At 39.0% G+C, this 59,346-nt stretch overlaps 6 protein-coding genes across 6 annotated transcripts; 2 read left to right on the plus strand and 4 right to left on the minus strand.

Moving 5' to 3' along the window:
- Positions 1 to 12,181: 12,181 nt before the first annotated feature.
- Positions 12,182 to 14,021, minus strand: LOC121750392 (cytochrome P450 71A1-like). The gene is made up of 2 exons (XM_042144920.1): positions 13,077 to 14,021; positions 12,182 to 12,907 (listed from the first exon to the last, which is right to left on the minus strand). The coding sequence occupies exons 1-2, from the start codon at positions 13,938 to 13,940 to the stop codon at positions 12,302 to 12,304; spliced, it is 1,470 nt and encodes a 489-aa protein (XP_042000854.1). The 5' UTR covers positions 13,941 to 14,021; the 3' UTR covers positions 12,182 to 12,301.
- Positions 14,022 to 16,035: 2,014 nt separating this feature from the next.
- LOC121752633 (putative late blight resistance protein homolog R1B-16) lies at positions 16,036 to 17,898 on the minus strand. The gene has a single exon (XM_042147751.1). The coding sequence runs from the start codon at positions 17,896 to 17,898 to the stop codon at positions 16,036 to 16,038; it is 1,863 nt and encodes a 620-aa protein (XP_042003685.1).
- A 13,255-nt stretch (positions 17,899 to 31,153) lies between these two features.
- On the minus strand, positions 31,154 to 33,196 carry LOC121752634 (probable E3 ubiquitin-protein ligase ARI2). The gene is made up of 6 exons (XM_042147752.1): positions 33,062 to 33,196; positions 32,398 to 32,430; positions 31,951 to 32,230; positions 31,555 to 31,661; positions 31,260 to 31,430; positions 31,154 to 31,165 (listed from the first exon to the last, which is right to left on the minus strand). Exons 1-6 carry the CDS (start codon positions 33,188 to 33,190, stop codon positions 31,154 to 31,156), a joined length of 732 nt encoding a protein of 243 aa, XP_042003686.1. The 5' UTR covers positions 33,191 to 33,196.
- Positions 33,197 to 36,051: 2,855 nt separating this feature from the next.
- On the plus strand, positions 36,052 to 36,603 carry LOC121752635 (zinc finger MYM-type protein 1-like). Its single transcript, XM_042147753.1, has one exon. The coding sequence runs from the start codon at positions 36,052 to 36,054 to the stop codon at positions 36,601 to 36,603; it is 552 nt and encodes a 183-aa protein (XP_042003687.1).
- Positions 36,604 to 37,238: 635 nt separating this feature from the next.
- On the plus strand, positions 37,239 to 37,763 carry LOC121752636. Its single transcript, XM_042147754.1, has one exon. It carries the CDS (start codon positions 37,239 to 37,241, stop codon positions 37,761 to 37,763), a length of 525 nt encoding a protein of 174 aa, XP_042003688.1.
- A 7,452-nt stretch (positions 37,764 to 45,215) lies between these two features.
- Positions 45,216 to 47,773, minus strand: LOC121750219 (EEF1A lysine methyltransferase 4). The gene is made up of 7 exons (XM_042144713.1): positions 47,608 to 47,773; positions 47,415 to 47,511; positions 47,115 to 47,253; positions 46,373 to 46,455; positions 45,893 to 46,027; positions 45,697 to 45,801; positions 45,216 to 45,583 (listed from the first exon to the last, which is right to left on the minus strand). The coding sequence occupies exons 1-7, from the start codon at positions 47,679 to 47,681 to the stop codon at positions 45,461 to 45,463; spliced, it is 756 nt and encodes a 251-aa protein (XP_042000647.1). The 5' UTR covers positions 47,682 to 47,773; the 3' UTR covers positions 45,216 to 45,460.
- Positions 47,774 to 59,346: the final 11,573 nt, after the last annotated feature.

A 59,346-nucleotide genomic window follows, 5' to 3' on the forward strand; every position in this document is an offset into this window, starting at 1 on the left:
TTTATGATGCCCTTTTGGTGAACTGGCATACCTATATGTAATTTTTCTTTTCTTACTTGACATTTCATTAAATGAATTTGAATCTGTGTTACTTGAGCAACTATGGTAGTGGAGCTTGGAGAAATCTTCACAAAAAGTAGCCTTGCAGTATTAAGGTACATTATCTTTTGAATATCTTGCCTGTGGCTATGGATTGATTGGGAAATTTAACTACATGACTTTTTTTCCCTTTCTAGCGACTCTTATGCGACCCAGATATTTGGTTCATTATGCAACATACATGCTGTACAACATCATTGCTCTGGGAGGATAATCCTTGCATCAAATTTTGATCATCAGAAACTCAAAATGGGTGTATATCTTTTGAATTGAATTAGAGTCCCAATTTCTGCCTGAGATATCTTTGTAAATTTTCAGACTGATTTACTGAGATCTTGATTCGTAAGATTATCTGTTTACTGTTTTACCATCTCTAGAAGACAGCATGTATGAATTGAAGCTGCTGAAAACTAAGGTGACCGTTAAAATGAATCCCACACATATCTGAGTTGGAGGTGAAAGTCTGAAACTAATTTGACCATGAAATTAGATGAGCTATGACTAGTAAGAAATTACGATTCCCGTTTCTGCTTAGAAACAAAGGCTAAATTTAGTAAAACAAGATACATGATTCATGCATTGCCCTAAACGGCTAAACCATCAAGTATTATGGACAAGAACTGTAAAGAAGTAGAGACAAATCTGATAGGTTTATATTACTGATGTATAGTACTGGAAAATACCACTTAGAATTTCACAAGCTATAGATGCAGAAGATAGAGATCTTATTTATGTAAAATCCTAGTATAACACGATATCATCAAACACAAATATCTGTAAGCCTGTCATGACACTGAGTCAACTCAACTTTAGTCTTTAATTTGAAGGTGTCCCATTTGCAAAGTGCAAACCCCTTGTGCTTCTTCTTGATGAATCCATCTGCCTCCACATCGATCGACTTCTCCTCCGCACCATGCTTACCCGCCTCAGCCACCTGCACATCTTTTTCAGCAAAGTGAACTTTTTTCTCAGGACTCTGTTGGTTCTTCTGGTGATATTTGTTTTTGTCTTTGTTTGTAGGCTTGTTGTTGAGAACCTCGTGCACGTTGGGGAAATTGGGACAGTCCCCAATCATGCTCGGCATCCGTTGGAGATATTCATCCATGGAGTAGCTGCTGCTGTGGTAGTCATAGCTCCTGTGCATGATTTTGGCCTAATTTTGCAGCCTCACTTTCGTCAGAAATAGTATGCGGTATAAGTACTTATATTGCAAAAGATGTTCCTCTTTTTCCCTTTGGATGTGAATGAATCTGATGCTTTTCTTTAGTTCGTTGCCATATGTTTTCCTTGTGTTATTGTATTTTGGAATAATATGTCTAGGAGTAGTGGGAGATGATGCAAGGTAAAGTTGCGACTCTGCACGATTGCTGTCCGTTAAAACCAATATAAGTGTTTTGTTTGGGGTTATAAATGTGGCTTAAATGGTCCAAAATTATCAAAGAAGTCCATTACAGCATAACTGTAATACTAAAACAAGAAAACAAACACAAAATTTTAGGCAATATAACACGAGAAAATCGGAGTTATAAGGTATTTTACGTTTAAAATAACGTAAATGTACCCATTTTATTATCTCTTCCATATATGGGAAAAACGCCACCCACATTGGCGTGTTTTTAAATAAAAACGCCACCCGGATTGGCGTGTTTTTAAGTGAAAATGCCACCCGTACTGGCGTTTTACAATTTTGAACCGTATGTCGTCGTATTTTATGGAAATACAGGTAAGTTAAAAACGCCGACGTGGTTGGCCTGTTACATAAAAAAACGTCGATTGGGTTGGCTTGTTACGTTAAAAACGCCACAGCTATCTGCGTGTTTTATGCCTAAAAACGCCACACATGTAGGCGTGTTTATACCCAAAGACGCCTATGGAGTTGGCGTCTCAACCATAAACACGCCTACCTCGCCAGCGTGTTTGGCTGGAACCAGTTATCAGTCGAAACTCTCCCATAAGCGCGAACCCTAATCACTTTCCCTCACCGGTGGTGGATTTGAGCGTGGAGATTTCGATTTTGGCTCATTCTTCCAAACATTAGTCTTCCTATTCGGTTAGTATGTTTAATTTTTAACTCATTCTTCCAAACATTAGTCTACCAATATTTGATGGATTGTTATGCTAGTATATATTGTACTGTAATTTATATAATTATTTGATGGATTGTTATGATAGTATATATTGTAGTATAACTTTTTACCAATATTTGATAAATTGTTATGATAGTATATATTGACGTGTACTTAATCGAAATATTTTGACCAATTTTTGGCTCACTCTACATAATGATGAATGTGAAAATAAAACATATTTATTTGTGTTTTACATTATTGCAGATAGTATGACGTGGTGTGTCAATTTATATTGGGGTGGAAAGATAATTCCTGGACCAATTATTTCATATGATCCTCCTTTTGCAAAAGGATTCATTATGTTGGATGAAAGTATTTCCTACGATAAGCTTGTGGAAACAATTTGTGAAAGAATGATGATAAGCATATTTGAAAACAAAGTTCAAATAGTATGGAGACGTAATATATTCTATGGATCTTCAGTCACGTTTATGGGTATGCTACTAGAAGAAGTATGCATGCCACTAATGTTTAGTGAGAGTATGGCTACAGGAGGTCAAATTGAATTATATGTTGAGTATTCGGCAATTACTTAACAAAATAGTCATCATCTCATAAGTTATGATGTTGGTACGTCTACGAGAGGCCAAGAACCATGTTTCGCTGCAACACAAGATTTTGATGTTGGTACGTCTACGAGAGGCCAAGAACCATGTTTCGCTGCAACACAATATTTTGATTTTGGAGGCGTGCATCTAGGGGACAATGACAATTGTGATGTGGTTGAGGACATAATAGGTCCTGATAAAGCCGACTTTCTTGATCCACACTTACCTTATGATTCTGAAGATGTCGACCCGGATAGTACAGACTCAGATGGTGATCCGTCGGATGATGAACAATTTGTTGCTTCAAGACCATCCATTCCAGTTGGAGAAACAGCAGCTGAAGAAACAGTGGTTGGAGAAACAACAGTTCGAGGAAGAGCAGTACGAGGAAGAGTAGTTCCACAGTTCTCACAGCCTGGTATGAACTATTTTCGCACCTTACCAGGTCCATATGATAGTTTTGATCCAAAAAACTTTGAGTCTGCTGATCCCAATGTGCATTATTGGAGTGAAAAAGATCTGAGCAATGTCGGTTTGCATACTAAATTTAGAACGAAGTTGGAATTGAAGTCAGCTGTGACTTTTTGACATTTGGAAAAAATCCGACAATATACAGTTGCTGAAAGTAAAGGAAAGAGATGGCATGCAGTTTGTAAGTGGCCACAAGGAAATCCGAAGGATACCTCATTACCGAAATGTTTGTGGGAGTGCCGAGCAACATTGAGAAAGCATGATGAACACTGGCAAATTAGAGTGTTTAGCACTGCTCATACTTGCATGGGGGATCGTAATTATAATGGGCACGCTAATCTTTCGCCGGGTATGATAGCGTTGAGTGTTCGACATCAGATAGAAAATGATCCTTGCTACAAGGTAAAAGCAATTGTGGCGGATATTGAAAATAGATTTCATGTGAAAGTTAGTTACAAGAAAGCATGGTATGCTCGGAGGACAGCTATTGAGCTTGTGTATGGTTCGTGGGAGTGGAATTTCAAAGTTTTACCAGCTTATTTGAATGAGTTGCAAAGACAAAATCCTGGCACAATTGTCGAATGGTTGCATGATGACAGATTAAGCAACGGTATGAAAAAGGTTTTCAAGTACAAATTTTGGGCTTTTGGTCCAGTTGTGGAGGCTTTTCAACTATGCAAACCAGTTTTAACGGTTGATGGAACTCATCTACGTGGACGATGTCGAGGTAAAATTCTTATTGCCGTTGGATTTGATGCTAATAAGAAATGTTTGCCTATTGCATATGCCATTGTTGATGAGGAAACCATAGAAAGTTGGAATTGGTTTATGGAAATGTGCTGCAGAATCACAAAGGTATCATGGTCAAAAAACTTGTTTGGAAAATGGGTATTGCTACTGTTGGGATTTACGCACACAAGGCTTTCACACACTCAAGAAGATCACACACACACTCACTGTTGTATGAGATCACACACTGCAGAAACACACACACTCACACTTTGAGTATTGAAGATGATAATCTTGGAGAGAAACTGGAAAACTCTTTATTGATTAAACTACTCTAACTACATACACGGTTATGAGCTATTTAAAGCTCTACAAACAAGTAGCAACTGCTACTAACTAACTACAACAAGGATCAAGAAAACAAGAAGAATAACCGCTACACCTCGGCTAACTAACTGTTTCTTCCTTCTCGGCTCAGACCGAACTGGTTGCTTCTTCCTTCTCGGCTCAATACCGTACTCCCTTCTCGGCTTAAGACCGAACTCTCTTCTCGGCTCATTCCAGCTCAAAGCCGAGCTTCCTTACCGAGCTTCCTTACCGAGCTCCCTTCTAGCCGAGCTTACCGAACTCCTTTCTAGCCGAGCTTACCGAACTCCTTTCTAGCCGAGCTTACCGAACTCCTGCCTTCTTCTTCCAACTGAAATGAGCACTCCATTATTACAATTCTCCACCTCAGGGCTCATCTCAGTTCTTGCACAAACATTGATCAACTTCTTGCAATGATCAAACTTGTCTCTACCTAGAGACTTTGTTAGCATGTCAGCCGGATTGTGCAAGGTGTTAATCTTAATCACCTTCACTCTCCCCTTTTCGATCTCATCTCGAATAAAATGCAACTTTATGTCTATGTGCTTGCTCCTTTCATGAAAACCCGGATGTTTAGCCAAGCACATAGCTGAGCTGCTGTCACAATGAATCACCATTGTCTTTTGGTCAAAACCAAAGTCAGAAATCACTCCCTGAATCCAAAAGCTCTCCTGTACAGCTGCAGTGAGAGCTATATACTCTGATTCTGTTGTTGAGAGAGCAACAACACTTTGCAACCCTGATTTCCAGCTGATTACAGTTCCAAACATGGTAAAAAGATAACCTGTTTGGGACTTTCTGTTGTCCAGGTTTGCAGCATAGTCTGCATCACAATAGCCCTGCACAACCTCCTCAGATTCACCTTCCCAGCCATTGAAGACAATCCCCCAGTCCTTAGTTGACTTCATGTACCTCAATATCCACTTAAGAGCATTCCAATGCTCCTTCCCCGGGTCTGCCATGTATCTGCTAGTCACTGAGATAGCATGAGCAAGATCTGGTCTTGTACAAATCATAGTATACATAACACTTCCAACCACACTAGCATAAGGGATAGCCTCCATCTCATCAGCCTCTTGCTTAGTTTTAGGGGCCTGCTCCTTTGAAAGCTTAAAACTCTGGGACAGAGGAGTTGATGCAGCTTTTGCATTTTCCATTTTGAATCTCTGCAAAACTTTCTCAATATAGTCAGTTTGCAGCATCCACAGCTTCTTGCAGCCTCTATCTCTCTGAATATGTATGCCTAGGATCTTCCTTGACTCTCCTAGATCCTTCATTTCAAAGCTTGACTTCAGATCTTGTTTAACTTTCTGAATTTCTGTCATAGAAGGCCCTGCAAGTAGCATATCATCCACATAGAGTAATAGGTAGGCAATGCGAGTCTTGCCTGCCTTCTTGATGTAAATGCAATCATCATATTCTGACTTGGAGAAGCCAATCTTCTTCATCTGTGCATCAAACTTCTTATTCCACTGTCTAGGACTTTGCTTAAGTCCATAAAGACTTTTCTGTAACAGGCACACCTTGCCTTCTTCTCCAATCTTCACATAGCCCTCTGGCTGTTCCATGAAGATAGTTTCCTCTAGATCTCCATTTAGGAATGCTGTCTTCACATCAAGCTGTTGTAGCTCCCAGTCAAGCTGATTCACCACAGCCAATAGGATCCTAATTGAAGTGTGCTTCACAACAGGTGCAAACACTTCATTGAAATCGATTCCCTCCTGCTGTGTAAAGCCTCTAGCCACCAGCCTTGCCTTGAACCTGACTCTATCCTTATCAGTGGTCTCAATCTTTCTTTTAAACAACCACTTACAGCTTACCAGCCTCCTTTCCTTACCATCTGTACTCAGCTTGGATTTGTCCACCAAAATCCATGTTTTGTTCTTGAGTAAAGACTCTATTTCCTCATTCATGGCTTCAATCCATCTTTCTCTATCTTTACTCTGCATAGCTTCTTTATATGTGAGTGGATCTGCGCCATCAATACTTTCAGCTGCACACAGAGCATAATACACAACATCAGAGAACTTTGTTGGTGGCCTTGTTTCTCTTCTAACTCTGTCCCTTGCAAGCTGATAGTCTCTGATAGAGTCTGATATAGACTCACCAGCCTGGTTGCCCTGAGTTGGAGCCTCTTCTTTATCTGAATCAGACTCACTCCCTGAGTCAATAACTCCACCTGCTCCTAGGCCAACCCCCACAGGCTCCACCTTGAAGAAATCACCCTCATCTTCACTGGAGTCCAGCTTATCTTTCAGGTATGGCATCTGATCCTCCAAGAACACCATATCCCTACTCACCAAGACCTTCTGCTTACCGGGCTCAATACACCAGAGCCTATACCCCTTAACACCCCTCTGATACCCCAACATAATACATTTCAGAGCCCTAGCTTCAAGCTTGCTTTGCCTAGCATGAGCATAGGCCACACACCCAAACACCTTGTACTTTGAGTAGTCACTATGAGCTCCATACCACATGTAATCAGGAGTTTCAGATTTCAGGGCAGTAGATGGGCATTTATTGATGAGATAGGCTGCTGTATACACAGCCTCACCCCAGAACCTGCTGCTCAAACCAGAACCAAGAAGTAGGCACCTCACCCTCTCTAGGATTGTCCTATTCATCCTCTCCACAACACCATTTTGCTGAGGATTACTAGGAACAGTCCTATGCCTCTTCATACCCTTCTCTTTACAAAACAGATCAAACTCCGCAGACAAGAACTCTAGGTCATTGTCTGTTCTTAAGCATTTAACACTTCTACCCTTCTCTAGCTCAACCTCCTTACACCATATCTTGAACTTTGTGAGTGTTTCAGATTTTTCTTTAAGAATATATACCCACAACTTCCTTGTATAGTCATCAATGATAGCTAGATAATACTTTCCTCCACCAATTGAACACACCGGTGAAGGCCCCCAAAGATCACTATGTATGTAGTCTAAAGGGGCTGTAGAAGAGTGAATACCTGTAGGATAGGGTGCCTTCTTAGCCTTTCCAAGTATACACTGCTCACATGGGTTCATCTTGTTGAAATCTCCAGAGATCAGACCCTTCTTGATGAGTTCTTTCAAGCTTCCTTCAGCTGGGTGGCCCAATCTCTTGTGCCATAGCATTATGGAATCATCTGACACTGCATTGCTTTCTCCATCAACAGCCTTAGCCTTCAGATAATAGAGAATATGCTCTCTGTCAGCCTCCATCATCACTGCATCTCCAGATTTAACAAACAATTTTCCTTGACTCATCAATATGGTGAACCCTCTCTGCTCCAGCATTCCCAATGAGATGAGATTCCTCTTCACTTCTGGAATATATCTCACCCCAGTTAGGATCTTTATAGAGCCATCTTGTAGGCTTAGCTTTACCTTCCCTATTCCTCTGATCTGACAAATATGATTGTTTCCAAGAACAACCGTACCCGATGCTTCTTGAAGATCATGAAACCAGCTTCTATTGGGGCACATATGGAAGCTGCACCCCGAGTCCATTATCCACCTGTGACTGACCCCACTGTCACTAATATTCATAAGTTGAGCCGGGGGATCAGCACTCTCCACACAATCAGATTGGTTGTGTCCGTCAGAGGCCATCTTTCTCTTCCATGCATGACAATCTTTCTTCAAATGTCCAGGTTTCTTGCACCAATAGCAAGCTCTGGTTTCCTTCTGAGCATCAGAACTTGAGGGTTTAGGGCCCTCAAACTTCTTCTTGAAGTTCTGCTTCTTGAACTTCTTCACATTCAAGGCCTCTGCAGCTTGAACATTGGAGCTTGCAGAGCCTCTGTTGGCTGTCTTCTGGAGTTCTTTGGCCATCAAGGCTGAATAGACTTCTGCATAGGTGATAGGTTTATCTCTTCCATAGATAATGGCATCACTTAACTGGTCATACGAGCTAGGCAAGGCATTCAATGTGAGAATGGCCTTATCCTCATCTGAAATCTTGACATCAACAGATCCCAGGTCATCAATGATCTTGTTGAACTCCTCTAGCTGCTCAATGATGGACCTATCTCCAGAAAAACTATAGGCATACAGCCTCTTCTTGAGATACAGCCGGTTAGCCAAGGATTTGGCCAAGTAAACTTCATCTAACTTGTCCAAGATCTCCACCGCAGTCTTGGCTTCTTGAACTTCCCTCAAGACCTTATCTCCAAGGCACAGAATCACTGCAGAATGTGCCTTGAGCTGCATCTCCTCCATCTTTGCCTGAGCTTTATCATCAAGCACTGGAGCCTTTCCTTTCTCCTCTGGTTTTGCAAGAACTGCGGCCAAGCCTTGTTGAATCAAAACCGCCTTCATCTTCATCTTCCACAGGCTATAATCATTCTTGCCTGTGAACTTTTCTGCATCAAGCCTTGCTGCCATCTCTGAAACCGTTTGATCCTCTGCAAATCAGCTTCAATATCCCTTTCCCACAGACGGCGCCACTTGTTGGGATTTACGCACACAAGGCTTTCACACACTCAAGAAGATCACACACACACTCACTGTTGTATGAGATCACACACTGCAGAAACACACACACTCACACTTTGAGTATTGAAGATGATAATCTTGGAGAGAAACTGGAAAACTCTTTATTGATTAAACTACTCTAACTACATACACGGTTATGAGCTATTTAAAGCTCTACAAACAAGTAGCAACTGCTACTAACTAACTACAACAAGGATCAAGAAAACAAGAAGAATAACCGCTACACCTCGGCTAACTAACTGCTTCTTCCTTCTCGGCTCAGACCGAACTGGTTGCTTCTTCCTTCTCGGCTCAATACCGTACTCCCTTCTCGGCTTAAGACCGAACTCTCTTCTCGGCTCATTCCAGCTCAAAGCCGAGCTTCCTTACCGAGCTTCCTTACCGAGCTCCCTTCTAGCCGAGCTTACCGAACTCCTTTCTAGCCGAGCTTACCGAACTCCTGCCTTCTTCTTCCAACTGAAATGAGCACTCCATTATTACAGCTACAAAAAAGCGCAAGTTTAAGAATAGACGCCGTTTACTTCGAGACGTCAACAACGAGGCTTTGCAGTACCTTGATGCCGTGGAGTTAGAAAAAATAGAATTTGGCGTATGACAAACACAAAAGATGGGGTGAGGTGACCACTAATATGGTGAAATCTTACAACAATGTATTGAGAGGCGCAAGACAACTCCCAATTTAAGCTTGCATTGATATGATATTTTGGAGGACAATAGAATGGTTCAATGACCGGTCAATGGCATCAACACAGTGTGTCACACCACTTACCCCGTGGGCGCATGAAAAGGTGTGCAAAAACGATGTAAAATGTCAATTACATAATGTGAGAGCACCAAACACAATTGCAGGACTTTATGTGGTTCAAACAAAACGTCGAATTGGTGGAAAGAGTGGTAATAAGTGGAAGGTAAAGTACTTGGAGTCGAACTGCAAATGCCAAAAGTGGCAGATGTGGAGACTTCCATGTTCACATGCAGCGGCAGTTGCGCGGTTTAGAAACGACAACATGTTGTCGCTTGTTGACCCCGTATACCACACAAGTGCTTGGGTACACCAATATTCTACGGTGTTCAATCCACACAGGCACCAAGATTATTGGGACGTGCCTGAATGGACTTTGCAGTGTTCACGAACTCAGCTAATGCCTCGAAGTCGCGATCGATACCGTACAACTAGGATTCCTAATCAGATGGATGTCCGTGAAGCTGACCAGCCACGAGCCCGACGTCGTTGTAAACATTGCCGTCAACCAGGTCATGACATGCGCAATTGCCCCACTTCTTGAATGTTTGGACTTATGCATTGTGTAATATTTGGATTTATGTATTGAATAATATTTGGACTTATGCATTGTGTAATACAGAATAAGTGGTTTCCGTGGCTAAAATCTCGAACGGAAACGTCAAGTATAAAATGCCAACCAAATTGCCGTTTTTAAGTTAACACGCCATTCTCTTCGGCGTGTCTCATTTACTACACACGCCAACCCAAAAGGCGTTTTTTACTTATACACGCCAATCAAGTTGGCGTATTTTAACGTAACTGTATTTGGAGAAAATACGAGTAAAATACGACGACATTATAAAACGCCAACTAGGCTGGCGTCTTTACTTATAGACACTCCAATGCGGGTGGTGTTTTCCCCATTTATGGAAGAGATAACAAAATGGATATATTTTCGTTATTTTAAAGGTAAAGTAGCCTATAAACCCTATTTTCTCATATAACACTCGTATATAATCCATCTAGCTTTTAGTAATTACATGCACATACCAACAGTACGTTTAACAGTTATATGGTAAGGAATAAGTACAGTTGTATAACACATTGAATCTTTGATTTCCCTGTTACATTTTTAGGTTACATCTTGTATTTTGCTTGACTTTTATACATGTTTAGTGATATTACAGCAACAAACTACACAAAAAAAAAAGTTTATCTTAGTCTATTGCAAAGTCGCAAAGTGAAGAAGTCATACCTTTTGAATTTTATTTAATTCGGCTGCCATATCCAGAGTCATTTAAGCCTCTCCATGATGAACTGATCACAACTTTGAAACAGGACATTGCTAATTTCTTGAGTCCACGCACCTTTTCTCACGCCGTTTTTGTTTTCGCCTTCTCTCCTTTTCATCTACAAATAATTCCTATACATATAATGACTTCATTTAAAAAATACTAGCATATGCCATTTTTTGTTGACTTTCAATTAATACGAGTACTGAATATAAAATCATATGGTCATACATTTTGTAGAGTAAGCTCACATTTGAGTTTACCTACACATGGAACGACGTCGTTATAAAAGCTCTTAAACTAGCATACTACATTTTTTAATAATTTAAGTGATGTAGAGAATAAGCTCCCACATCTCATAAATTTCCTGATAAAGAAGTTCATCAATCCGATGTCATCTTATTAATTTTTTCATAAGAACGATTATATTTGTTATTTTAACAAATTAGGTAGTATATTTTTTTCATTAACCTCTCTTGCTTTCCTTTCATCTCTTTATAAACTCCTAACTAAATTTGCATTTTATAAGATATTTATAATAAGTTAAGCCAAACACTCTCGCATTGGCCTCAAGCTATTTTGACAATATATATATACGTCATATGTGAGTACATATTGCGCTTGATGCTGAGGTCCCTAAGAAATAGCCTGTTTATATCATCTTTTTACGTGTCATATTTTTAGTGAGCAAATAGCGTTTACTATTGAATTTATTTTTATTTTGAAATATATAATATTTTGTTCACGTGTTCAGACATAGAAAATTATGCATTCCCAAGAATAAATATAATGTTTGGATGCAAACATTATAATGAATCTACACATACCACACATGTGGAAAATTTTAAATATAATCATAATTTTGGATGTAAAAGAAAGTGTTCCTGAATTGAAGACAAATTATCTTAATCTTTTATTTTTTAAATACGCTTCTATTTGTGTCCCCTAATTTCAGTTGAGATACTAACAATAAAGACACTTTATAAAGTGTTGATTTTTTTTATTATAATGAATCTACACATACCACAACATGGCGCAAATTAATATTATCTGCCAAATCCATATATAGTTTCATTCAATTACTGCCTTTATGTTTCTATTTCATTTTTCATGATTTATATATTTGGGGTATATGAATTGCCATGGCCCAAATAATGGCCATAACAATAGATATGATTAGGATGGCGGCTACACCACCTTGATATATATGTTGTGGTGTTCAGTTGATGTCAATGCTTATATACTGTTTAGTCTGTTTTCATGATTGAATGAGCATATTTGGTTGATAAACATGAATCTGAATGTGTTGTATATATAGTGTATTTATTATGCAAGTGTATAATTGAAGTGTATTACAAAAGCCCAAATTCTAGAATTCCATTAATCTGAATTCTATATATACATGCAATTTGGCCCAAAAAAGCCAGCATTTATTTAGCAACAAGTGATCATGACTACTTATCTAACTTCGATACAATTTAGGCATGAGGAGAAGTGGATTCTTCTTATGCATAATAAGTCCAGGCAAAACATCAGTATCAACTTCACTTCCTTGAGGCACTTCCCAATCAAAAGAGAAGAGCAAATTCGCAACCGCAAGCTCCACGTTAGCAAGTCCCATGAACATCCCGGGGCAGATTCTCCGGCCCGATCCAAAAGGGATCAACCCGAAATCTTTGCCTTTGGCGTCCATCTCACTACCATAGAACCTCTCCGGCAAGAATTCTTCCGGGCTAGTTTTCCAATATTCGGGATCTCTTGCAATCGCCCACACGTTCACATAAACTGTAGTTTTGGGCTGAATCTCGTAGCCATCTAGCACACATTTTTTAGTGGTTTCTCTTGGTGCAAGCATCGGAAGCGGAGTGTAAAACCGGAACGTCTCGTTCATGACTGCTTTTAGATAGGGAAGCTTTGGCAGATCATCTTCGTCTACTTTTCTATTGTTTCCCACCACGTTTCTGATTTCTGTTTGCACCTTTTTCATGATGTGTGGCGCCTTCATCAACGCCGTCATGATCCAAACTATTGAGGCAGCAGTTGAGTCTGTTCCACCCAGAAATAAGTTCTGTATTAAATAAAAAGGTAAATTGTCAGAAAAATCACAAAATTTGCTCAAATTCTATCCGTTGGTGGCACAAATCATAGTACTATATTAGTTATCAACTGATATATTTTGTGCGAAGTGAAAATTTTACTTTAAAATAATTAATTACATCATAATTTTGATATTTTACCATCAACAATGCCTTAACCCGATCCCAATTAGTAGGTTTGTCCGAGTTGAGTTCGAGCGTTATTTGCATGCCAAGAATATCCTCGTCGTCGTCGTCCACACCTTCGCCCCGGAGATGCTCATCGATGAGCTCTTGGTAGAACGAATCGAGCTTCTCAAACGCGCTATCAAGCCGCTTCATCAATCCAGTGGCTCTATCCACCCAACTCAGCGCCGGAAAATAATCTGACACAAAAAACGCCGTGAGCAGCTGCCGGAGCTCCTTCAGCAGCTCCTGGAACCGCCGCAGCTCAGACCCTTGGTCCTCGTACCTCCTTCCGAAGCCGATCCTGCAAATCAGCGTGGTGGTGAGCCCCATCGCCGCCTCGCTCAGGTTGACCGGCGAAGAAGAGCGCGCGATGTTGGAGATCATGCGCGCCACCTCGTCTTCGCGAACGGCTCGGAAGGACTTGACCTTGGGAGGGCTGAGGAGGTGCGTGGCCGCGATCCTCCTCAGCTCTCTCCAGTGAGGGCCGTAGGGGGCGAAGGCAATGTCGGCAGCGTTGTAGGAGAGGCGGCGCTGCGCCACGAGCTTGGGCCGACTGCAGAAGGCGGAGTCTTGGTGTTTCAGGACCTCCTCCGCTAGCTTTGCGGAGGAGACTACGATGACCGGTTTTGAGCCGAGGTTTAGGCGGAGGAGGGGGCCGTGGAGGTTGGAGAGTTGGGAGAGGTAGATGTGTGGGAGCGGCGCCTCGGAGAGCTGGTGGAGGTTTCCGATCAAGGGGAGGCCTGGGACCAATGGTGGGAGATTTGGTTTTGTTGGTTTTTTGTAGAAAAAATAGTAGATCAAGATTATGGGGAGAGCTATGGAGAAGAGGAGAGTCATTGCTATTGTTGGTTGTGGAGGGAGATGGAGTAATAGACTGCTGCACTTATAGAAAATTATTGAATACTCTGTATCCCAATAATTGAATGCATGAGTATGAAGAAGTAAAATGCTTTAATGCTCATATTTTTATAAAGACTAATATGTAATCAGGGTGGCAAAAATTACCGATATACCGAAATACCGGACTTATCATATCGAAAAAATACCGAAAATACCGGTTTTTCGGTATACTGTAGTTTTGGCACGGTAACGGTATCAAATATCCTATACCGCGGTATATCGAATCTTCGGTATATATCGTACATGTGCACGAATGATTGGCTCAAAGGAGATAAGTTGAGCTTATACTATGATCCAACTGATGATGATCTTGTGTTATATAAAGAAATTGGCGAAATTTGAAAAAAGTAAGTGTTGTTGTGTTACGTTAATTTATTGTGTTTCTTTGTCTTATTAATGTATGATAATTATTATTTTTTATTTTGTAGATGCAAACATAAATCAAGATAGTGTTGATCACTTGAAATTTTATTTTAAATATTTTGGGTATAGGTTTGGCTGTTTTGGATTTGGATTTGTTTTATTGTTTTGGAATTTTTTTCAAATAGTTGAACACATGGAAATGTTATTTTATATATTTTGGATATAAAATTATAATATTTTTTTAACAGGTATAATGGTATTACAGTATGTCGTATTGTATTTCGGTGGTATACCCTAATATGGTACGGTATATCGCAATAACAGTATGATAATGGTATTGAAAATTATCATACTGAATTTTCGGTATACCGGTATACCAAAAATTCGGTAAGGTATAGGTATGAAATTTTGTCATACCGCTACATTCGGTATGGTATGCGGTATGACACTCTCAGTACGGTATACCGTACCAATCCAACCCCTATATGTAATCATCTATTTTATTGAGAAAAATTCAGTGAATGTATTAGGACTATTTCTAAAAATATTTAAAACGTGTGATTTTGTTGGGTGGTGCAAACTTATCTAATACATAGATTGTCACAAAAGAATTTGGAAATATGATACAATGTTTTATCAACTAAAGTATACTATTATTGTAAGGTCTTTTTGAATAATAATCCAAAAAATAAATTGTTAGGGTTTAATCTAAGGTGGACAAGATTATATAAATGTGGAGTTTTGGTATGTATCGGCAAACAGTAAAAATTTGTTCTAAAATTCAGTGTAATTGTAGAAGATTGTTCTAGAATTAGTATAGGATGAAAAATAAAAAAAAAAGATTGAGCTATTACTTATAGAGTAACTGAACTACGAATTAATAAACTATAATATGTGACAAGAGACGGCTTGCAATCACTTAGAATTAGGTAGGCTAGAGCTACAATTTGTGTTGGTATTGAATCTCAATTTCACTATCACATGTTAATTTTGAGTCAAACTCAGTGGCTTCACATGTGATAGATTATGTAACGTGTCACCACATACAAAGGTAGTCGTAGGAGTAGTAACTTTCTTATTACCCAAACTATTGCAGATATATCAGATTGACATATTTTATAAATTCAAAATGTTCTCAACGTTTTTATCCAATAGTCCAGCGTCCACATCTTAAACTCAATTATTGCACGAATTATATCACGTGAGTTCATTGAGGGCATCTCAATGAACATTAGTGGTCCATGGGCAAACTCCTATTTACCTATGTTGTAGGTAGTGGGCCTTTAATTTGAAACAAAATTACCTCTCTCTATTCAGTAAACCATTTTTTTAATTCTACCCAAATTTTCTTCTTTGAATAAACCATTTTTTTTATTCTACCCAAACCTTCATTCTTTATGTGCTTCTTTGAATGTTAAAGGATACTCCCTCCGTTATAAAAAAAATGCACAAACTTATAAACAGCAATCTATTCTGCCCCAAAACAGACAAAATAGAGTAGGAAAATAGCTCCAAATCAATTTTTCATACTTATATAGTAATATAACAAATGAGCATATTTTTAAAATTTTGATTTTGGTGTAAATGATTAGAATAATATTACCATTTGATGTGATATTTAAATTTAAATTAATAGGTTTAAGTTTAAAATAAACAGTTGGAAATAGTGTTATATGAGTGCAAGAAATGAATTATACAGCCCGCTCAAACTCAGCTTCGTCAAATATGATGGGAATTTTGGAAATGGAGCAGCCGGAGGAGGCACTATCTCAGAACTCACTATCACACATTTGAGCGATCTCAGTTCTTTGAGAATGGAAACTCGGTCAAGGGAGCTCAAGAGTTTAACATCATCATCATATGCTAATTCAATTCGAATCCCGAGTTTCTCCAACTTTGGAACTGCACTAAAAACTTCCTCAGTACAGCTATGAACACTCACATTTGAAAGTGTGAGTAAACTTTCCAATGAAGCCCCACAAGGATTGGGTATGTCACTATCCATGACATTAATATGCTTCATCTCCTTCATGTTCCATATCTCCACTGGCAAATACGACAACCCCCTGCACGATTTGATGCTCAAATGGCGACCCACAATCAAGAACTCAAGGTTTGTGAGTCGGGATATGGAAGCAGGGAGTTCTCCACTCAAAGTGAGGGCTAGGTACCTCAGCTCAACAAATTCTAAAACCTCCAATGGGAACTCATAGAAACGGATTGTAAGAGCATCCAACTCTCTCAGCAACTTCAAACCAGAGCATATGGGAACTGGATATTGTTGATAAGGACCATAACAAAGAAGAGAACGCGCAGTTGATGCACAACGAACTTCCACTGACTCACATACATCTTTGATGCCAAACAAAACATTGTTGTGGAAGGACAATCTACTCTGCCCCTCTATATCTCCTCCTAAACCGTCACCAAGACCGTTTAAGACGCGACAGAATTTCGTCTCCCTACCTTCTCTGTTACACAAGTGCCATAACGAAGAATGAAGTCCACAAGTTTTTATTTGCTCATAACCAATTGAATCCGGAGACAGGCTGCTTTGATATATCATGACCACGTTATTTGCAACAAGCTCATTTAAACATTCTATTGCACTAAAAGATTGGAATTCATGTGCATTTCCTTCAAGAAATCCATCTACACTCCACATATTGATCAGCTTAGTTCGAGGAATCTCATAATTTTGAGGAAAAACTCCCATATACAGAAAACATAGTTTTAGCAACTCAGTCAAATTCTCATAGCTTGAATACAGTACCTTTGATATTCCATCATAAGCATCCATGAAAAGCTCGTGATTTTTCTTTGCTGCAACTTCGTTCCAATAGTGCAACGTCCTCTCCTTCGAAGACAAGAGCTCTGCAACCTCAACAATCATAAGAGGAAGACCTTCACAATTCTCCGCAATCTTCCTTCCAGCTCTCTCAAATTGATAAGTGCACAGCTCTTCACCAAACACGTTCTCACGCAGAAGCTCCCAGCTTTCCTCCTTATCCAAGAAGCGCAATTTCGAGACATAATCAGGAAATTTACCATCGTGTTCATCTGCTTGCTGCAGCCTGGTTGTGAGCAACACTCGACTTCCATTTCCCTCGTATGGAAAAGGCTCCGATTCAAATATTTTGTATTTGCTCCACCATTTGAAGTGACACGCCGTGTATTTGTTCCATACATCATCTACAACAAAGAGATATCTCTTGCCCTTCAAATTCTCACGCAGGCACCGAGCAATTTCGTGATCCTCACCTTCCGAGAGGAATCGATCGCTTAGATCGGGATTCAGCTTAGCTAGAATGCGCCGCGGGATCTCTTTCAGTTGACATTTTCCCCCAATGTTCACCCACACGCGAAGATCGTAGTGTTTCACGATATCTGAATCTTCGAAAACTTGTGCAGCAAGTGTTGTCTTACCGATGCCTGCCATCCCAACGAGGACCAAAACTATGGGTGACATGTGAGATGCTGAACTAGTGAGATGGTATTTGAGTTGTTTGTAATGGTCGAAGAAACCAATCATCTTCGATTTGCGCTCAGAAAAAAACGATATTCGATGAAACATCATCTTCTTCTTCTTTGACGTCGGCGGCGGCGTGCAATGTGTTAAATAACTTTGCAAAGGAGTGAATATCTTGGGTGAGATGTTTCACCTCCTCTGCGGAGAATTCGATGTAGCGCACGCTGCTTCCAGATGGCGCGTGCTTCTGCTTCAATGATCTAATTGTGTGTAGTAATGTGGATACTGCGACTTTGATTTGGAGATCCAAACTGGTGGTGGTGCGCAAGAGCAATTTTCTGGCGATTTGCTGAGAGGAGTGGAGTTGGTGGTATGCGAATTCCAAAATTTGATGAGTTGGTGGAGCAAGCGACACACTAGAAAAAGGATTGTTTATGAGGTCGTCGATGGTGAGCTCGAGTGATATGAATGCATCCAAAGCCATTTCATGTCTGTCAATCTCAGATCTAACCTGAACTGGAACTCCACACTTTCCTTGCTTTTCAAATATGACTGACAATTATTGAAATGGATTCGGTTTTGCCCTGCCAATGTAGTGGACACATGGCATGATTCATGAGCAACAAAATTGATTTTTTTATTCCCAATTCAAAATCATATCTTTAAAAATTCATATGAATTCCCCCCAAACACTCTCATGCCTTGGATCCAAATAATATACTCCTACTCCATGGTCACTCACACTGCTCAAAATTATTTACACATGCATTAATAATATAAAAAAAGTCTATATTTGCATAATTATAATCTGAAGAGATTGACCTATGCAGTATCATTGAATAGCAGGTGAGCAAGTCTGGACTCCATAAGCTGTGCATTTTGAAGAACTCAAAGTATAGGAAGAGATGGCTTATGCTGCTGTGATTTCTCTTAGGCACACCATGGAACGCCTTGCATATTCTTCTCCAGAAACCACAACTCCTTTATACACGAAAGTGCATTCACTGCAACAAATTCTCAAAAGACCGAGAGCCAGCAACAGCATGTTGATGGATGCCATCGATGCACGAATCCGAGATGTCGTATCGAGAATTGAAGACGTATTCGAAGGGATAATTCTTTTTTAGTTCTAGGGTGTTCTTTACATTCCATAAGTGTACTGGGCTTTTTTAAAATTCTGGCTTTGGGAGAGACGCATGACCCTCATGCGTCGTCGTTAAATGAAACGCATGACCGTGATGTGTTTTAGGGTAAGACGTATGACCTTAATGCGTCTTTCAATTTTTTTATTTTAATTGAACGACGCATAACGCACATGCGTCTTAGGGTAAAACGCATGTAACACGTGCATCTCTCTTTTGAATTAAATCACAAGGCAGAACGCAGAACACCACAGAACGACTGAGCAATAGGCAGCGGCGATTCTTGGCGATTTCCGACGACTTCTTCCAATTTTCCGTTTTATTCCGGTAAGTTTTCTTCAATCCTTCAACATTCCTCACTTTTTTGTTGGTTATTGGCGTTTTTGTTTATGTTTTAGGTGATTTTGTAAATTAGGGCTTTTGATGAAATTCCTCCAAACCATCTTCTAGGGTGATTATTCTTTGTGTAACTAATTATCAATTCATGCTATGGGTTTTTTGATGAAATTTCTTGAAATGTTAGGGTGCTTGTGAAATTACTTGAAATTATGCTATGGATTCAAATGTTAGAGTGCTTGTGAAATTCCTTGAAATGTTAGAGTGCTTGTGAAATTAAGGTTATTGTAGGAATTATGCTAAATAGATATTGTTCGGGTGCTTGTTTGAGTACAGATTGAGGGATTGAAATTGAGAAACCGGGTGTGTTTGTAATTATTGTTTTGTGAATATCTTGTAGGATTAGATGGCAACTTCAAGTTCTACAGGGCAATTGTTATATGGACCTGAAGATCCGTCAGTTCTATATCTTCAAAAAAACCACATATCAAATAAACTAATGACGGATGGCACATCACATATTTTCAAAGTTCGTCGGATGGAAAGTAAGATATGGGATGTGGATATTCATGCCGATGTGAGACATTGGCTTAATATGTTTGGTTTCCGAGGCGTGATGGAATGTGGGAAGTCGATGAAGGTCGACAATGAGCTTATCACAGCTTTGGTTGAGCGTTGGAGGCCGGAGACGCACACTTTCCATCTACCGGTTGGAGAGGCGACAGTCACCTTAGAAGATGTGCAAGCATTGTGGTGCTTAAGAGCGGACGGTCGTGCTTTCACAGGCCGTGATCATCATGTCGGATATATCGATTGGCCCAGCAAGTGCCGAGGTTTGTTGGGATGGATACCCGATACACAATCAGAGACAAAGCATGGCGGTATACTGATGACCGCTCTGATCAATCAAACGAGGATACCTTTGGGTGATGACCTACCTACTTATGTCTACATCCAAATGGCACGTATCCATGCCCTAATCTTATTAGGAGTACTCACTCTACCTGACACGACGGGGTGTAAGGTTCATTTTATGTGGTTGAATGCATTTGAGGAACCGGACGAGGTGCACAATATTAGTTGAGAAAGTGCGGCTTTGTCGTACTTGTATCACTATTTGTGCGAGGCTTCCATAGATAAGAGGAAAGAGTTGGCGGGCCTAAAACGCATCACGGTCATGCGTTTCATTTAACGACGACGCATGAGGGGCATGCGTCTCTCCCAAAATCGGAATTTAAAAAAAGTTTAGTACAGTTATAGAATGTGAAGAACCCCCTAGAACTAAAAAAGAATTACCCCTCGTATTCGAATCACCCTAGAACTAAAAAAGAATTACCCCCGTATTCGAATCATACTCTCAGATGAAGTAGCTTCACAGCTACAAATCTTGAGAAAATCGCGTTTCTAGGCTATTTGGCCTTTAAAATAACGTAAATGTACCCATTTTGTTATCAATTCCATTTATGGGGAAAACGCCGATGAAGTTGGCGTGTCTAAACGTAAAGACGCCAACATAGACGGCGTTTTATACTTGTGCCGTATTTTGGGCGTATTCTTTCCAATTATCATTACGTTAAGCACGCCATTGGTGTTGGCGTGTATTATATAAAACACGCCAATTTTAGATGCGTGTTTACGCAAATACGCCAATAACATCGGCGTGTTTAAACGCAAAGACGCCAATAAAATCAGCGTTTTTAAACGCAAAGACGCCAATAACATCGGCGTTTTTAAAAAAAAAGGCGCCAATAACATCGGCGTGTTTAACAGAAAAACGCCAATTTGAGTGGCGTGTTTTAAACAGGCTGATATACCCCAGCCTCCACCCCCAAATCGCGAAAACATCACAGCCACACCCACACTCTGCGATTTTTCTCCAAGCAGCGCCAATATCCGCTAATTCGGCCTCCTCTCCGTGATTTCACCCTCCATTCATCAATCGGTGCTATTCTTCCCCAAATTCATATATTTTCTTCGGTTAGTATGTTTATCTTTTACATTATTAGAGTAATTGTTGGATAGTTAGCTAGGGTTTGTAATGGGTTGTGAATTGAGTTGAAATATTATGCATTTTGGATTGTTTGAATGACATTAGTGTTGGTTATTATGTTGGATTATTTGGATTTAAGTGAATTTATATATAAATTGATTATAAACCTAAACCCTAGGGTTGTTATAGCAAAAAAATTGGGCAAATTGATTTGGTTTATGTTGGTTTTGGTTAATGTATATTGTTTAGTTTGAATTGTTAATTTTGTTTATATTGTTAGGTTGGGCTATTTGAAATTGGACAAATTGAAATTGTTAGGTTGGACAAATTTGTAATTGAAATTGTCAATTTTGTGTAGATGAATTGTGTTATGATTTTGGATGTGAAATGTTGTGTAGGTGAATTTGTGTATTGTGAATTATTTGATTTTGGTGTTCCATTTTGTGAAATTGGATTAAATTGTATGTAATTATTGAAATGATTTATGTTTGGTAAATGTTAAATTTGGATTATAAATGCTGTGTAGGTAAATTATGGCATCATCTTCGACTTCTGCTCGTCGGCTTGCGTGTGGTCCTGCGGATCCTTCTGTACTGTATCTTCAGAGACAACACGTTCTAATAACATATGGGCAGGAGTTCCATCCGAATACGTACGCTGCCGACGATATGAAGGAATAATTTGGAGTGTTCCCATACATCACCGTGTTTTGGCACTAGTGGACCAGATGGGGTTCGGCGGTTTATTGAGGTGTGGTCAGCCAAAGGACATTGACCACCATCTTATCACCGCTTTGATTGAACGTTGGAGGCCAGAGACTCACACGTTTCACTTCCCAGTCGGTGAAGCGACTGTAACATTGGAAGACGTGAAGGTTTTATGGGGCCTGAAAGTTGATGGAGAGGCTGAGACGGGTTACATCCCCCCGACACAACCGGGATATTGGCAGGACAGGTGTTTGGATTTTCTAGGATTCATACCGGACGCATCCGAGTTGAAGGAAATGGCTTTTAAGCAGACAAGCTTATCGCGTCAATTGAGGATTGAGCTGAATGATGAGCACGATCACAACATATATGCTCAGCGGGCTCGTATCTATTGTCTGCTATTACTTGGTGGTCTGATGATCCCGAATGCCACCGGAAATAAAATTCCGTTCTTCTACCTGCAATTTTTCATGGATATAGAACGGTGTTCTACCTATAGCTGGGGTGGTGCGACGCTTGCTTGCTTGTATCACAATTTGTGTGAAGTTGCCGTTGCTAAGAGGACGGATGTCGGGGGAGCCTTAACTCTATTACAGCTGTGGGCTTGGGAGAGAATCCCAAATATTAGACCGAGGATGCTAGATCCCGTGCATACAGACTATCTACCATGTGCAAGCGCGTAAGTTGTTCACTAATTCATTTTTTAAGCTTATGTTCATCAATCTTCGTGTTATTCACTCATAATTTACATTTTGTAGATGGAAAACGCCTATATAGTTGGCGTTTTATAAAAAAACGCCACTGTAGTCGGCGTTTTTATGCAGAATGTCCGCTACAACGTAGGAAAATTTGGCCAAATTTTCCCCAAGTATAAAACGCCAATTGGAGTGGCGTTTTATACAAAATCTTAGTGATATAAAAAGGCCAACTTGGAATGGCGTGTTTGTTCCTATCGTGGACCAATAAGTAATATAAATAGTTCAAAATATCAATATGAATACGTTACAATGTTCAATTCAATTCAATAAATAACTACGATTATAAACAGAACAATGTTCAATTCAACTAAATAGTTGTTACACGTTCAATTGTCTCGCATTCTCCGGGTAAAGAAGCTACGGATACCCTTCCCGATTCTGGCGGTGGAGAGTCTAGACGGAGGAGTATCTTGCACAACGTCAGTCTCTAAATCAACCCCGAACAAATCGTCTCGCACAGAAGACCTAGGTGGAGAATGTGGGATATCACTGAGCCCGATGTCTTCGCCTGTACCACCAGTGTGGCTGACAGAATGCCGACCTCGAACTGCAGATCTTGGTGGAGGTGGAGGCATAACATCGTGATCGGCATCATCAGTGTGGCTGATAGAATGACGACCTCGAACTGCAGATCTTGATGGAGGTGGAGGCATAAAATCGTCAGCGACATCATCTACCAACTGAGTATCCATCCTTGAAGAAGCATTCGGGCAGTTGCGTCTGTCGTGCCCTGGTTGACAACAATGTTTACATCGGCGTCGGGCTCGTGGCTGGTCAGCTTCACGGACATCCATCTGATTAGGAATCCTAGTAGTACGATATCGACCTCGACTTTTAGGCATTAACTGGGCTCGTGAACATTGCAAAGTCCATTCAGGCACAGCCCAATAATCTTGGTGTCTGATTGGATTGAACACCGTAGAATATTGGTGTACCCAAACACTTGTGCGGTATACGTTATCAACAAGCGACAGCATGGGCTCGTTTCTAAACCGCGCAACTGCCGCTGCATGTGAACATGGAAGTCTCCACATCTGCCACTTTTGACATTTGCAGTTCGACTCCAAGTACTTTACCTTCCACTTATTACCGCCCTTTCCACCAATTCGACGCTTTGTTCGAACCACGTAAAGCCTGCAATTGTGTTTGGGACTCTCACATTATGTAATTGACCTTTTACATCATTTTTGCACACCTTTTCATGGGCCCACGGGGTAAGTGGTGTGGCACACTGTGTTGATGCAATTGACCGCTCATTAAACCATTCTATTGTCCTCCAAAATATCAGATCAATGCAAGCTTTAATTGGGAGTTGTCTTGCGCCTCTCAACACATTGTTGTAAGATTCCACCATATTAGTGGTCATCTCACCCCATCTTTTGTGTTTGTCATACGCCAAACTCCATTTTCTAACTCCATGGCATCAAGGTACTGCACAGCCTCGTTGTTGATGGTTCGAAGTAAACGACGTCTGATCTTAAACTTGCGTTTCTTGGTAGCAATACCAATTTTCCAAACAAGTTTTTTTACCATGATGCCTTTGTGATTCTGCAAAACATTCTTTCTAACATGTACCATGCAAAATCTGTGATGCCCCACATTGGGTTCTTCTTTCCATATGGGAGAATTCATTGCATCTATGATTCCCACATGCCTATCAGATATTACACGTATTTCATGCTTGGCTATGTGAATTCTAATACGTTCCATAAACCAATTCCAACTTTGTATGGTTTCCTCATCAACAATGGCATATGCAATAGGCAAACATTTCTTATAGCATCAAATCCAACGGCAATAAGAATTTTACCTCGATATCGTCCACGTAGATGAGTTCCATCAACGGTTAAAACTGGTTTGCATAGTTGAAAAGCCTCCACAGCTGGACCAAAAGCCCAAAAGATGTACTTGAAAACCTTGTTCATACCGTTGCTTAATCTTTCATCATGTAACCATTCGACAATTGTGCCAGTATTTTGTCTTGCAACTCATTCAAATAAGCTGGTAAAACTTTGAAATTCCACTCCCACGAACCATACACAAGCTCAATAGCTGTCCTCCGAGCATACCATGCTTTCTTGTAACTAACTTTCACATGAAATCTATTTTCAATATCCGCCACAATTGCTTTTACCTTTATACCTTGTAGCAAGGATCGTTTTCTATCTGATGTCGAACACTCAACGCTATCATACCCGACGAAAGATTAGCGTGCCGCATTATAATTACGATCCCCCATGCAAGTATGAGGCAGTGCTAAACACTCTAATTTGCCAGTGTTCATCATGCTTCCTCAATGTTGCTTTGGCACTCCCACAAACATGGCGGTAAGGACTTATCTTTCGGATTTCCTTGTGGCCACTTACAAACTGCTTGCCATCTCTTTCCTTGCTTTCAACAACTGTATATGTCGGATTTTTTCCACATGCCAAAAAGTCACAGCTGACTTCAATTCCAATGTTGGTTTAAATTTAGTATGCAAACCGACATTGCTCGGATCTTTTTCACTCCAATATGCACATTGAGATCATCAGACTCAAAGTTTTTTGGATCAAAACTATCATATGGACCTGGTAAGGTGCGAAAAATAGTTCATACCAGGATGTGGGAACTGTGGAACTACTCTTTCTCGTACTGCTCTTCCTCCAATTGATGTTCTCCAACCATTGTTCTCAACCGGAATGGATTTTGTTCTTGGAGCAACAAATTGGGTCCTCATCCGACGAAGCACCATCTGAATCTGTACTAACGCGGATCGACATCTTCAGAATCATAAGGTGATTGTGGATCAAGAAAGTCTGCTTTAATCAGGACCAATTATGTCCTCAACCCACAGCTGGGTTGTCACTGTCCCATAAATGCACGCCTCCAATATCAAAATCTTGTGTTGTTCGAAGCATGGTTCTTGGCCTCTCGTAGACGTACCAACATCAAAATCTTGTGTTGCAGCGAAATATGGTTCTCGACCTCTCGTAGACGTACCAACATCATTACTCATGAGATGATGACTATGTTGTTGAGTAATTGACGAATACTCAACATACAATTCAATTTGACCTCCTGTAGTCATACTCTCACTAAACATTAGTGGCATGTATACTTCTTCTGGTAAAATACATATATACGTGATTGAAGATCCATAGAATATATGACGTTTCCATACTATTTGAAGTTTGTTTTCAAATCTGTTTATCCCCATTTTTTCACAAATTGTTTCCACAAGCTTATCGTAGGAAATACTTTCATCCAACATAATCAATCCTTTTGCAAAAGGAGGATCATATGAAATAACTGTTCCGGGAATTATATTTCCACCCCAATATAAATGGACACACCACGTCATACTATCTGCATTAATGTCAAACACAATGGTCAAATATATTTCTTTACAGTACACTACAATATATACTATCATAACAACCTATCAAATATGGGTAAAAAATTAGATATACTACAACATATAATACCATAACAATTGGTCAAAATATTTCTATTAATTACAATACAATTTATAATACTATAACAATCCATCAAATAATTATATAAATTACACTACAATATATACTATCATAATAATCCATCAAATATTGGTAGACTAATGTTTGGAAGAATGAGTTAAAAATTAGATATACTAACCGATTGCGAGTACTAATATTTGGAAGAAATGAGCCAAAATCGAAATCTACACGCTTCAATCCACCACCGGGTTGACCCGACCAAGGCAAGTGTTTTCGCGTTTTTCAGCTTTGGGAAGGTTTTTCGCGTTTTGGGGGGGAATGTGACTAGGGTCTGCGATTTTGGGGGAGATCTGTGATATATGGTTCAACCGGAAAACGCCGACCAGGTTGGCGTTTTTTTATGTTAAACATGCCAATGATCTTGGCGTTTTATTACTTAAACACGCCATCAAGATTGGCGTCTTTACTATAAACACGCCAAAGAAGTTAGCATGTTTAAATTTAAGTATTTTGGTTAATAATACGAGCAAAATACGGTGCCATTGTAAAACCCAATTGTGTTTGCGTATAGACACGCTAATATCACTGGTGTTTTCATTTATAAACACGCCATTCTCGTAGGCGTTTTTCCCATAAATGGAATTGATAACAAAATGGGTACATTTACGTAATTTTAAAGGCCAAATAGCTTAGAAATCCGATTTTCTCTACAAATCTTTGGAGACGAAGTTAAACTCTCCTTAGATCTGCAGAATCTGAAACCAGAGATTGATTTCTTCATCGACGCATTGAAGAAGATGGAGGAAGAATACATCAAAGAGCTGGAAAAACCACTATCGCCTGATGATGAAGAAGAAGAAGATAATGATGATTCGTCCACAGCTGATTTTGGTGGAGAGAAGTCTGCGATCTTCGGATTATCGGACGTGTACAAAGAACTCAGAGATCAACTCACTGTAATTGAACAGTTGCTCAGATTCAAAGTCGTGGCGCTCGTTGGATGGCTGGCATCGGTAAGACTACTCTTGCTCGGAAATTTTTCGAAGATCCTTTGATTTTAGATTACTTTGAATGTCGCGCGTGGGTGAAAGTAGGGAGAAAATGTCGATTGGAAAAAATCCTAGGGCACATTCTAGCACAATTGGATTCTAATAGATATGAAATGCGTGATAAGGGGGAAGAAATTGTAGCTAACTCCTTTAGAGAGAGTTTGAAGGGAAAGAGGTTTCTCATTGTGCTGGATAATGTATGGGAAACTAAGAGCATCCGCAGCGGTGGCGGTTGGCGCCACCGCCGTCCGTGCCAGCGGCAAGGCGAAGGACCGCCACCGCTGCAACCGCCGCCGCTGGCACGGCGCTGCTCGATGTATCGAGCACGTCCGTGCCGCGGACGCACACGTGGCGGTCTCTGATTCGCCAACGGCATAGCCGTTGGTTTCAAACATTTTTTTTATTTTTTTTTTTTTAAAAATCGGATTTTATTAAAAAAATCGATAAAAAATAAAAAAAAAAATTTCACTTCCCCAAAAAATTATATCCGTTTATAACCGTTTTTCCCCACTTTTTAATTTTTTTTTTTTTTTTTTTTACCCCAAAATACACACTTTCATCTATAAATACCCCCAATTTCACTCCAAAAAATTCACACTTTCACTACACAATTCTCATCATCAATCTCTCATATCCATTTTCATCTTCCTCTCACACCCTACAACACCACTATGTCCGGTAACGACGACAACCCAAGCGGCTCTCACGGTTGGAACCCCGAATGGTTCGGTTCGCAACCGTTTCATAGTCCGGAAACGGAATATTCGGCCTCTCCTCTCACACCCAAGATTCGGGCGTTCCGAGTGGCTACCGGCCATACCCAATCGACGATCAAGGTGCCACCGATGGGCGCTACGGGTGGACACCGGAGCCTAGGCCTCGCGCCCCTTCCCAAATGCCGAATCCTCCATCTCGCGCCGGTGTCCGCACACCGTACTCACCGGCGGAGATGGAAAGATTGTTCAAGGCGTACTTGGAAATCTCCGAAGATGCGGTGGTTGGAACGAACCAATCCGGCGATCACTTTTGGTGGCGCGTCTCTAGCCGGTACAATGCACACCGGCCGCCGGGAACGATCGAGCGCAACGAGAGTATGGTGCGCAACTGCATCGGCCGAGCCAACGAAGAAATTGGCAAGTTCAACGGCTATTTCATCCAGGAGTCCCGGAATGCCGGAGCGGCCGAAGCGAGGTCGACCATCATCGCTGAGCGCCTCGCTGAGCATACCAATCATGAACGGTAAGTCGTTCAAATATCTTAACGTTTGGCAGGAGACGCGGACGCACCCGAAGTATAAGGGAGGCATAACATCCTCCTCTAGCGGCTCCTCCAAACGCTCACGGTCGGCATCCCTATCCGACGCCGGCGAAGAAGTGGCTAGCCAACTCGCCGAAGCTAACTTGGGTAGCCCCGATGCCCAACCAAGCGGTTCCCGACGCCGACCGCAAGGTAGGAAGAAGGCGGCGGCCGAACGACGTCGCGCCGCGACTCCATCTGCCCCTGCTCCCGAACCCCGCACCCTATGTTCCACCTCCACCCCGAACAACTCGTTGTGGGCCCTTTTGGCCCAACTCAATATGGCCGATAGGTCAACTATGACCCCACGCAACTTCAAACGCACGAGTCCATGATATTGGGTCTCCAAAAACAATTGGGGTTGTGTGCCGCCGGATGCGTAGTCTTCCTCGGGTTATATTAGCCAATAATTATGTAATTTTTATTTTTAGGAGTTTAATTATGTAATTTTTAATTTTTAGTATTTTAATTATGTAATTTTTAATTTTTAGGATTTTAATTATGTCTTTTTATTTTATTTGTAATTTGTTATTTTATTTTGTGGTTTTTTTATGAATTTAGTATTATGAAAATGTTTTTGTGTAATTGAATTTTATATTAATTGTGCTCGTCCTGCGGAAGAGCACAGTTGTGGGTGTTGTGCTCTTGCCAGAGAGCAGGCATTATATAGTACCGCCCGGGCCCACATCCGTGCCGCTGGTAAGAGCACGGTTGTGGATGCTCTAATCTCTTAGTAGAGATTGCAAAGTTGTGTCATTGCGACAAAGATGGAAGTCGAATCTTGCTCACAGTAGGCTACAGCATGTTGGGGGACGAGGCGTAGCAGACTTGCATATGCAGTTGCTGAATAAAGAAGAAAGTTGGGATCTTCTTCGTGAGAAGGTGTTTGGGGAAGAATCGTGCTCGTACCAACTTGAGAGTTGTTGGGAGGAAAGTGGCTGAGAATTGTGTAGGTCTTCCTCTTATGATCGTCAAGGTTGCTGGCTTCCTATCAAAGTATCGAGTAAAAACAGTTCAGTGTTGGAGTGAGGTAATGTCAAGGAGAATCACAAAGTATACAATGATGCATACAACGAATATGTGAGATAGTTTTTCCAAGCTATGACAACTTGCATTGGCATTTAAAGGCGTGCTTTCTTTATATGGGAGTTTTTCGTCAAAATTATGAGATTTCCGAATCCAAGCTTATCAAGATGTGGACTGCAGAGGGATTTCTCGAACCTTATAACATCCAAGATTTGGAGCATCACGCAAAGCGTGTCTGAATGAGCAGCTTGTTTCAAATAATCTTGTTATGCATGGGACCAATTGCTTCGTTGCCAAATCTACAGGTGCTCAAGTTGCGAAGCTATGCTTTCCAAGCCCGGGATGGGAAGTACAAGAGAACGGATTCTTGAAGCTTCAATATCTTACAATTGAAGACACTGATTTGGGAAGAATGGATGGTGGTAAAGGGAAGCTTCCCATGGCTTTGCTGCCTAAGCTTGAAACATTGCTACAATTTGCAAAAATTCACTGGGAATTTGAATCAGGAGTGTTCACAAAGATTGAATTAGTAGACTGCAATCCTTTAGGCGTGACATGTCAACGACAAATACGAGAGGCAAGATTGAGAAGCAAGCATTATGTCCCAGATATTTTTGTCCATTCTTCATGGATGCTGGAAAATCCAACCGTTAACATCTAGTCCACATTAACAATTTTCCTGGACAGTGTACAAGTAACGAAATAACTACTCATATTTTAGACGGGAAGCTTCCTGCTGGCAAGCCTCGGTTTCTCAGTATTTTTATTTTCATTGCAGTTTACAAGGTTGTATTGATTTTTTTGTGGAGATGGGAAAATGTTGGTTCAACGAACTGAGCTTCGAGAATATATGAGATAACAAAACTAAAGCTCAAAAACTCGTGTAAACCAACCACCTGATAGTCATGGATCATGATCAGTGTCCACCAACACCAAACATGTGAGTCGAAAGTCACAGGCCAAACAAATACGTTAAATACAATGCAGAGCAGCACAATGCCGAGTTGAAGTAGATATATATATCAAGACCGAGTGCCACTTAGGTTACATCATTTAGATGAGAATTTCACGAATGCTAGCCAATAGGAAGCTACGTTTTCTGAATTTAGTAACACTTTTCTATGTAGAGATAGAGGCTCATGATTTATTTTACAAACATAAAATAGGCATGCCTCTATACCCTACGTTTGATTTCCACTGATAGCTACAACATACAAAATCAAACAATATCAAAATTCAGTAATAAATACTGGTCTCGTGTGACTTAGGTAGTCCTCTCAATATATTATCAACACCGTCCGTCCAAATATTGAAAGAGAAAAGGGGGCAATTACCACGTTGAATGTTCGAGCATTTAGTTTATCGATATGCTTATCCCATAGTCACCCTCCTATAATCATCAGAGACATATTAAAGACCCATCGGATTTAGCAAGTTTAATGTCATACATTTATTTTCAAACCATAAAAATAGTATTCTTCCACTGGGTGTACTCAATGGACAAGCAGATGAATACTCGAAACTAGTGTTGGGAAGTATAACAGGTTGTTAACCTATCACCCCGACCACTACAGTGCAATAGCAGAGCGCTCAGTTACACGCAGTAAATAAATAATCATCAACAAAGTGAGGGTTCAAGACATGAAAGTTATCAAAACTTACTGGACACTCAGTTTTTCCGTTGGCATCAGTTATAATCCAATGCCTTCTAAGAAGTTGTACAGCGTGATCTAAATTGTTTGTTATTCTAATCCTATAAGCCAAAAAATAAAGATCTTTGGAAGGCTGGCTTCGACCTTCAATGTAAACACTCCTAACTTGAACTCTGATACCCTGGAAAAGAATGTGATTAAGTAGCTGTATACATGCTAATACTATGAGTACCCATGCCTGGGATAGCACAACACTGAGTGACCCAGAATCAGAAAGCAGGAACACAATACGATCACCAATATACATCTAGCTCCAAAAGATAGCGTTTGCATTTGTATGGGCCATACATCAATCTCTTTTGCTTCTGGTTAACCATCTCATTTATTTTGACACGAAAGTGCCCTGTCCAACCTGGAAATTGCTTTCCAAAACAAGTACCGAATATTAGTCAATACCAAACCAGTCAAGGCCAAAAAAACTATAGTTACATAACTACGTAACCAATGAACATACTGAAGTATGAATTATATCTTTTAGAAGATGCAACGGTAAAAGAATAATAAACCAGAATGAGGTAGTATACAAATTTATGATACCGCAGAGAAATAGCAAACTCTGATGAAGTTAAGATTCTAACTTCCGAAGTGCAAACATAGGCTAGCTAGCTAGAATATAAGCAGATGAAGATAAAGGTGCTTACAGCTATTGCAGAAGGAATGGCCACAGTCCATTTTGGTTATATCTTCCACTGGCACATCATCTATACATATACTGCACATCACTGTAGAGGAAGGTTCATCAGGATCTAGGTCAACAATCTCAGTCATAGAAACACCTGCTTCAGAAAACATGTGAGATCTTCCTTTCTCAACATAAACTGCAGTCAATTTCTCAACATCCCATCTGTAGTGAATGAGAAGAGTTCTGGCATGGTGTTCCCTCACTGATAGCAAGTCCATTACAGTCTGCAGATCTTCTCTCTGCACAGACAACAATTTCCCAATCTTGAGTTAAGTTACACCATTGTCATTTGGGTTTCTTACTTGAACCACATCCCAAATTTCAAGAGAGACCGATCACCGAAAATAAGCTACACAAAGCATATTTTACTGGAAAAGAGAAATAATAAATATATGTAGCTCCATACCTGAGCAGCCAACAGCGACGCTTTTGTGATAACCTGCAAATAGCCCAAAGGGACCAGAAAATATTCTGAATCAATAAACAAGAGCATGAATAGTTCAAAATCGCTTCAATCACTATGGCAGATGTCAACAGGTAGTAGTAAAAACCAGAAGAAGAAGAAAACGTCAACATAAATGAGAGCATCCATGTCCATGGTCTGGTTGACAAGCGAATGGAACATGTTAAACAAACAAATAGGCAACATAGAGCAATAATTTGAAGTTCATACAGCTAAGCGTGTTAATCAATGAAACCAAAGACGACTAGATGCCACAAAACCCTCAAAAACCATATAAGTATGAAACAGAATCCCATATACATACCACACAACAAATCCGACCAATATTTCTAACTTCAAACAGCAAAATTAACTGCAATACAAAACGGAAACAGAAAGATGGAATGAAAAAATTATTTAAAAAATCAGCTTTTTAACCTCGGAAAGCACGGAAAAGGATCAAAATTATTAAAATTCCGCTTCTGTACATGGCAAAATCCATACTTCAAATTCACTAAGCAAAAATCCCATCGTCCATCTCACAAATCAACCAAATTCCGAACTCAACAGTTAAAATTAAAATAAGTTTAACGTGCATTGTCAAAGGCAAACGTAAAGCAGCACATACCTTCGAAGAAGGGGCTTTGTGCGCGACCCACTGATCATCTGAATCATCGTTTTCAAATCCGTCGAGCGGTTCGGCGTCTTGATCGGACGAATAACTACAATCATTCTCTTCGCTCCCGTCGTCGCTCATATAGTAATCTTCTCCTCCATAATTCACTTGTTATTGTATCAATTCTCTCTCTGCGTCGTGCAAAAACTAACTGCGGCTATCCAGAAATAAAATTGAGTAGAACAAAGATCGCGATCAGATCGGCGGCTCCTTCCGGGAAAGTTTGAAGAGAGAGGAGCGAGAAAATCTTAAAAAATAGGTCTCAGAGAGAGGGCTTATTGGGATTATATAAATATTTACGACGTCGTCGCGCTCAAGTGTACTGTTCTCGATACGACGCCGTTGCACTGTAATTAGTTGCACAATCTCAATTAGGTCGCTAACGGATGCATAAATATGGGTTTTTTTCTATTTTTGTTCTAGAATGAAACTTAGATTCCGTGTTTGTACTAAACTTTTTTTTATTCCGTGTTTGGGAGAGACGCATGACCCTCATGCGTCTTCATTTAATGAAACGCATGACGATTATGCGTCTTTGTGCAAATCACCCGACGCATAATCGTCATGCGTTTCATTAAAGGGAGACGCATGAGGGTCATGAGTCTCTCCCAAACACGGAATAAAAAAAAGTTCAGTACAAACACGGAATCTAAGTTTCATTCTAGAACAAAAATAGAAAAACCACCCATAAATATAGACCAGACTTATCATATTAATGAATCATACCAATTTTACAGATCCGTTTCAAATACTTTTAACTAGGGATGTCAATCGGGTCGGCCCGTCGGGTTTCGGACAAACCCTACTCGGGTTGCGGGTCCATCAGGTTGTGATTTGTTTCGGGTTATAAAAGTTCAACCCTAACCCTAAAAGGTCGGGTTTCGGGCTAGCCCAGCGGGTTAATCGGGTGCTACCGATAAGATTAACATGCGATCAATCCAATAAATAATGATGAAAATTAGTTATATTCATAAAATATAAAATATTTAATTATGATAAATTTGAGACATATGCTTAAACTCAATCATAAACATGATCAAATACTAATATTGAGATATTTCGTGAAATTTTAATGCACGTTTTAGAAATTTAAATATTTTTTTAGTGAATTTGAAGTTTATAATTTATTTATCAATTATTATATTAATAAAATTCAATATATAATTTGTATATTTAATATAAAATTGATAGCTAATTTTTTAGTTATCTATATAATAAAATTAATCAATGAAGTGTCGAATTAGGAGTAGTAAAAAATAGAATAATAGAAATTTTACCGGGTTTACGTTGTGCCCCCCCCCCATGCGCAATTTATACGGGATGCTCCCGAGTTCCTTCAAATTTATGCATGCGCTCAGGGGTGGACACACGTACAAAGAGGGTAGGGCTGAAGCCCTTACCCAATTTTTTTTTATTTTTTTTTATTTTCTACTTTCAAAATTTTCAAAATTTAAAAAAATTATGTTAAGCCATTACCAAATAATGCTACTGAAGAACAAATTATTTTGGATGAATAACTGTATGAGGCTGAAAATTAAAGAAAGGAAAAGTTAAAATTTACAGAAGAAATATAACAATGGCGTTGGAGAAGCATAAGGAAGAAGAAGAGTATTTTCATACATAAATTATATAAAAGTAAAAGTCACATGGACCCCACTTTAAATACTTGGACCGGTTCGTAACTTATTAAAAAAGATTATACTCTAAAAGTGTTGTTACTTTTTAAAGTGAAACACGTTTTTGTTATTAAATTTTAGTAAAAGGAGTTTACATTTTAATTGGCACACATGTTTTTAAGATTTAAAAGTTAAAAAGAGAAACAGAAGGGTTTTTTCATTTTGAAGTTTACAACGGCGCGCGCGATACAGAAGCAACACCATTTTGTAAAAGTGGGGTTTGAGTCTTTGAAACTTTAGAGAAATTAATATTCAAATTCTACACAAATTGTGAAGTAATGAGTTTATTAAAGTTGTTAATTTTATATTCTATTTCTTGTTTTTGTAAAATTTTGATAGAATAGTTGCAAGCTAAAAAGTTATAACAATAGTTAGTTGCAAGCTAATATTTGTGATTGTCGTATAGAATACAGTATATTAGTGAGTGTGTTGATAGTATCTTTATATCTTATGGAGTTATGTATATAAACTAATATTGTACTTCTCTCGTATTGCTTAGATTGACCGTAGAGGATGGAACGGTTCTTTAAAAAAAAGCGTCGGGATGAATTTTCTTCTCAAGTGAACCCATTGTTGAAGCAATGGAAAATCAGCCCGAAGAGAAGTTGAGTTGAACTTGAATGATATTGTTGGTGATCCGGGAAAACACAAGTCAATTGAAGAGTTCGATGTTTCTATTTGAGATAGAGTACGAAGAGAGTACTTGAACAAGGGCCATTGTCAACCCATTGGACATAAGTATGAAAAAAAGAAATATGGTAATCAAGAAAGAAGTTATCAAGATATTTGGTTTAAAAGGTATACATGGTTAGAGTATAGTATATCAAAAGATGCAACCTTTTGCTTTTTGTGCTACCTTTTCAAGAAATCAGATAAAGGGGGTCGACAATCAGATGATGCTTTTACAAAGACAGGTTGTAGCAACGGGAAAAATGCATTAGAAAGATTCAATTATCATGTTGGAGGCGTGAATAGTTGTCATAATAATGCTAGAATTCAATTCGAAACTTTTCAAGATCAAAGGAACAATGTGGCAAGTATATTACGGTCAAATACCCGTGAGATGGAAGTTGCATATTACATTCGGTTGACAGTCTCATTGAAAGTGACTCGGTTTCTCTTAAAGCAAGGATTATCTTTTGTGGACATGATGAGTCATGTAGTTCTTCACATCGAGGTAATTTTATTGAGTTGCTTCTACGGTTTAGTGAACTTAACGATGATATATCCAAAACTTTGTTTGCAAATGCCCCTGCTAACAATCAAATGAATTCACCACGAATTCAAAAGGAATTAGCAAACGCTTGTGCTTCAGAGGTCACACTTGCCATAGTTAATGATATTGGAGATAAAGTTTTCACTCTTTTGGTTGATGAGGCTCGAAACATTTCAATGAAGGAGCAGATGGGAGTTGTTTTAAGATATGTGAATAACGAAGGATATGTGATTGAGCGATTTATTGGAATCGTGCATGTAACTGACACTTTCTCTCATACTTTGAAATGTGCTATTGATGATTTATCGGTGAAGCATAATTTATCTATATCTAAAGTGAGAGGGCAAGGATACGATAGAGCTTCTAATATGAGGGGTGAGTTTAATGGATTGAAATCCTTAATATTGCAAGAAAATCCATATGCCATGTATATTCATTGTTTCTCTCATCAACTCCAATTAATTATTGTTGCGGTTGCCAAGGGTATTAGAGTTGTGAAGGATGTTTTTAGCTATGTCTCCATGATTGTGAATATGGTCGGGGCATCTTGTAGAGAAAAAGACCAACTTAGGCTAGAGTTGCAACATGACAAGATTAGTTGAACACTTAATGATGGAGAAGTCATAGTGGAAGAGGTAAAAATCAAGAAACTAGTTTGGTACGGCCTGGAGACCTCGTTGGGGCTCACATTACTTTACATTGCTTCGTCTATGCTGCTATGTGGTCTTCGGTTGACAAAGTGTTGGAAGTTGTACTGGACCGATGCTATTCTCCGTGATAACAGAAGTACCACTGAAAGATTGATTGAAATGATGGATAACTATGAGTTTGTTTTCACTTTGCATTGATGAAACATTTATTGGGAATAACCAATGAATTATCCATTGCCTGGCAAAAGAAAGATAAAAATATGATTAAAGCCATATCATTGATCCAAAGTGTGAAACATCAGTTGCAAAGTTTCAGAGAGAATGGATGGGAAGACATACATGATCAAGCAACAAAGTTTTGTGAATTGTATAATATTTCACAAGTTGATATGGATGAAATTATACCACGCCGTGGTTATAAGAAGTATGGAGGCAGAGTTGATCACAAATTTGCATCATTATCGTGTAGAGATTTTAATCAGGTACTATAATATTCCTATTCATGTCTTCTATACATATATATATTTATCATAATTTTATGTTATTGTGGTTGCAATGTCAAGGTGGTTGATTTAACTATACAAGAGATGGATAATCGATTTTCTGAAGCTAGCACCAAGTTGCTAGGATGCATATCATGTCTTGATCCAAGAAATTCTTTCTCTCGATTCAATGATGATCAAGTAATCTGTCTTGCAACTTTATATCACGAGGACTTCTCTGCAAATGATTGTTCACGTCTTCCACTTCAACTTAGTAATTTTATTGCTAATGTACGATGCGATCCTCAATTTGCTGCCTTAAGCAACTTAGGAGACATTGCTACGGAAATGGTCAAAAGTGGTAAGCATTTGGTTTTTCCATTGGTTTATCGGATTATTGAGTTGTCATTGGTTTTACCTGTTGCTACTGCTTCTGTTGAGAGAGCATTTTCTACAATGAAGACTATCAAGACTGACTTGCGAAATCGGATGGGAGATGAGTGGATGAATGATAGTTTAATTGTGTACATTGAGAAGGACATGTTTTCAACGATTGATAACGAAAAAATCTTGCAACGTTTTCAATCGATGAGAACACGCAGAATTCAGTTGCCACCGCTTTATACGTAAAACCGCAACTATGACATGTTATTTTTATTAGATATATTTGGACTACTTGGTATTAAATATATATGCATTTTATAGTTTTGCGGTTTTTATATTGTATAATTATATATATATATATATATATATAATGTTTGACCGTGAAAAAATATATAGTGAAGTCCAGCCCTCACAGTCAATTTTTTCTGCGTCTACCCCTGCATGCGCTTCGTGTGATAAAATCAATTTTTTTTAAATGATACTCGTAGTCGTAGTAATTACTCCCTCCGTCTATCATTTAAAGAGCTCTTTTGACTTGGGAGAAGTTTTAAGAATTTGTTTAATTTGAGAAGAAAAGTAAAGGGAAAAAGAGAGTGAAGTGTGAGACTTATTTTTATTATTAATTTTATAGTGGATTGTGAGCATATAAAGTTGGTGGAATATATGATCCGTATAATAAATTAAAAATGGAATAAAGTAAATGTTTCTATAAAATCATAGATAACCTAAAATGGCAAATCACTCTTAAATAGTGGACATATAGTGAGTAATAAAATATAAATCTGAATATTAAATAATAAAATAACTGCAAAACTTTAAATTAGTGTTTTCTATTTTATCTTATAATCTCATTGGAATAATATTAGTTGTCTTTTTAATAAAAAATCACTAGTTGGATCTATCACTTTTCTACTTAGGACTAAGGGATCAAAATTGATGCACTTATAGTTGAAAATCACTAGTTCAAGTTCTTATGAATATATTTCATGAATTCAGGAAGTGTATCACAGGTTCAAGTTCATATAGTAATTGCGATGATTTGATAAATGATTTTAAACACGCCACTCATTATATAAATTTGTACTATGATCACTCTAAGGAAAATAGTTAGCTTCTTATATTAATAGATATACATTTCCACTTCTTTAAAACCCATTTTCACAATATCAAATATTTTTCCAAAAAAGTGACGGATGTGATGATTGCAAAATTTCCAAATTTGTGATTTATTACAAGAATAAGATTAAATGCGTAGCAATAAGGAGGGACGACACTAGGGTTTAGTTAGGGAGGAGAGGTGGGGGCTGCTGCTAGGGTTCACATACACTGGTGCTTTCGCCTTTCATTAAATCCCACTTCCGATTAATGAAGTTTTCTTATAATAGTATAGTAAACTTCGAATAAAACTATTATACTAGATCACAAGTTTAAATCGTAATTAAAATATAATCCCTAATTAATCATACAAATACTTAATGAAAATGTCTTGAATTATTATTATTATTATTAGCAAATACTTATGTTGGAAATTTTTTTAAAAAATACCCTTCGTCCACTATTTAAAGAGTTATTTTGGCTCGGCACAGGTTTTAAGAAATTGATTGATTTTGTGAAGAAAAAGTAAAGGGAGAAAGTTAGTGGAATGTGAGAGCCATTTTCAGTACTCTCTTCCTTTCTTAAAAATAGAAACTTTTACCTTTTTCGTTCGTTTCTTAAAAATAGAAACTTTCCATTTTAAGAAACTGACTCCACAATCTATTAACACTAATTCCACTTTTTTTCCTCTCTTTTACTTTACCAATTTTATATTAAAGTTCATGTCGTTTCTAAATGAAAATAAAATGATGGGACAAAGTGAGTGATGAGTACCATAAGTTAGGACTGATGAAGTTGGCAACGATATTACTTTTAAAATGTTGGTTATTTGTATTGGCGGGTAAAAGTAATTGAATGTTCAATAAATCTCTTTCTTTCATAAGGGCTGCCTAATTATATAACATGATTCTTTCAAAAGTACTTTACGTGTATATTTAAGCTCCACACCTTTTTGTCATTTAAATTCAAGTCAATGTAAGTATAGAGCTTCACTGAATTAAATATATAGATGCACGCACTTATCACTTATGGAAATGATAGATCATAGATACATAATGTGATTGTCCACACTTTATGTTCGATATTTTTGTCTTCTATTAATTTATCTTGTTTCGTATTTTTAAATTGAATTTAAAAAGTACTATTTTTTTAATTCAAAATGACTATATTCTTAAATGAGACAAGTTTAGATAAAATTGTGTATTTTTAAATTGAATTAAAAAAATTACTATTCTTTTAATTCAAAATGACTATATTCTTAAGTGAGACTAGTTTCAGATAAAATTGCTGAACGTATAAAAATAGAAAAAAAAACTTAATTCATTGTTTTAAAGGAAAAATTGTTATTTAAATTATAATTTTTCGTTGATCTCATAACTTATAAAAATAGCTAATTATATCATAATTTTTTACTTTAAATCATAAAGTACTAGTATTTTACATCCTCTTCAATTTACCATTCTTATGAAGCTATAGCGTATTCAACTCCCTCCGTCCGACATCAATATCTCAATTTTTCCTTTTTGTCCGTCCGCAAATAAATGTCACATTTTACTTTTACTATACATAGTAAATGGACCTTACATTCCACTCACATTTTATTATAAAACTAATATATAAAAATAGCAACCACAATCCACTAACTTTTACTATCCACTTTTCCTCATAAACTAAAATAATTTCTCACATATTAGATATTTAATCATAAATGAATGTAATTTTAATTTAGGTCATTGTTGATATTAATTTAGGCCTGCAAATGAAGCAGTAGCGATAGTCTCCTCATGCGCATATTATGGACGTGTATTCTCCCTTCTTGTGCTTTTCAACGCTATGCCACCCATGGACAAGTTGTATCAACAATCTCCACACTCTTCTGAGTCGCCTTTCCCAACCAGATCGTATCGTTTCTTCCAGGGATAATCTTCACTCCCATCTCCCCCAGCGTCTGTTAAGTATTGCAATGCAAGCTCATTAGTTAATAGTACTAACACATCTATACAGAGAGATTTATATCTAGCTAATTAAGAAGCAAACCTGATTAACGGTGGGGTTGTGAATGATTTCATCAGTGAGCTTCGTAAGCAATTCTGACAGCCCGCTTGCAGAATCCCTTGTCTTCGCCCAGCTTCAACGTCACATCGCCCCATCTGTACTCTTTCCCCTTCTCCTAAATTATCACCTCACCTTCATCCCAAACATGATCATCAAATTGAAATTAAAAGTTGCTTCATTTTGAAAATGCAATAAAAGCTTACTTGTCGCCCATTCGCTTGGCCATACCCCGTGCGGTTGCAGTCTTTTCCTCTCATAAAATTGTGACGAAAAACTTTGGCGTCCAACTCCGATTCTCCGCACCGGATGAGGGAGCAGCCGCGCTGAGATGAGAGAGCATTGCAGATGATGCAGAGAGATGTCCATAAGTAAACTCAGCGCGCACGTTAGAGGAGAGGGCTAAGGAGTTTGCATTGCGCTTGCGTCCCATGCCCATGCCCATGCCCACTTTATATAGTCTATCGACTCTCATATACCTACCTAGTACCTATAACAATCACAATAAGCATTTTAATAGTATTATTATTTAAAATTAAAAAAGACCATAAAATAACCAACTACCACACTTGCTCAGTGGTGATCTTGAGATTATCAAAGGCGGGTTTTGAACACTTCGTTGTTAAACAAGAAAAAAGACCATAAATAAATAAAATAGGTCGAGTTCAAACTGTTGAAACCAGGTTATGACATAATCTGTCCAACGTTACTAAATCGTATACTTGTGAAATAATTAACCAATCCTAATTACAAATTACTCCCTCCATCCCTCAAATATTGTCCCACTTTGACTCAGCGCGGGTTTTAACAAATGTAATGAAAAGTGACTTAAAAAAGTTAGTGGAATATCAGTCATACTTTTGTATATTAGTTTTATAATAAAATGTGAGTATAAATGAGTTAGTGGAATATGAGGTCTACTACCAAAAATGGTAAAAAGTGAAATGAGATAAATTTTAGGACAAACTTTTAGAGACGGAGGGAGTATTAACCTTTAATCAAAACCTTAACTAATCCGTAATTAACCACGCAAAATTTACCCTTGAAATATCAAGTCTTCAGTCTTACGTAGAGACGCACTATAGCTAAGTAGTACTAGTAGTAATGTATTACTCCCTATTTACGTTTATTAGCTTTTGAGTTTTGGGATATAAATTAATATTCAAGGGCAGTGGGAAAAGGAAATCTAACTCAGCCCCATATAATTTACCAGTTTAATAATCCTTCTATTGATCGATAAGTTTTTAGTTCTTACGTCAAACATGAGACAATAATGAGACAGTAAATAAATATTCCCAACTGGACATGCATGAATTTATTAATTGGCATCGAAAGAGGAATAGGTTAGCGGTATTTCAGTTGCAACTTGTAATAAATCAAGGTCGTCTCAAGTTGCCCGTTAACTCTAGTTTAGAAAATTTGTTGTGTATATATAATTTGGCCACCACTGCAATTTGTAGTTTATTAAACATATGCATAAATTTTAAAATGAAATCATATCCTTCTATGCTAACTAGAAGTGAATCTGGGTGGCTAGAGCTAGGACACGAAGTGATTAATTTGCAGATGTTAGCGAAAATCAGTATGTTGATTCATTTGGAGGGGTATTATTAGACACATAATTTTATTCTATCCTAAATCTCGTAAAATCAACATGCAGACATGAGTGTATATGTTGATCCATACTGATCATTTATATACGGATCTATAAATGTACAATTAGCATTTATTATAAGTTCATCATATATTATACGCTCAATCAGTATATACAAATTAAATCAGTATAAAATAAATTAATCGCCGGAAATACAATAAAACGATGATTTCAACCTAGTCCGTATCAACCTAGTAATTCTGGGTTCATTTTCCAATTTCCGCATTTTTTGCGTGATTGTTTTATATTCATTGTATACAGATTGACATTGTTATTTATATATACAGATTGATATTGATTTTTGTAGAGTACTACATACACAGATTTTGTCTATAAAGACCCAAATCTCCGACTATCATATACCAACCTAATATTACAAAGATCATATATTAGTATTATTAGCAAGACTATAAATAAAGAAAATAAGAAGAGTTCTAGCTATTAAACCCAGATTATGAAATAATCTGTCCAACCCCACTATAAGTTACTAATTCGAACTAGTTAAAAACATCATATGAATAAGCAATCCTAAATCCTAATTACAAACTAATTTGTTCCTAATTCTACAACAAAATCAAACCTGAAAATGCAAACTAGACATAGTAACACAAACAAAATTATTAAAGCTAGTTTTAGAACCGTCACTACTTATAGTTATACCTATTTTCCTTTTTTTAACACATGGAGTAATTTATTTGGCAAAACTCGAAAGCTGTAAAATAAAACTTCAGAGTATGAGTCGGAGGCTGGAGCATGTATCATAGCAAAACTGTATTTCAAACTTGATTTTGTGATATGGCATTCATTATCAAGGAAAAATGAAAGAAATAAGATTGATGAGATTAAAATTGACAATTTAGGGAGGCGGCTTCTAGGGTTGTCATTTTCCTTTAATTAAATCCTGTTGGATATTTAGGTGTAATTGGATTAACTGTTAAAAACAGTTATGAAACGAAGAGACGCGACTCTTTGTTTTCATCCTCTTCTTATGATCAATTTGTGGGTTCAAAGTTTGAAACAGAATCGACATACGAATATCTTCGAAACCTGAATTGTATCCAATCAAATATTGGTAGAACCGCCAAATTGATTTGATCTGAAAGTTTTTCACGCCTTTCAGGACATCCGATTTGTTCACGTTTTGTTTAAACTCCCTAACAAATCCGACCTTTGACTAATGATTTTACTTATCATACTATTAAACTTTAATTAAAACTTTCAAACTAGAGTTATAAACTACTCCCTCTGTACCAATTAAGATGACTCCTTTCGTTTTTCGTCGCACGTATTTTTGTAAAAAATCATAATAAATAGTTAAAGTGGAGGGAAAGTAAATTAAGAGAGAGAATAATACGGAAGAGACTCTCTTCTACATTATTCTTTCTTTTACTTTACTTTTCTTCCACTTTAACTATTTATTAGTATGATTTTTTCAAAATACGTATGAAAAACGAAGGAGGTCATCTTAAATGGGACAAATGTAGTACTAAAATTAAATTTAAATCGCAATTAATCCCTAATTAACCACACAGACTTTAACCTTGACTAAAAATGTCTTGATATCAATATCCTCAACAAATACTATGAATTCAGTTGTTTATTATACCATATATTATGTCAGTCTAACCAACACCACTGTCGTAGTGAATGAACCAAAATTTTATTCAAATCAATCCCAAATTAATCACGCAATTTTCACCATTAAATAAAAATATCTCTAATTAAATTTAAATTGTCAATCGATAATAATTTCCAGTTGTATATACTTCACTCTAATCAATACCGGTGTCTTATTATGAGTACAATAATTATAAGATATAGTGAGTTTAGTCAAAATAATAAACAAAATATTTAAACTATATATCTAATGTATTTTGTTGGAACATTAAAAGTGCTACACAGTTAGTATTCTATAACCACTCGAATTACGACTTACGTCACCTTGGTGGACTAATCAAGTTGATAATAATGTATACTACGGTATTAATTTAAAATGTTGGTTACGTTGTATTTGTAGTATTGGAAGGTAAAAGTAAAAGGTAATTTAATGTTTAATAAAACTCTTTACTCAAGTAGGGCGGCATATAATTACTACGCTACGTGTATATATATAAACTCCACGCTATTTTTCATTATTCAAACCATTGTAGTACTGTAGAGCCTCACTAGATTCACTTATCCACTTATGTCAATCAAAGTCCACACCTTATATATGAAACTATGTTTGTCTTTATTAGTTATCTTGTTTCTTATTTTTCTAATTTAATAAAATACTAGCTCCATTTCATTCAAGATAGCTACATTATTATTGAATAACCTGAGACATTAAGTGAACTTATTGAATGTATTAAAATAGAGAAAAATATAGTTTGATATTTTAATGAAAAGAAATAAGAGACCTGTTTTATTCCAAAAATATTAGAAACATCTCAATTGAGACAATCTAAAAAGATGGTCACAGTAACATTGGTTAAATTGTAGGAATACATATTTAATAGCAGTAAGTTACATTGAGTGAAAACAAAGAAGAGAGAAAAAGTAAGAGAGTATTTTGTATCATTCCAAAAAAGAAAATGATACTAACTCTAATAGAACAACCCAAAAATGAATATGATCCAGCACTTAATGGAGCATAGAGAATATTTGTATTGACAGTTAAAAGCAATTGAATATTGAATAAAACATTTACTCTTTGAAAGGCTGCCTAATTATTATACCACGTAATGTTTTTTTAGAAAAGTATTCTACATAAATTAAGCTCCAACGTTTTTTCATTTAAATCGAAACCAATATAGTAGAGTCTCTTTAAATTAAATACATATATGCACGTATCCATTTATGTACATTACCAAAAGAATATTCATATATTACACGAGCAAAGTAGTTGGATAACAATATAAAGACAACGCTCGAGAGATATGATGTTATTATAACCGAAAGAAAGATACTATGTATGACCCCAAATTTTCTACAGAAATACAGCCCAACTAACATTTTCTACTAAAATAACAAAAAAGAGAGTTTCATTGAGGCATGAGCTATAAATAATCCGAAGATTCGGAAAACAGAAGGCAACAGTAGTAGCAAATATACTATTATCAATTGTAAGAAGCATAGTTACCAGGAGTCAAGAAATAAGGCTTCACATCTCATCCAGATTCGTACGAAATAGATAGTCTTCGCTCTCCAACTCCTCATGGTAAAGAGAGAGGGATGGCACATCGGTCTTTTCAATACACTCGGTGCCATCTGATGATCTCTCACCCTGCAAAATTCTAGCTGTTAGTATCCACAACTTCATTTGCCATCACATGAAGTAGTACAAGATGGAACTGCTCTGCATCTTGCTATTTAATGATCCGTCTTAATAGTGCGAACCTTCTTCAATATATAGAAGAAATAATGAAACCCATCGCCAAATGTTTTCCATTCAGTTGACCAGGTAAATGCGGGAGCACTGAAGAAAGGTCGCCTGAAATGTGGCTGAAGAAAAACAACCAAAAATCATACTATTACAAAATCATCTCCAGAAATTTAGAGAGAGAAGATCATTATTTTTTGGTTTTTGTTGTACCTGGCCAAAGGTGATGGAGATGAAGATACCATTGGGTTTCAAAACTCTATGAATACCTTCAAGCATTGCCATAACTCTGCTAACTGTCTCAGGTTCTGGATTCCAGGGGTCTCCAGAGTCCACGAATAATACATCCTTCATATTCCAAATTACAATCGTGTAAAAGTCTACCGAGAAAAAAAGGCACTTGAAACTTAACGTGTGCTGGTTTAGAAACCGATATAGACCTTTATTTGATAAATGGATTAACAGGAAAATGACGATGGGCAGTGAGGAGAAAACTCAGTAGAGACGTGAGACAGAAAAGAATGTAGAGGCCAGAGAGATATGGAATCCATTTATAGTTGCGATTTCACACCAAGTAGAGGTTAATTTACTAACTTTAGCATTCAACCCCTCCAGCATATGAGAAATGTAAACGGTCCCACTTCAGGCTAACCCAAAATTCTAATATGTAAAGTTTATGCATCACAACTTTACCATGGTTCCTTTCTCTATAACCACATCAAAACATTCATCTTCAAAAGGCAGCTGTAACATATCAGCTTCCAGCACTTTTACTTCTGATAGCAACAGAAACAGAAAAGCATAAATGAGAATAGTCACATCTCAAGTGTTGCATTGCAGATTTGCAGGCATATATTAATAAACTTGAAACTTAGGTTTTCTTTTCCTCCAGCTAGCTAACAAACATAATATTAGCAGAAGCAAACATATAAGCATGCCGATAGAGAGAGAAGTGAGCAGAGAAGTGACAAGACAAAGTTAAACTAGTAAGTGCAGGAGTTCTTGATTTCACCGCAATAATACTTTTATTGGTAGTGATTTTGATCATAAACAGAATTGGCTTCTTCTGAAGCAGAGGAAGACCTTCTTTAAGTCCCATATATATTGGTGAGTTTGCATAACAATGTTCACACATGAAATTCAAAAGGTTAACCCCTGGTTCATGAACACCAACGGTAAGCGCTCCAAGAAACATTTTAAAGCGTTTAACAGAAATGGGCAATTTTATAGTATCTTTAACAGTATAATTGATCCATAAACTTCAAATATCAAACATAGCATCAAGCCATCAAAAGGTGGATGACGGGCAGAGGAGGCATGGGAACCTGAAACTTAGCTATTAGGTACAGGCACAGCACCATCACATCATTAAAATATCAGCAAACAGCATAAACATGAGTTGACATATTTAAAAATAAATTAAGAAGTTACCAACCTTTATAGCCCTTGGTTGATAATCGCTGCTTCATCTTCTCAACAGCAACCGATGACAAGTCAATGCAGGTAAGATCAGTAATTCCATCTCTGTAGAGCTCTTCACACAGCTGTGAATTTCCACACCCTACCTCTAATACCTGCTTGCACACAAATCCACATACTGGTATGTATCAAATTCCCCCTGAGAGCACTACATATGCTAATGCTAATATGCAAATAATGCCATGGAGAAAACTCGAAACACAGAAAGCAATAAAAACAGAAAGAGAAGTGATGAACAAAATAAGCAGGGATGTACAGCGGACTTGGGTTTAATGTATTCGAGAATGAGGTGACGAAAGTGAGAATAGTCTTTGAACCACTCGTAATGCTCTTCGTGATCAAACCTCTTATCCCTGAATCAACAAAGTTCATATAAACAAAAATAAACATACAATTCTGCGCAAATAAACACGCACACAGTCGGCCAAAATTGGGGCTGTGAGGCTGACCAGTAATTTGGGTCCAGATATGCGGTAGCAGTGGCTGGAGCGACGTCGCATTTCTGCGCCTCAGATGTTTCCATGATTCGCAGTTTAGGGATTTACGCCTAAATTTGGGGGCTGGGTTTGGGAGATAAAACCCTAAATTAAACCCGTCGCGTCAACAATTGGTAGTTATTTTGTCATAGCAGTTCTCTTTTCTTTTTGACATTTTATCCTGTCAATTTATTCGTGATACTAGTTTAGTTTTTTTTCTAAAAGTCAAGAATGGATCTTCTGACCATTTGGTTAAGGATTGACTGATCTTATGCCATTCGATCTCGAAATAAATATTCAATGGTCATGGCATACCAATGTGGAAATATGATTTGGTATGTCCTACCAATATATTATTGATAAGTGGAAATGAATAGCAAATTCCACTTCCAACTAGATACATTAATTGTAAAAACATAGTTAATTTTTCTTAAAGAAGCATTATAATTAAATACGGAAACTATACCAAAATATTGGAAATTACATATATACATAATACATATATGCATACATGTGAATAATAAATAAAGTGATCATATTACGCTATGATGGGATACGAACTAAACAACTAAACAATAATTGCGAGCCCAATAGCAGTGACGGCCCATCAGCCCAAAACCCAAGAAAGAGTATCAGTTCGGCACAACCAAAGAGTTCGGTCACAGCCTATAGCTCGGTAAAAGCCGACCAATCGAGCTCAACTCTCAGATCGGCAAAAGCTGATCGGCAAAGTTCAGCAGTTCGGTCTCAGTATTCGACCGAACAAGGAGATAGTGGACCCATGCAGGATCTCCACGACCTCCATTACACCCACGATCTATTTAGTGGTATTAAGCAGTTATCAACCCCCCTACCAGGGCTGCAAACCACGATCTTAGTTCGAATGTATAAATAGAACTTAGATCAGATAGACCAGGGTTAAGTTCTCTAGATCCTGAATCTCATATAGCAAAATCAGTATTGTAATCTGTAAGCTAGATCAAGCAATACAAATTTGCCCTCTATTCTTCCCGTGGACGTAGATTTACCTCAGTAAATCGAACCACGTAATTTTCAGTGTTGTGATCTTCATTTATTACTTGCATTTATTCCCATCAAAAATTCGCTAAATCATCACTGGCGCCGTCTGTGGGAACACAGAAAACCAAAACTGTGATAAAAGCGAGTTTTTGATCCTCTTCCACCAAAAAATGCGTACCAGATCACATAATACCCATACTTCCGTCCGTGATGAACGTGAGGAAGCTAGTCCAGCCGTAGGTCTGGAAAACAGCCTCGGGAGAAATCTGCCTCCAGTTCTCACGGTGAAAGAACAAACCACTCAAAAAGTCATCGCACCGAGCCTCCCCAGCAGCTCGATTTGAATGAGGCTGTCAAGTTGTTCTTGGCTGAGAAGCAGGATGAGTTCTTAACATTCCTGCAAAAGAGCCAGAAGCCGGAGAAGAAAACGACGGATTCTCCCTCCCCCTCCAGACATGAAAGTCACTACCGCAGTAGTGTCGTATCTTCCAGGAGAAAGAATCCTCACCACCGATATGTTCCTTCTCCTCCTTGTTACCGAAATCACATGAGAACTCCATCTCCACCATACCGTAGAGATGTCGGATTCGCTATGTATGGAGCGCTGAAGACTCCATTTTCGGATGATATCACCAGAACTCCGTTGCCACAGAATTACCGAACTCCGTCAGTGACTTATGACGGGTTAGTGGATCCTCATGATTTCCTGGGACGCTATCAGTATAATATGGCGAACCAAGGTCTCAATGAGGTTCATATGTGTAAGCTGTTTCCCGAGCTGCTCATCGGGAACGCAAGAAGGTGGTTTGATAGCCTCCCTCAAGGCAGCATTAGATCTTACAGAGATCTAATGGATGCTTTTCATAGGAGGTTCTTCCAGAAAGCTGAAACCCGAATCACTTCTTCGGCTCAGCTGCTTTCTATACGTCAAGGTCGCGATGAAAAGATTAGCGACTTCATGACAAGATTCCACAAGGAATGCCTACAAGTAGATGATCTCAATGATCTACTTGTCATTTCGGCATTCCAAAATGGAATTCTGCCAGGAGCTCTCTACAGAAAGCTCGTTGAATGCAGTCCGCAAACAGCTCAAGAGATGTGGGACATTGCGGACCAGTTTTCTCGTGCTGATGAGGCAGACCGTCGAAAACGGTCTTTAGACAGCTCTTCCAGAGGAGACAAGAGGAAGCCTGATCATAGCGATCAGGGACATCCTCGCCGAACTCCTTTTGAAAGAATTCAAAGGGCACCGGTACAAGACAGATTGGGACCACGTCTCAATCCTGAGAAACCACCCGCTCAGTTCGTACCATTGAACAAGTCGAGAGCGGAAATTTTCGAACTGCATTCTGATATGTTCGAAAAACCAAAGCCGATGACGAAATCGGCCACGCGCCGAAGTCAGGATAAATATTGCTCCTTCCATCAAGACCACGGTCACGATACCGAGGAGTGCCGAAATTTGGCAGCAGATATTGATGTTCTTGTGAAAGCAGGGACGTTAAAAAAATACCAAAGCAAGCCGCCGAAAAAGAATAAGAAACAGAGAAGTGCGAACTGCGCTCCTCAGGATCCTAAAAGGCAACAGGATCCCGAAGACGATGACGAGCCGCAATATGATGGAGTAATCCAGACTATTGACGCTCTCCCAGCCGGGAAGACTAAATCGTCTCTAAAATCAGAGCGCAGAGGCTTCAATCGAGAGGAGCCAACACATAAAAGGCTGAAGAAGGAGGAAGTAATTACATTTTCAGATGCAGATCCCGTCCCGGCCATTTCTCCTCATCAAGACGCTATTGTCATTCAAGCTGGAGTGGCAAACAAACTGATCCACAGAGTGTTTGTGGATACAGGAGCGTCGGTTAGCATTCTTTTTAAAGAATGTTTTGATAAACTGGAAGTGGATCCAGCTCGGCTCAGTCCGGCCCCACTTCCTCTGAAAAGTTTCGCCCAGGAGGACACCCGCCCTGAAGGTATTATCAGCCTTCCGATTACGGTAGGAAGAGCGCCTACTAGCTCCAGTACGGTGATCGAGTTTTTTGTGGTAAAAGCTCGATCCCCGTATAACATTATACTGGGAAGAGACTGGCTCAACACAGTTCGGGCCATTTGCTCTACTTATCACCTCACAATCAAGATCCCCACTAAATGAGGGATAGCAGTCATCCGAGGTGATCAAAAGAGAGCAAAAGAATGTTTGCAGATTGCGCTTAAAAGTGCCGAACAATCAGATCGGCACCATCAAGCATAGCAATCACAGCAGCCGGAGTCAGAGACAGGCGAAATGAACGAAGTCACACCGGAGCCGAACTCGATGAAAGTTCAGTTATACGAAGATGATCCATCCAAAATGGTCAAGATCGGTTTCGCGGGAACACCTCTACTCCGGGAAAAGACCATCCAGCTCCTCAAAGAGTACAAAGATGTCTTTGCGTGGTCTCCGTTGGACATGACTGGAGTGTCTCCCGAGGTAATTACACATCGGTTAAATATTGATCCTTCAGTCCGGCCTATAAAACAGAAGCAAAGACTCTTTGCGGCAGAAAGAAATCAAGTCATCCATGACGAAGTCCGCCAATTACTGAAAGCGGATGTATTATTTGAAGTAAAATATCCTTCTTGGGTGGCCAATCCTGTGATGATCAAGAAAAAAGAAGGAGGATGGCGGATGTGCATAGATTTTACGGATCTAAATAAGCACTGTCCTAAAGATTGCTACCCCCTTCCCAACATAGATAAAAAAGTAGAAGCTCTGATAGGCTTCGAAATTTTCTGTTTTCTTGATTTGTATAAAGGATACCACCAAGTTTTAATGGATGAGAATGATGCTTCAAAAACGGCTTTCATTACTGACTTCGGTATTTTTGCTTATAAAAAGATGCCATTTGGTTTAAAGAATGCCGGAGCCACATATCAAAGGATGGTAGATAAGCTATTTCGGCACCTGATCGGAAAAGAGGTTGAAGTATATGTTGACGACATAGTTGTTAAAAGCAGAAGCACTTCGGAGTACGACAACAATCTCAAATCCACTCTCGACGTGCTCAAAAAAGCCAACCTCAAACTCAATCCCCAAAAATGTACCTTTTTGGTAGATTCGGGAAAATTTCTGGGTTGTTGGGTTTCAAAGGAAGGACTCAAGGCAAATCCCCTAAAGGTTCAAGTTGTTCAGAACATGGCAATGCCGAAGTCCATACATGATGTGCAAAGGCTAACTGGATGTCTAGCCGCACTGAATAGATTCCTTTCCCAAGCAGCCGAAAAGCAAATGCCGTTCTTCAATGTTTTGAAGAAGGCACCAAAGTTTGAGTGGGGAGCCGAACAGAAAAAGGCTTTTGACGAACTCAAAAGTTATTTAACCGAACTTCCTACTCTCTCTGCTCCAACAGATGCCGAAGTGATATTCTTATATTTAGCAGCATCAGATCAAACCATTAGCGCGGTGCTTGTACGAGAAGAAGGCCTAAAACAGCGTCTTATCTACTTTACAAGCCGAGCATTAAGAGGTCCCGAAACAAGGTATCAACCTCTGGAAAAAATTGCTCTGGCATTAGTAAATGCAGCAAGGAGACTGCGGCCATATTTCTATGCTCACAAAGTATGCGTCTTAACCGATCTTCCACTTCGGCAAGTTTTGACTAAGCAGAAGCATCAGGCAGAATTGCCAAGTGGGCCATAGAGTTGGGAGAACATTCAATAGAATATCTACCTCGGAAAGCCATCAAGGGACAAGCCTTGGCAGATTTTCTTGTAGAGGCAAAGTTCGATCAGGCAATCCCTATTATTGCCGAACAGAAAAATCCTACCAATGATGAACTAACACAGCCCCAGAAACCCGAAGTAGAGCCGCCGGACTGTTGGATTGGATTAGTAGATGGAGCTTCGAATAAGACAGGAAGTGGAGCTGGTATTCTACTTATCGCTCCCGACGGACACGAAGTAACTTATTCACTTCGGTTCTTATTCCCAACCACTAATAACGAAGCCGAATACGAAGCCCTTCTTGCCGGACTTCAGTTAGCGCAACGTCTACTTGTCAAATCTCTCAAAATTCATTGTGATTCACAAGTCATAGTGAATCACATGCTGGGTACAAGTGAAGCCCGTGGTGAAAGGATGAAAAAATACTTGGACAAAGCGCAAAGTATTAGCCGAAATTTCTCTTATTTTCGGATAATCCGCATTCCCAGAGCGGGAAATAGCCGAGCAGATACTTTAAGTAAGTTGGCCTCATATCCGAGCTCAAAGGTGGAGGAATTACCGCACAGAAGCATTGATGAAGCTGAAGTACACTCAGTAACCAGTTCACCAAACTGGATGACGCCAATATTAAAGTATCTAGATCAAGGACAACTGCCCGAGGATAAGAGAGAAGCAAGGAAAATCACATGCCGAGCACGTCGGTATGAACTTCATGAAGGAGTCCTATATAGAAAGTCCTACCTTCAACCGTTATTGCGATGTGTAGGACCAGAAGAGACGGATTACATCCTTAGAGAAGTTCATGAAGGATCTTGCGGTAGCCACATCGGAGCTAGAGCATTAGCTAAAAAAGTTCTGAGATGGGGATATTATTGGCCAACTTTGGTACAAGAAGCAGTACAGCTAGTTAAGAAATGTACGAAATGCCAAATCCATGCAAATATCCCAAGGACGCCGCAGACTGATCTATGTGCTATGCAAAGCCCTTGGCCTTTTATGCAATGGGGCATAGACATAGTAGGACCACTACCACAAGCTCCCCGGCAAATGAAATTCTTGATCGTTGCCATGGATTACTTCACAAAGTGGGTGGAGGCTGAACCATTAGCTACGATAACAAGCTCAAAGGCATTAGATTTTGTCTGGAAGAACATAGTTTGCCGATTTGGCATACCCCATATCCTCATTTCAGATAATGGGACTCAGTTTACTGACAAAACATTCAAGAATTGGTGCCAAGAGTTGAATATTCAACAGCGGTTCACTTCAGTCTCTCACCCACAAGCAAACGGACAAACGGAAGTAACAAACCGTACTTTGGTGAAAGGATTAAAAACTCGGTTAGAACAAGCCAAAGGACAATGGGTAGAAAATCTTCCTCAAGTCCTATGGTCTTACCGAACTACACCAAAAACCTCCAACGGTGAAACTCCGTACAGTCTAGTGTACGGCACTGAAGCCGTAATTCCGGTTGAGATCGGCATACCCAGCCCCCGAACCCTTAATTTCTCAACAGAACTGAATGACGACGGACTGAGAGCCGAACTAGATCTTGCTGAAGAAAGAAGAGAATTGGCCTTCATAAAAGAAGCCAAGTACAAGGAGCAAGTAACCCGGTATTATAACCAAAGGGTGAAAAAGCTGCAGTTTCAAGTGGGAGATCTCGTATTAAGAAACAATGAAGTAAGCCGAGCAGAAAAGCTGGGCAAACTTGAACCCACATGGGAAGGTCCGTATCGGGTGTCAGAAGTCCTGGGAAAAGGGTCTTATAAATTAACTCACATGTCAGGAGAACAAGTACCCCGAACATGGCATATTTCCAACCTCAAGAAGTTCTATTTGTAAGAGACAAGGTCCGGTCAGTCTTGTGTCTAGTTCGGTCCTAGGGTTATGTGCTTTCATATTTTTATTGTTCTTTATGCTTGTCGTTTTTTAAAAGATTAAAATCTTTTTCGTCCTTTTTATTTGTCTCTCTATGTGCGTTTTGTCTCTTATAAATGTTACTGAGGTATATTGTTCCTTAAAGGCTGATCCCTTTTTTTTAGATCATGTATTAAAGACAATTGTGAGTCCAAGCTTCTAAGGAAGATACAAGATTCCACAATTCAGCTTAAGAAACAAGCAATTCGTCTGAAACGAACTGCAATAAGCCGAAAACCACTCCGGTTAACTAGGGAAAGTCCAATCCAAGCGATAAAACTCGCCAAATAAGGACACTAACTAAGTCCGGTCAAAGAAGAGTTTACTTCATAAGACCGAGGACGAGTACAATAAATGAAATAAAAAATCGCTGAACTGTAAATACGCAGTGATAGAAGCGAAATGAAAAAATTTCATTTACTAAGTCTTGTTGGGCATACAATTCCGCTGCCCTACGAGAATGCGTTACACCATTACAAAGGACTATTCTACTGTCTACGATTGCTAAAGTTGAGCCACCTATCCGAAAAATCCTCATGATGCTGAGTTCGGGCGTTCCAAGCAGTTGAAGAATAAGTAGGTGGACGAGATGCTCTGATCGACCTACCGCCTCTTCCCTGAGTCCGGGAAGTTCTAGCACCTCGGCGGCGAAGAGTCTCTTCACGAAGCATTCGCTGATCTTGCTCACTCATATTCACAACTCCTCTACGAACTTCAGGGCGTTCTTGTCTTGACGTTTCCGGTTGCTCCTGAGTCCGTTGCTGATTTGGAGTAGAATTTTGAGTAAGTGGATTAGAGGTTTGAGTTGGAGTGTGAGCATCTGTTAGCGGGAAACGGCTAAGGAATCTCTCGATTGAGGGACGCCGGGAAAGAATGATGCCGTACAGAGAAGCCAAGCGCCGCAATGATTTCACAACTTGTTGGCAAGCCGAGCTCTCCAGCACATTGTTCTTCCGGAGTACATGAAGCTTCTCCCACAGTTCATCAACTTGATTCTGAACTTCAGATATAGTCATTCCCCCGTGCCCGCAGATGAAATCTTCATATGCAGTCCTCTCAGCGATGACAGTATTCAGCTCGGCCTCCAGATCTTTCTTTATGCACTCTAAGTCCTTACTGTTGGACTCCAGCTCCACTAAACGAGCCAAGAGTTCATCATACTTCATCTGGTCATCTATAGCTTTTTTCTCAGCTTCATTTAAAGCCAAAGAGTATAGCCGCTTCCAGTGAAGTACCTCCAGCTCCTTAGAGTTAAGAATACGAAGCAGCTATGTCAGTTCGGCATTTCAGTTTACCGAGCAGGCAGTAAACCACAATAGGAGTAAAAGAGATTAAGAAGAGCTATAAGGAAGACACGAGTGTAGAAAGAAGAATTTTTTTCATTCACAAGAAAAATTTACACAAGGAGGGCTTCAAGGCCATTTTACAAATAGAAAGAAAGAAACTAAACTAAGAGAAGGGAGACGAAATCATACTCCGCCAGTTTCGTCTCCGGCTTCCCTGTGGGTTTCAGCTTCTTTCTCCTTGTCGACCTCGGTCTCAGCCTCGGCCTCCCTCCTCCCTCCCTCCTGCTCGGCGCCCCCATCGCCGATCTGCTGCACCTCTTGCTCGGCGTGCCCGTCGCCGGTCTGCTGATCCTTCTGCTCGGTCTCCTTGCCGGCCTCATTTTCCTGCTCACCCTCTTCTTTGAAAATTGAAGCGGGTGAAACAGGCCCCAAGGAGGCAAAGATGGCCTCCATGTTCTCGTCACGGTCAGCACGGCAATTACGGACTCGTTCAGCAGAAAGCAGGACCGATGAAGACGCAAGCTCCTCAAGGAGCGGCAGACTCTGGAGACGCGCTGCAATCTCTCGGCCATACAGCGGCAAGACGACTTCGGGTTCCTGCTCAACATTATCGGTCATCAATTTCAGCAGATCACCGATAAGGGCCGAAAATTGATTGCTCAAAAAGAGTTTCTCCGTGTAAACACGGAGAGCCTCCCCCTGAGCAACCACGGCAGCTGCCTCCCTCTGTTTCGACCGCTCTCTCTGGATGATGAGCTGGTCTTTGGCACGCTGGGCTTCATCCTGAGCCGAGATCATAGCGGCCCTTGCCCTCTCAAAGTCTGCCCGAGCCTGTTCTGTCTGGTGACGAGCAGCATTCAAATTCCTCTGCAACTCATCATAATCGCTGGACGCTTTAGAGAGTTCAACTGTGACGAGTTTGCAGAGCATATTGTTCCTCTGAAAATGGAAAAAGGAAAAAGTCAACAGAGGGGCCACAAAAAAAATATAGGAAAGAAGCAAAGCCAGAAAATCAAGAAGAAAATTCACCTCTACAAAGTCCTTTGGCCATAAAAAGGGCTCAGAGATATGTTCCGAAGTGGCCGTAACCACTCCTGATCCATAACCCCCCTGGACAATGTCTCTCTCTGGCGCTTTTGGGGGTTTCTGAGTCTTCGCCTTCCCCCTTGCCGAGGTCGATCCCGGCTTTTTTGGATCCGAAGACTGACTCGAAGAGGTCTTCTGCCTCTTCGGATTCTTCTCGGCATCAGACGCCGAGCTGGTGGTTTTCTGTTTCTCCGGCTCCTTTGATTCGGAGGATTTGCGACCAAGCTTGCTTAGCATGTTCACTGCCAAAAAGCAAGAAAACAAAGTTAGTTTTCGCCGCTAAAGCAGTAAAGCATAAAAAAGAAATCCTCACCCTCAGTCTCTTCGTCCGAAGACGAGGAGTCGAACACGAAGTCACCCTTGACGAGCTCAGATTCCAAATACTGTTTCCTAATCATGGGAATCTTATTGAGCCCGCCCTCGAGCTCGTCCAACGGTTCTACCCGAGGATGAGGAATTACGGACTTCGGCCCTCTCCAGGAAAGTCCGGAGCCGCTGTCCTATTGTAAAAAAAGAAGCGATTTTTCCACATCGGCCATTTGGTTTTACAGAAGGCTCTAAAGGGCTGTAAAGGGATCAAGTAAAACCAGGATCCCTTTCTCTTAAACTGAAAGAAATTAAGGATTGCCCTCAAAGACAGATCCTTTTCTAGTCTACGCAGCTCGGCAGCAAAGGCCGATAAGTGCCTCCAAGAATTTGGAGTCACCTGACCTAAAGGAAGTTGGAAAAATCAAGAAGCTCTACAAAGGCGGGGGGAAGAGGGAAACGAAGCCCGCATTCTAAGCAGGCTTCGTAAACGGTGGCATAACCCTCGGCGGCGAGTTAGCCCTATGAGTGTCGTCGGAATCACCACTAACCCCCCAGGAAGAAAATATTTTCTGTGTAAGGATATCACAGTATCCTTACTCAAAATGCTGTGAAAATATTCTACCGTCTTCTCCCCGGACTTTTTCCGGCCAGAAGATCCCTCACCCCCCTTCCTACCACTACCTGATTCAGAAACAGTTTCAGAAGAAGAAGACATGATTCTTACTCTTTGATGGTCGAAAGTCTCTGAAGAAATTCTTGAAGAAGCGGAAGAAAATTTTACGAAAAAGAGAGAGAATGCAGAAGAAATAATCGCAAAAGTGTTCCAATGATGAAGAAAGGAAATATTTATCAGATTCGCAGAGGCGTTTCAAATTCGTCGCACCGTTTCAAATCCCACTTTTTCTGGATTCTCTGGCCGGATTTGCTGTCACATTTAATGCAGACACGTGCAGAGCACGTCCCCTGACGTCAGCCTCCCCCTTACACTTATCCAAAATGCCGAAGTGATTCACTTCGCTTTTCGGGGGGGGTGGTGATGGGATACGAACTAAACAACTAAACAATAATTGCGAGCCCAATAGCAGTGACGGCCCATCAGCCCAAAACCCAAGAAAGAGTATCAGTTCGGCACAACCAAAGAGTTCGGTCACAGCCTATAGCTCGGTAAAAGCCGACCAATCGAGCTCAACTCTCAGATCGGCAAAAGCTGATCGGCAAAGTTCAGCAGTTCGGTCTCAGTATTCGACCGAACAAGGAGATAGTGGACCCATGCAGGATCTCCACGACCTCCATTACACCCACGATCTATTTAGTGGTATTAAGCAGTTATCAACCCCCCTACCAGGGCTGCAAACCACGATCTTAGTTCGAATGTATAAATAGAACTTAGATCAGATAGACCAGGGTTAAGTTCTCTAGATCCTGAATCTCATATAGCAAAATCAGTATTGTAATCTGTAAGATAGATCAAGCAATACAAATTTGCCCTCTATTCTTCCCGTGGACGTAGATTTACCTCAGTAAATCGAACCACGTAATTTTCAGTGTTGTGATCTTCATTTATTACTTGCATTTATTCCCATCAAAAATTCGCTAAATCATCACGCTACACATTTCAAATTTAATGAGTTGCTTTTTTTTCTTAATATATATAATGTATAATCTACCTGAACAAAAAATATGACCACAACTTAAATTTAAATTAAATTTACGAGTATAAGGATAATTACATATTGTAATTCTTATTTTATTTTATAATTGCATATTCATCATATATATAATTATATATTATGTTAAGGGAATATGTATAACGTAAATTAAAAAAATGATCATACTTTGTTACACATTTCAAATTTGATGGGGTTGTTTTTTTCTTATAATATAATCTACATGGTAAAAATATGATCATAACTTAGATTTTGTTAAATTTAAATTAAAATTTCTATATGAATGATTATATAGCGTAATTATTATTTTATTTTATAATTGCACATTAATCATACTCCATATATTATGTTAAAATATAGCTATAGATATTAATAATAATTTTATGTAATTAAAGTGAATTATGTAATAAAATAAGAATTACACTTTTTAACCATTCATATAGTAAATTTAGTTTAAATTTAACGAAATTAAAGTTATGATTATTTTTTTGTTCATGTCAATTTTATGTATAGTATGTAATTTCAAATATTGGTATAGTTTCCTTATTTAACTATAATGCTTCTTTTAAGAAAAATTAACTATGTTTCTATAATTAATGTATCTAGTTGGAAATGGAACTCTATTTATTTCTACTTGTCAATAATGTATTGCTAGGACATACCAAATCACATTTTCACCTTGGTATGCCATGACCACTGAATATTTTCTCATTCGACCTCAC

This window comes from Salvia splendens, chromosome 10 (assembly GCF_004379255.2).
Source record: "Salvia splendens isolate huo1 chromosome 10, SspV2, whole genome shotgun sequence".
Lineage (NCBI taxonomy): Eukaryota > Viridiplantae > Streptophyta > Magnoliopsida > Lamiales > Lamiaceae > Salvia > Salvia splendens.

Excerpts from the sequence above, each read along its gene's own strand:
- LOC121750219 (XM_042144713.1), bottom strand. The coding sequence starts at position 47,681 with ATGGAAACATCTGAGGCGCAGAAATGCGACGTCGCTCCAGCCACTGCT. Across the intron at positions 47,512-47,607 it reads TATCTGGACCCAAATTACTG|GGATAAGAGGTTTGATCACG; the intron begins GTCAGCCTCACA and ends TTGTTGATTCAG. Across the intron at positions 46,028-46,372 it reads TTATAGAGAAAGGAACCATG|GATGTATTATTCGTGGACTC; the intron begins GTAAAGTTGTGA and ends TGGAATATGAAG.
- LOC121752636 (XM_042147754.1), top strand. The coding sequence starts at position 37,239 with ATGGATAATCGATTTTCTGAAGCTAGCACCAAGTTGCTAGGATGCATA.
- LOC121750392 (XM_042144920.1), bottom strand. The coding sequence starts at position 13,940 with ATGACTCTCCTCTTCTCCATAGCTCTCCCCATAATCTTGATCTACTAT. Across the intron at positions 12,908-13,076 it reads GGGTTAAGGCATTGTTGATG|AACTTATTTCTGGGTGGAAC; the intron begins GTAAAATATCAA and ends TATTTAATACAG.
- LOC121752633 (XM_042147751.1), bottom strand. The coding sequence starts at position 17,898 with ATGATTGGTTTCTTCGACCATTACAAACAACTCAAATACCATCTCACT.
- LOC121752634 (XM_042147752.1), bottom strand. The coding sequence starts at position 33,190 with ATGAGCGACGACGGGAGCGAAGAGAATGATTGTAGTTATTCGTCCGAT. Across the intron at positions 32,431-33,061 it reads ACAAAGCCCCTTCTTCGAAG|GTTATCACAAAAGCGTCGCT; the intron begins GTATGTGCTGCT and ends GGCTATTTGCAG. Across the intron at positions 31,662-31,950 it reads CCATTCCTTCTGCAATAGCT|GTTGGACAGGGCACTTTCGT; the intron begins GTAAGCACCTTT and ends AGCAATTTCCAG.
- LOC121752635 (XM_042147753.1), top strand. The coding sequence starts at position 36,052 with ATGAATTCACCACGAATTCAAAAGGAATTAGCAAACGCTTGTGCTTCA.